General features: G+C 44.5%; 1 non-coding gene across 1 annotated transcript; it reads right to left on the reverse strand.

Annotated features, from left to right (window-relative positions):
* Positions 1 to 19,174: 19,174 nt before the first annotated feature.
* Positions 19,175 to 19,247, reverse strand: trnaf-gaa. Its single transcript has one exon. It is a non-coding gene; the product is annotated as a tRNA-Phe (tRNA).
* Between the last annotated feature and the right edge of the window lie 52,842 nt (positions 19,248 to 72,089).

Raw genomic sequence — 72,089 nt, forward strand, 5'->3', positions numbered from 1 at the left:
GGAGTGGATGCGATTAGCAACTCAACAATTCTGCCTGCTAGCTCTGCGTCTGAAAAATCGCACACGTGCCCTTTTCTCTGCACCTGCTGATGAAGTGGCGTATGGATTCTGTAGGTTGTTGTCAAAATGACATGAACTCTAGATACAGAATCACAGAATCACACAGTGCAGAAGAGGCCCTTCGGCCCATCGAGTCTGCACCGACACGTGAGAAACACCTGACCTATCTACCTAATCCCATTTACCAGCACTTGGCCCATAGCCTTGAATGTTATGACATGCTAAGTGCTCATCCAGCTACTTTTTAAAGGGTGTGAGGCGATGAGTTTAACCTGATTCTGAAACAGGTCTTCCAATGTAGTCCAAATCTCTTGGTATCTTTTAGCTCTTCTACTGTTAATCCTGACATGTTCAATCTGCGGATCTTCATTCCAATTGCTGGGTGAATTTTTATGGCTTGCTTGTCTGGTTCAGCCACACCCAAATCAATAAACCATGTCCAGGATTTTGCCCTCAGTTGTGCGGGCTCAGCAAGGGGCGAGCAGAAGTGGCCACAAAAGTGACCGCTGCCCGCGATCGGGCCCCGAATACGATTTCATGTTGGCAGGCCAATTAAGGCCCGGCCAGTGTGAAACGTGTGCTGCAGCACTTTCACACGTGCGCGTGAGTGCATGCAGGAACATCTCCCTGTGGCACACAGCTGCCTTAGCGAGATCAAGATTTTGAACAATGAAAATAAGGAATTTAAAAATGTTTATAACATGTCCCCTGATGTGACTCTGTCACAAGAGCAGGGACATATTAAAAATTAGTTTGAAATTTTTTTTTCAGTCAGTGAATGAAACCTCATCTCGCCCGTGGATGAGTCTTTGCAAAAAATCCAAAGGCCGCTTGGCCTTTACTCTTGGTACTTTAATGGCCCTAAATATTAAATGTCGGTGGGTGTGCTGCTGACTCCCATGCACGGCTGCTGACTGAAATATCGTGCGAGTGTGCAATGATGTTGGGACGCTCGCCCGACGTCATTGCGCATCATTTTATGCTCATTTGGGTTGGACACGCACTTGACGAGCAGAAAACTCTGCCCCATAGCTTCGTACTCTGCTTAAACATTCTGAATTCGCATAGAAGGCCAGATGCATCCCAATTCAAACTGGGAATTTTGTGGACATTTTGACAATATTCCTTTGACCTTCCTCCTTGCTTTATTCAACCTATTGTTCAACAACTGCCGAAGCCACTCATTATAATCACAAGCTTCTTGAGCCCGATTTTATGATGGCTTTGTTTGTTTTTTTTTGTCTGACTTTTCCTTGTTCGCTATCAACTTTCTTGAATGACTTAACCCAGTGCTCGTTCTCTCGACGAGCTGTCCCACTCACTGAGCTGACAATGTGCTGCAATGTCACTATGGGGCCCCATCTGCTTACCAGCTTTTTATTTGAGCACTATCCTGGCACTGTGTCTTCAAAGCTTTTCTGTGTAGTCACCACATTGCAAATTCAACACGCTCTGATGCTGGGAACGCTTTGCCTCTGACCAAAATGTCAAGGGTCATCTCATGTAGCATGATCTAAGGTTGTTCACCACATTATACGTCAACTTAAACTAGTTGCCACACTGTTCAGCCACTACTGATCACCATGTCTTGTTTTTATAATGATATAAAGGCACCGATCACTCATAAGGCGTTTGGCAAATATGTTGTGGGTTCATTTATTTAAACTGGGCACATGAAAACATATATACAAGAATAGAAAACTGGGAGACATCAGCAGCAGAGCTGACTGTGCTGTGTCCTGCACACAAGCTGAAGTGAAACTAAGGCTGGATCACATGACACAGTTCCCTTCTAGTGATGTCATGCTGCAACCCCTTAAGGCCATATTACAACATCAGTCAGATCACTTCTTAATATGTGTGCCTTGACGCTCTGTGGTACAAACCATTAGCACAATCTTCCCAGAAAAATGGGTGAAATCCTGACATCAGGGAATTTTTCACATGACCAGTATACTTAGTGGGTGGGAGGCAGGACCTCCCCCTCTATAGGAAGGGGCAATCATGAACCAGCAACCAGGATAAATGACCAATTTTGGAAGGTGGGTGGGCCTTCCACACTGCTAGCCCAATAAGAAGGCTGGCAGCTCTACAGCCTCGGCAGTGCCACCAAGAGAGGTTGCTAATGTTGGGGCAATGGAAATCCAGGCCAGCCCCCATTTTGAGATGCATTTGTGGGGGAGGGGTGTGTGGTTGGGGGGTAGGGTGGGCAGATAGTTGTTTTTTTTTGTGCCTGGCCCCAGGAGGCAGGCCCCCACGATTGGAAGGGTAACACCACCAGCAGTGGCCTTAAGCCGTTGACAGCCTCCTCTTTGGGACATATAGTCTCTGGAGTCTCTGGGGCTCTGATGAACTCTCCCCCCACCAATGCTCCTCACCACTAGCCTCCACCACACCTCCACCCCCCAGCCCTCCACCTAACCAGGAAACCTCAAGAAAGCCACCTTCTTGTATTTGATGTCCTCCCAAGCGCTGGGAGGCAGCTCTGCTGCTGGGAAAAATACCCATAATATGGAAAAATGTCTCTTAACTTGGCCCTTAATTGTCAAAATTGACTGTTCATTGCTGGTCAGAGTGTAACCAAGCTGCCGCGATTTCCGTCATGGGAAACTTGCCCAGTGGGGAGCTGTCCTGCCGCGGCTCTCCAACATTTTGCTGGCCCTCACACTTCCTAAGCTGCCACCTTGGTGTTGGTGGAATTCCCTTCTCCCCCCCATACCCCCACCTTAAACCAGCTTATATTTCACTCTTTCCTATTTTGACTTAGTTCTGTCGAAGGGTCATGAGGACTCGAAACTTCAACTTTGTTCTTCTCCACCGATGCTGCCGGACCTGCTGAGTTTTTCCAGGTAATTCTGTTTTTGTTTTGGATTTCCAGCAACCGCAGTTTTTTGTTTTTATCCTGGTGTTGGTGGAATTCTGCCCAAAATCTTGGTGGGGATGAACAATGCAAACTAGAGAGAATGACACAACAGAAACATGGCAATGCAATGTGAAGAATGTAACCACAAAATCTTTGAACTCTGCAAGCTGCCTTCATTACTTAACCTGCACAATTTAACCAGAAGATATAGAATGGACTAAAATTTGCTGCAAACAGAATGTTGAAATATCTTGGAACTAGACTGAAAATAATGGGAGCCTTAAAGCCTGCTGATTCTACATTTTATTTTGACAATTTACAGGTTTTTAAATGGTCTGGCCTGTATGTTGCGTGTAAGCCTCTTGCTGTTACTTGGCTTTGTGAGTGAACGGCCGAGGTCTTCAAATTTGAGGTCACAGGGACAGGCTAGGGGCCCTTAACTTTGAAAACAGGAGGAGCTTCACTCCAGGAGTTCTATTTTATTGATATGTACTGAGCTAAGGAATTCTCCAATTGACCTCTTGGAGTCAATGGAAATCTCGGCTGGAGCCAAAATTGATTCCAAGACTCTGAGAATTACAGCCTCAGCAGACCTGTGTGAAGTGTGCTGGGAATCTACAGACGTTCTTTTTGGTTCTCCCATGGTTATGTCTGTTTCTTAATAAAATCTAGAAAGCCTTCATCTAATGTCAGGAATCCTATTCATCACCTCAGTTAGTAAGCCCCATAACACTGGAAAGTAGTTTAAATCCTTTCATTGTGGGGATGCCTTCATAATGTCACACAAACATAAATTAAAACAAATTTAAACACTCAGTGTCAGGGGAGTAATCCAAGGACGAAGGCTGATGGGTTAAATACCTTGCACTTTAGAAAATAACCATTGGTCATTCATCAGGACTTATCCAGCCTTTCTCATTAATGGGCACATTTATCATGACTTCCTTCTAGTAGACATGTGTGCATGCTATTCTGTCTTTGCTCTTCAGTCTGGCTCGTCCTTTACTGATAGGTACATTGCACCATGTTTGTGAATCAGTCTGAGTGAGAAGTACGGAGAAAGCAAATGAGGCAAATTGCAGATCAATACCTCCTTAAGCTAAATGCCATCAAGATGGTGTTATTCTGCTGATTTGAGAAGTGTGATTAAAAACAAATTAAACACATTCCACAGCAAAACTTGCTTTGCCTACAGAAAGACACACACAAACCTTGGATTAGTCTCTTCACCTTCCTCAAAACATCATTCTGTGAATAGAAAAGGTTACTCTTGACAGGTGACTCCTGACAGCAGCTATTCACCTCCTCAAAGATCAATTGCCCTCTGGTGCCAGTATAAATGCTGCCTGGATGGAAAACTCTTAACTTCAGTTGCTTCTGTGCCAAAACTAAACTGACCACCGTAGATATGTATGATCTACAGTTTGCGAATGACTGCAGAGTCATTGCCCCCTCTGCACTAGATCTGCAAATCACTCTTGATCTCTTCAACTCTGCAGACAAGGAACTTGGCCTGTCCTTGAAAGTTGCCAAAAACAAAACTCATAAATCAATTGTCCAGTCCAGCAAAGTTGATTTTGTAGGAGTTTTGCCTGAATGCTTGTGGAGTTGGCTTCAAGGGGACCTGGCATTTGCTTGAAGATCATCTCATTGAATCCAGAAGATGTGACAGAGGCATTACTGTTGGAGTGCCACACCTGGTAAGCTGGATATTCCACCTTTTTATTTGTTGAAGGAGAGACTCTGGAATACATTGAACACTTTCCATACCTTGGCATTCACCTCTCAAAAGGCCACCATTGACAAGGAGATACAACATCTGATCAACTGAACAATTTCAGCCTTCCACAAACTATGGCAGTGAGTGTTTGACAACAAAGACCTTTGCGAGTCAACAATAGGAGGCGGAATTGTCAATGCCCGCTGGCTTCAGCAGGTATGGGGTGCAATATGGCAAGAAGGCCAAAAATCGGTTTCACGATGTCGTGAAACCAATTTGTGATCGTCTGTTCACCCGTCGATGATGGGCCGTATTTCCTGCCATCGGATGTCAGGAACCTCATTGCAATACATCCCGATATCATTATAAGGCTAGGCGGCCGGACTCATCCCCAACCGCTGGACCGTCTGCCCATGTCACCATGATTGCACACTGGTGTGCTTCACAACAGCATGTATAAGGTGCGCTCTTGGCAGGCTGCACTTTGAGAGGAACTCGGAGGTGAGTGCACAGTAAGGTTGTGGAGTGCTTGCGAGGGTCGCCTGTTGGACTTCAAGGTTGAGGTGCATTAAGGCAGGGAGGGCAAAAGCTGCCCTGCAGTTGAAGTGTCTTTGATGTGGGGAGGTCATGGGGGTGGGGGTGGTGGTGGGCAGCAAAGGCTGCCCTGTGGTTGAAGGTAGCGCACAAGCACATGAGGAGGGTGGGGGGGAAGCGACCACGCATTAGGGACACCTTGTATAAAGCGACCATTCCTCTGCAGCTGAGACAGTTCACAGCCACATTGATATGACTGGAGTCGGTCCTCTAGCTTATCTGTCCACTCAAGCAATGCAGAGGTATGGAAGTGCCACCAAGTGCTCCAGAGCTTTTCACCTCTCGGGCATAGACTGCAAACTGATGAGCGTATTAGTGGACTGCAGAATAGTTGGATGACAGGGCACGTTTTACAATCTCCTTGCTAAAGCTGGCCATGGGACAGTCACTGGTGGAGGCACTCATAGCCCCTTGCAATGTCATCATTCAGGTTTGGACCAGTGTCCCCCATGGTTCAAGCTAACAGTGCAGCCTTGCAGTGCGGGTTAGGAGAATGTCTGTGCCTGAGCTGAGAGCACTGCATGCAGTCCAATGGGCAAAGCTGCCACCAATTGGTCAGGTGGATTGGCTTGGGGAAGATAGGGTTTTGGGCAGCCATGCGACGCACTAAACTCTGGCCAATCAAGTAGTGGCCAGCACTCTCCGGGGTGCGTTAAGGGGCCTCCAGACTTAACCAAGAGAGGTTCTTAGTACACCCATGCTAACCCACGCATCTCTCTCTTTCATCCTGCAGAAGGAATATATCAAGATCATGGAGCCTGGTAACCTAGCTGTATGCCTCGTGGCTTACAGAGAGTGAAGACAATGGAGAAGAGAGTGACTGAGGTGCCTGGCTGTGCAGTGGAAGGAGCAGCACTGTCTGGAAGAAGGGGCGGTTGGGCCTCCTGCACATGCTGCCGAAGAGTCACAACAAGCCGTTGCTGATCAGTGCCTAGCAACACACAGGGTCTATAGACGTCGCCTTTAATTCCTGCAGATGACCAAGAACCAGTGTCATTGAAGACAGTGCATTTCCAGGGAACTGATCGGTCACATCTATCAGCTACTGCAGGATCTGGCGCCACATGAACATGGATGGCATCCCCTGCCAGTGGCTGTGAAAGTGACAGTGGTGCTCAATTTCTACACCAGTGTCTCCTTGCAGGGCTCCACAGATGATCTGTTTGGGATATCACAAGCCTCCACCCACAAATGCATCCATGCGGTCACAGATGCCATCTTCATGAGGGCACACAACTTTGTGCATTTCGCCTGGGACCAGTAGAGCTAAGATGCAAGAATGATTGGATTTGCTCAGATCTCAGGTTCCTCACAGCTGCAAGGTATGATAGGCTGCATTCATGTGGCACTCAGATCTCCATCGCTCCACGTAGTCAACTATGTCAACAATAAGGCTTCCATTCACTGAATGTGCAGCTGGTATACAAACACCACAAACACATCCTTACAGGTCTGTGCACGGTTTCCAGGGACTGTCCTTGACTCCTACATTCTCAGTGAGTTACAGATCTCTGATGTCTTCCAGGATCCACAGAGACTGCAGGGATGGCTCCTCAGGGACAAGGGATACCCACAGAGAATGAGGCTAATGACACCTATGTGGCAGCCTCGGACTGCAGCAGAGTGAAGATATAACAAGGCTCATGCTGCAACTCACAACTTGGTGGAGTAGACCATTGAGATGCTGAAAATGAGGTTCCGGTGCCTGGGCCGGTCTGGTGGAGCCCTGCAATATAGTCCACAGAGAGTGTCACACATCGCCATCGCTTGCTGTGCCCTTTACAACCTGGCGCTGCAACAGGGAGAGGAGCTGGCTGAGGAAGAGATGCAGGAGCTGGAGATCTCCTCCAATGAGGAGGACATCGACCGGGATTAGGGTGGGGAGATCCTTGAAGACAATAATAACAACCCTTGCACTGGTCAGATGAAGCAGGCACACTCGGGAGGCCTTCATAGCTGCTAGATTTGTGGAGAATGATATTGACATGCAGTGAGGAGACACCATAGATCCTCACATTGCACCTGTGAATGTTTGACTCCAGTCTGGCCGATGGTGGCGCCAATACCCTCTGTGATAATGCTCCTGTCATGGAGATGCAGTGGAGGCACCAGTAGTCACTCGATTGCAGGAGGATGATAACAACATGCAGGGAGGACACTCCCTAGATCTTCACATAGCCTCTGAGAATGTCTGACTCCTGTCTGGCCGAAGACAGCTCAATTGTGCTCCATGATCAGGGCCATCTCAGAGATGCAGCCATTAAACTTTAGATGTATTTGATGCTTTTTGTCTGCCTTCAGCACCTGAGTCCTTCAGGAGCACAGCGTTACTGTTCTCAGATGCTGAAGACATGGAAGCCAGCCCCACTTTAAAGGTTCTGAGAGCACACAGGGAGAATAACGGAACTCTGTGACACCTGCCACTACATTCTGGCAGCAATGACAAGCACCATCGAGGTGCAGGCATCAGTGATGTCTCCAGGGAGTGTGAGGCTGGACCATCACTGTGGTCTGAAGGCTCCACAAAGCACAGGGAATAGGCCCTGAACTGAGACACCTGCCTTTATCTTGTACAGAAAGGTTTCACATCTGAGTGACATGAACACTGCTCATCAGAACAAGGAGCCATAGGCAGGGACACATTCTTGGGAGTTTATTGACAATAGTGAACAGTATGTACATATGATTAATACCCATGCCCAGGCTGTGCAGCTAATTCTTCTTCATTCGGTGCAGAGGGGGGCCAGGACGGAGGAGGACCTCCTCATGAACCTGCTCCTGGGCTTGGCCAGATTAGCCATTAACAGGTCCAGACAGTGTGTGATCAAGGGGTCGTCCGACTCGACTGTCTGCCCCTCTTCCTCAGTTACATTCACTGGAGAGAGAGCAAGCAGTGTCCACCGGCACCGTTGAGGCCTTCCCTGCTCAGTGGGCACCACGGGGACTAGGGTGTTTTATTGACCCTCTTAATCACATTTTCATTTAATGTTTGTAAGTTTCCTTTAAATTTTGTCTTTTGATTTTGCAGTTTCTCTTTAAGGGGCTTCCTTTTAATTTGTCTCTTGATTTGTTAATTTAGTTTATTTGTTTGTGCTCAAAAGAGTTACACCTTCTTAACTTTCCTAACACTGCCGCTACATTTTGGTTCTCCCCGGGGGTCCACAATGGAGGTAGAGGCAGCCTGCTAACTGCTACACTCTGCCTGTGATAACCTTGATGGGTGTCCTCTGGAGGGCCAAGACTTGAAGGGTCCCTGCCTGGTTTCAGGATGCTGCTATATAGCAGTGGACCTCCTCAAGCTGTGGAGCTGGAACTGCTGAGGTCACAGGAAGAGGGGCTTTAAATGGGCTGGGCACTCCCAGAATCACCTGGGTGAATGACCCTGGGGTGTACACCTGCTGACCCTCCTCCCTATGGGTGCCCAAGGGTCCCTGGTTAACTCCTTGAGGAGAAGAGGTAGCTGAGGTGAGATCGAACTGCCCCACACCCCTCTCGCATACACACTGTTGGAGACCAACTATAGTAGAGTTCAGCCCAAGCAGCAGTGCAGGAGTGAGATCCTGGCCCAAGGTCTCCATGGTGGCCGCCATCCTACCAGTATTGACCTTGGGGCATTGGCATGCAAGCTCTATCACCTCAGCCTGAAGGCAGACAGATTTCTCCATTGTACCATGCAATCTGAGGAGTGCAACGGACATCCCTTCCTGATGTTCCTGAGCTTGCCTTTGCAGCTCCAACAACTGTGACATGACCGAGTCCAGAGGCTCGTCATCTGACTCAGATTCAGCAAATTTCTCGAAGTGTCGGACACCTGAGATGTCCCTCCTGCCACCTGCTGTGGATCAGAAAGTGCAATGTTCTCATCAGATTGTGATCCCGAAGCTGCTCTAAAGCTAGGTCCCAACGAGGTGTGTGTCTCTGCGCTGGTGGAGGGTGTGGGTGAGCGTTGTGACAGGACTTCAGGGAAGGTGCCTTCAGATTCCTCTTCAGAGGTTTCTTCGGAGCTGGATTGGAGGCCTTGGGTTGTGGACTCTGTCAGCTGTTTGGCAGATGTGCCTGCGAAAGCAAAGAGAGATAATTACTGTATGACAGTGGCCTGTGAAAGAGGACACATCACTCACAGCATGGTTATCTAATGGATGTTGCGCTACTGGATCCTCACTTGGTAGATCACAGCTGACCTCACTGTCGGAACGGTCCAGATCCCTACCAGCCAGCTGGATGGCTCTGTTTTCAAACTCTATGAGGACCTTGATTTTAGGCATTTCTTCACTGGTTAGCGACCGCTCCCTCTTCTTGTGTGCCAACTTGCCCTGCATAAATAGAGATGGAGAGAGTGTAAGCAGAACACCTGCCAGGCCAGATGATAAGTATGCCTGGCATGTGTGGTCAGTGAGCGGTCCCATGGATGGGATGAAGACAATGAAGTTATGTGTGAGAGAGTGAATGTTGATGTCCCTTGCACTGGCAGTGCGTGAGGTCCCTGTGGATGTGTGATGGGTTTGTGAGTGTGTGAGTTGAGACTGATAAGAAGAGTGACTTATCCTGCCGGAACGGAAGAGATCATTCATTCTCCTGTGGCACTGGGTGGCTGTCGTCTTTTGCAGGATATTGGCACCGACCACCACTGCAACCGCTTCCCAAGCCGGATTAGTGATGTTGCTGCCTACCCTGTGGCCAGAGACGGGTAGCAGACATCATGCTGAGCTTCCATTTGTCCCAAAGGCATTCCAGGGAGGGGTCATTGAACCTGGGGGCTGCAGTCTTTTTGTCTTTCGGGGCCATGTCTTCTTTACAGCAGCCATGGGCTGGAAGCACTGAGAGGTCTGCATGCGGTTGGACTTTAAACTTGATGCCCAGCATGATGAAGTGGCAAGGTGACGGCACGGTGGGCAAACGAGACCCCGCCCAACATGGAAATGGTGTGTTTCCGGGGAATGCATAATTAACGTGGAGGGTTTGAGATGATACAGCATGAAAAGCCACTATTGTGGCCGGCGGGTAAAACATCGTTTTACTCACCCACTACTGCACTTTGTGCAAATCTGGAATGATTTTGTCCCTAGTTTACAGAACAGTTGTCATCACTAAATTCCTGTACTCCAGTGAGACCTGGACTGTGTATCAGTGACACGTAAGAACACTAGAGGAATTCTATCAACAATGCCTTTGGCACATCTTCTGGATTCAATGAGAGGATGAATCACATGAAGACCCTCGGCAGAAACTCATGACCCTGAGCAGATGTCATTCTTGAATCAAGGGATATGTGACTAAGTATGGAAAAGAGTGGATCTAAAATGCCACTTTGGCCTTGTGTGAATCTATGGAAGATTATTCACTTGAACATTGGAAAATGGCTTAGACTGGTTCTACCTTGTGTTTTTGAGTCTACCATATTACAGTGTTGAGGTGGGGGTGGTGGTAAAATAATGAGCAGCTTTTCACTTGTGGGAGGGTCAAAAAAACAGACAGTGATTGTGTCCTTCAGTGGATGTGGCAGGGACATGGAGGGGGCAATTTATGGGAAAGGAGCTCCCCACCTCCTCCACCACCTCTGCCACCCACTGAGAAGGTGGCATAGTGGTAATGTCACTGGACCAGGGATCTAGGGACCCAGGCTAAAGCTTTGGGGGCATGGGTTCAAATCTCACCACCCAAGCTGGTGGAATTTAAATTCAATCAATTAATCTCAAATTGAAAGCCAGGCTCTGTAACGATAACCATTATACTCATTGTGTGAGATTTTTAGCTCGGTAGCATGAAGTAGTGTGTGATGACGTTGGGCAAGCGTCCTGTACTCGTGCAATATTTTGGTACACCTGACAACAATTAAGAGGGCTGTTAAGTCAATTAATAAGTTAATTAAAGTGAGTTTTTTCCTGCCTGTCCAATCTTATAGTTGGCAGGCGGGCGAATAAGCCAAGCAGTCTTTGGATTTTTGAGGAGACCTCATCCATGGGCAGGATGAAGTTTCCAATGTTAATTAAAAATAAAATAAAAAATCTAAATTCTCATTTTCAACATATCCCCTCATGTGATGGGTTTGTGAGTGGGTGAGTTGAGAGTGATGAGAAGAGTGACTTACCTTTGTGGAACTAAGGAGCTCATTCATCCTCTTACCTTAATTTAAAATCTTTATTTTTAATGTTAGAAATCTTCAGCTCCCTGAGGCAGCTCTGTGCCTTCAGGGAACTTTCTGTGAGCGAACCGTGTGCATGTGCTGACTTCTACACTCACCCACCTCTCCCCCCACCAACCCAGACAATACTGAGCATTTCAGCGCATGATTCATGCTGGCTGGCCGTTAATTGGCCAGCTAGCATGAAATCATTGCCGGGGCCTGATCACTAGTGATGGACCATTGCACAGCCAATCCTAGGTCCACCCTCTGTACCTGCCCCTCGAGGGGAAAATTTTTCCCATTGGCTATGGTTAAAACCCATCTCTTCATTAACGTCCCTTAAGGATGGAAATCTGCTGTCTTTACCTTGTCTGGCCTATGCGACTCCAAATCCACAGCAACATGGTTGACTCTTAACTATCCTCTGAAATGTACTCTATCACTCAGTTCAAGGAGGTGATTCATCAACACCTGCTCAAGGGTATTTAAGGATGGGTAACAAATACTGGCCTTGCCAGCAACACCCACATCCCATGAAAGAATAAAAAATAACTACCGATACTGGAAAACACCAGGACCAAAAATACAGGTCAACCAGGTGCAGACATTTTCCAGTATTTGATTAAGTAACTTCCCCCAGATCCACCCTTGGCCAGACTGGAATTCTACTGTAACAGGCTGGAAGATTTTGTCAATTTTGTCAAAGCAGCCCGCTTGATTGGTGATCCATCCACAAACATTCACTCCCTCCACCCCGATGCACAGTAGCAGCAGTGTGTACCATCTACAAGATGCACTGAAGGAATTCACCAAGGCTCCTTAGACAGCATCTTCCAAACCCATGACCACTACCATCTAGAAGGACAACGGCAGCAGATAGATGGGAACACCACCACCTGGGAGTTCGCCTCCAAGTCACTCACCATCCTGACTTGGAAATATATCGCTGGTCCTTCACTGTTGCTGGATCAAAATCTTGGAACTCCCTTCCTTACAGCACCACGGGTGTATCTACATCACATAGACTGCCACGGTTCAAGAAGGCAGCTCACCACCACCTTTTCAAGGACAACTAGGGATGGACAATAAATGCTGGTCGAGCCAGCGAAGCCCACATCCAATGAATGAATTTTTAAAAATTGCTTCAATTAGATGGGAATCGGGGTCACAGTGCTTCAAAGATCAGTGATAAATGTCCCACAAGCTCCTTTCCTCTTTCATTCCATCATTTTTAAAAGAGAACGAATCTTCCCTTTGGTGAGTGGCCTGCCTGCCTGATCCAGGCAGCTCTGGATTGCTCATGTGGAAGCCCCAACAAAAATGGAGTCTGATGTAGTATATTCATATGTCATGAGCATGCCCAGTGTGTGATGATGTCATTAAACGTGAATGGGCCTGTTGTATTTCCCAAGGTGGAACCGTAAACCCAAAACAACCAAATTTACTAAATGATCTCCAAATGAAGAAAAGACCAACAAAATTCCACTTTTTTGTAGCTTTTACTTTAACACAAATCAGAACCTACAGAAATTACCCATGAATTAACAGGCAAATAATACTTTGAATAAAATGACAAATTTCATTTTATGTGGTTGATGCAACAAAGATACATTTTATACAGCCAAAAACATTCACATCTCTCCCTGCACAAATGTGGCACTATGTACCTGCAGATCCATTATATGCTGTTCACACAGGGGAGTTCAGGAGTCCTATCCAACAAAGCATTCACCTTCGAGTTTCACAGCTAGGATTATCATCAGCAAGGTAAACTTCTACTAACTCTCTCTTCCTTGATTCATGTCAGTCCTGAGGGTGTAGCTTTCCGAGTTCCTTTTCAACTGACAAACCAATAACACCCTGGTTCATTGTTTAGCCACTTTTGGTCTGTCCACAAAAAGCAGGAAAAATTCAATCCAGCCAGCTAACCTAATCTTAATCATCACCAAAGTGATGGGAGGTATGTTACGTACTCACCAATAGCTTACTCACCAGTACTAAGTTTGTGTTCCATCAGGGCCACTAGGCTCCTGACCTCATTACATCCTTGTCCCAAATGTGAACAAAACAGCTGAAGTGGAGGGGTGAGGTATGGCCTTGACATCAAGGGTGCACATTACCAAGCGTGGCATCAAGGAGCCCTAGCAAATACCAGCATGCCATATTATGAACTACAAGCTAATTTTATATCTTAAAAACCGGACACAAAAAGGCTGGAAAAGGTGGCCACTGAGGTCACCTGACTTCTTTGTGGATTAAAACCACTCCTCTGTCTCCTGTCTCAAGAGGGAACAAAAACAATTCCAGGCGGATGTGAATCAATGTCCTTCCTTGAAACCAATCAAAAGGGTGTTATCTGATTCAAATGGGTCAGTCTAAAACAAAGACCGAGGGCGGGAGTTTTTGGCCCCACCCGCAGCCGGGATCATCCGGTTCCCGATGGGGCCGGAAAATCCGGGCCAGTGACTGTCTCAAACCCTCAGAGGTGTTATCTCACAACACAGGATGCATGATCAACATGAAGACCCCACCTTGTTTGGAAAAAAGATTTTGAACTTGTGAAAAGCCTCATAGGGGCAGCCATATTTTTATGTACTTTTAAAAATCAGCTCGGAGCTGCTTGCCGTTTGTCAGTGGTTGTCAGTTGGTCAGAAAGCCAGACCACAAACTAGCTGCAAGTCATCAAGCATCCAAGGTAATTAACAGCAATACCTTGAAATCAGGAGATCCCAACAGAGAAAAGGACTGTGCCCCCAACCACTTCCAACTAAAGTTTGCCGAAGAACCAATTTCCTAGTTATTTGACTACAAGAAACTCACAATTTGCTGTGAAGCTGGGCTTTGCAAGACCCTCCCTTCAACTTTAAAGTGTTGAAACCATCCAAGTTACTATTAGGCCTGTCATGCAGCAGACTGGAGATGGTAAACAAGAGACAGAGATATCTATAATCTGTAAAAGCGCCTTACCTTCACCTGTATCCAATCTTGTGTGTGTGTGTGTGTGTGTGTGCGCGTGTCCGTACATGATATCCAGTGGATAACGTTGTGTTAATTTGGAGTAAATGTGTGAGAATAAATAACATTCTTTATTGTTTAATTCACAAAAGTTTGTGCTGAAATTATTTAATTGGAAAATACAATCAAAGGAATAAGAAAATACACAACTCCTTCCATACAAAACATACTGATCATGGGAAGTAAGAGAGTAAATTATGTCTGTGACACAAGATTGCAGTCAATGGGAATCAGGGGGAAATTCTCCATTGGCTGGAGTCATACCTAGCACATGGGAAATTGGTTGTAATTGTTGGAGCCCAATCATCTCAATCCCAAGACATCGCTATGGAATTTCTCAGGGTGTGGTCCTATGCTCAACCACATTGAGCTACTTCATTAATGACTTTCCTTCCACAATAAGGTCAGAATTGGGGGTGTTCACTGATGATTGCAGTGTTCAGAACCATTTGCAATCCCTCAGATACTGAAGCTGTCCACAAACAGCAAGAACTGGACAACATTATGACATTCGTGCCATATAATTGCCAGGCAGTGATCATCTCCAGCAAGAGAGAAACTAATCCTCTCTCCTTGATATTAAATGGCATTACCATCACTGAATCCCCTAACACCAACATCCTGGGGTTACCGTTGACCTGAAACTGAACAGGATCAGCCATATAAATACTGTAGCTGCAAGACCAGGTCTGGTTCTGGGAATTCTGAATTGAGTAGCTTCTGAATCCCCAAAGCCTGTCCACCATCTAAAAGGCACAAAGCAGGAATACAGTGATGGAATACTCTCCACTTGCCTGGATAAGTGCGGTTCCAACAACACTCGAGCTCGATATCACTGGCATGGACACAATGGGCTGAATAGTCTCCTTCTGTGCCGTAATGATTCTATGATGCACTGGCTATGACCATCCAGGAGAAAGCAGCCTACTTGCTTGGAACCCCATCAACCACCTTATACATTCATTCCCAGATCACTGATGCAGAGTGACAGCAGTGTGCACCACCAGCAACTCGCCCTTGACGGCACTTTCCAAATTCCCAACCTTTACCATTTAGAAGAAGCAGGACAGCGGATGCATGAGAAAACCAACATCTACATGTTCCCCTCCAAATCCCACACCATCCCTGACTTGGAAATATATCACTGGTCCTTCACTGTTGCTGGGTCAAAATCCTGGCATTCCCTTGCTAAAAGCACTTAGTTGTCAAGAAGGCAATTCATCACCACTTTCTCGAAGGCAATTAGGGATGGGCAATAAATACTGACCTTACCAATGACACCCATATCCTGTGAATAAAATAAACAGAGGCCTTTCAATCCACTAGGACATTGCACAATATGGCAGAGAAATCACAGCAGCAAAACATCAAACCTTTGCAGCTTGACCTACCACAGACTATTGTTATAAAACAGATTGAATAACTCAATATAAATCCAATCTAAACTTTGAAGTAGTTTATGGACTGTGTAAATATATGCACTGCAAATACTCTTTAAAGAGGAATACAGTTAACGTTTTGAGTCCGTCTGACTCTTCAACACTTCTGTTGCAGAGTCATACGGACTCGAAATGTTAACTGTATTCCTCTCCTCAGATGCTGTCAGACCTGCTGAGTTTTTCCAGGTATTTTTATTTTTGTTTTTGTTTTGGATTTCCAGCATCCACAGTTTTTTGCTTTTACTCTTTAAAAAGACCTGTTTGCCTGTAGTCATTAAATGTCAGCTTATTAATGCCAAGTACACACCATGTTCGTAATGCTTAAAGCGTAAGTATCCATTAGGTGGGTCCCGATTTGTGTTATTTGAAACAGCTTAAAGTGTTATTTTAAATTGACATTAACTTCAACATAACTTTAATATTGTATTCTGATGAAGAGTCATACGGACTCGAAACGTTAACTCTATTCCTCTCCGCAGATCCTGTCAGACCTACTGAGTTTTTCCAGCTATTTTTATTTTTGTTTCAGATTTCCAGCATCTGCAGTATTTTGCTTTTAATTTTAATATTCCTGTTTAGAGAAATACAATTTTTACCAACTATATATTTTTTTAGAACCTGGTTTGCTTTAAGTTATCTCTATTCCATAATCTATCCACTCACCTGCTCCCAGTCCTCTCTCCATGTGCTTGACCTACAATGCAATCCATTGGGAGTCATCCTGTCAAAACTGGAAGACCTTCCATTGAACCCCTCCAAGCACAGCTATTATTTCTGTCTCTTCTGTTCCATTTCTCTTTTTCTTGAAAATCCTGGAAACCGTCAGGATTTCTGTCCTCGCATTTGACAGTGGAATCTGATCAAATGGCCCAGCCCAGGGAAATGCATTGGGCTTGGGGTGCACGGGAGGCCTGTCCCTCCAGAAGCCTGTCGGAAGAGGAGAATCCCTGTGAAAGTCTTCCAAAGTGTGGTCTTTGTTTGAGCTTGTGTCTTCAATTCCTTCTTGAAGACCAAATGCTTTACAGAAAATTTGTGACGACCAGTTTAAGCCATTTCTTCAGTGCTTATGCTGAACTTCCACAGTGAGAGATTGGCAGAGCCCCCATGGAAAGTTTAAGTTGCTGCCTTTAGTGTTAGCTTGGCTCAAGTGGTGTCACTCTTGCTTCTGGAATAAGAGGCTCAAGTCCCACCAAAGACTTTCTCATTACCTATGATCCAATTTTACAACGCTTATTTAATTAAAAATATTAATGTCCTGCCTAAAATTTATTCTCATAAGTAAAGCTGGTCATTCACTGTTCAAGTTCATGTTGTTAATAATACCAATAACTCTAAAATTGAGTAGCTTCTCTTTGAAGATAGCAGACAGAGCATTAAATGAAATATGAATGCATTAAAAGTATGGGTTTCTTTTGGCCAGAAGGGTGTCTGAGAGCCACAGAAACCCACCTCTGTTTCTCTTCTCCAAACCAAACTTTAGTATAAAGGTGTTCGGGCACAGCAAGGGTTAATGTGGGGCTGGGGAAGCATTCCTAAACTACCATCATCACCTAGCTTTTCTTAATAAACAAGCATAAATTATTTATAGCACATTAACTATTATTAAACATTCGATCATCTTTTCCCCACCGATGATATGATGTAGAGAATCACATGATGGTAGATTATGTGTCGAAGAGTCCAGCAGAAGCCAGCATGGAGGCAGCACCCATGCTGGGCTACACCTTGGAGATGGATAGAGTAATGAGTTGTTAATAAACACTTAATGTTCAAACATACAAGCCTCCAGACCTCTCAGCAAGACACCAAACAAACTTGCAACACAAAATGCTGCAAAATACACACAGATTGAGTTTCTGTTTGACTAATGTTCCCCTCCTTGCAGTAACCCAGCAAAAAGCAGGTCTTGTGGTGTAGTGGGTAGCATCCTGTCTTCTGAACCAAAAACTCCTGGTTTCAGTTCTATCCTAGGACTTGATGGCCATGAAAGGTATATTCACGGTGTGGCCAGGCAGGTTGATCCTTTTGATATACCTATGGTAGGTGGTAAGAGCGGGAGGGTTTCCTGGTCAGCCAGAGCTGTGTGGTAGCTGCAGGGCAAAAACCTCTATGTTAAAAACTCCGTGTGCAAACTCCTGCACAGGCTCTCTAGCAAGTGTCCTCCTCACTTTGAGGGACTACTAGAGAGGGTGGTCAGAGAACTTGGGTGGAGATGATAAAGGCACTACTTTAGAAACTCAAGTGCCCACTGCAGTACTGATGGATTTTAATCAGTAAAACTGTGGAGTTTACTAGCACAGAGTACTGGAAAGCTTCCTAATACTTGTCTATCCGGGACTTCCCTACCTGTCAAAGCATTGTTTTATATAGATCTCTGGGGCTTAGTGGAAATAATCCCAGCCCCCATTTACATATCTATCTCTCCAGGTTCCCTTGGTGACTCAAGAAAGCTGGTCAATAAATAACTGTGGCCTGGAGTGTGCAGAGTTACCTAGCTTGGGTAACAAGTAGCCAGAGGGTTGACTTAGCTCCGAATTTCCATTGGCATATGCCATCTTAGAGCTACTTCAACCCCCAACAATAAACCCTTACCACCTGCCTTGGCACAAGTTGATCAGTACAAAATTAACAAGTTTAATTTTGAGTCCTTGCTAAGCATTCCTAAACTACCATCACCACCAGTAACTTCTGGCTTTTCTTGATAAACAAGCATAAATTATTTACAGCACAGAAACTATTATTAAACATTCGATCATCTTTTTTCATAGCTTGAATATTTCAGCTTTATTAAGTGCTCAGTGTCAGTCAGGTCATGAGAAACATGTGTAACTGGAAACGTTACACTTAAAATCAGGATTTGCGTGCATAAAAATAACCAATTTGCAAATCAACGCACCATAGCCGAGCTCGACAATACAACTGAATACGAGACAATAAAAAATACATGAAGGGGTTGTTTCTGAACAGTTTGATTTCCTGCTTCAGTTTGGCTTTATGTTCACAGCGAATAAAATGCTAAGTATTAAAAATTGGATAATTGGGAAATATTTTCTGCGTGAGTGAGGATTTTGTGGTTAGGTCCTATGTTTCCATCAAGATTCAAACAATGGGAGTGTGTGGTTTACTGTTTGATGTCTGGGCTAGAATTAATTTTCTCTTTGCTCGTTAAGGTGAGGGACATTAGTGTTGCGGAATGTTCTCACTTTTGGCACACAGGTCAGATGTACCACAGCTAGATTGCATAACATAACTCTGCATATTCAGCACCCACACACACACCTCAGCCTGAGACAAGTGCTCCAAACTGCACCAGTCCCAAATTTCCCACTAGCAGTTAGGTGATTGCATTTGCAGTTCTGTGCCAAAACCCAGGATTGAACCAGGGACCTTTAGATCTTCAGTCTAACACTCGCCCACCTGAGCTATTTCGGCTGATAATTTCCCACTGGCAGCTGACTTGTTGAGTCAGATTACTAATTAGTGACCAGTCAGGCATGGTTTTGTGGATCAGCCCATACCTATTAGAAACTAATTGAGACTGCTTGGCTAATTTCACCCAGCATCCTGATGACCAGAGGAGATGCCCATTCAAACTTTCTGGGCTGGATTTGAGCCCAGGTCCTAGAGGAGTCACCCAGTGTCCAACCCACTAAGCTACCCAGATTGCCAGTGCCCAACCCACTTTGTCACTGAGTTAGCCAGTGTCAAACCTGCTGTGTCACTGAGATAGCCAGTGTCCAACCTGCTGTGTCACTGAGATAGCCAGTGTCCAACCTGCTGTGTCACTGAGTTAGCCAGTGTCAAACCTGCTGTGTCACTGAGTTAGCCAATGTCAAACCTGCTGTGTCACTGAGTTAGCCAATGTCAAACCTGCTGTGTCAAAATGTTAGCCAGTGTCCAACCTGCTGTGTCACTGAGTTAGCCAGTGTCAAACATGCTGTATCACTGAGTTAGCCAGTGTCAAACCTGCTGTTTCACTGAGTTAGCCAGTGTCAAACATGCTGTGTCACTGAGTTAGCCAGTGTCAAACCTGCTGTATCACTGAGTTAGCCAGTGTCCAACCTGCTGTGTCACTGAGTTAGCCAGTGTCAAACCTGCTATATCACTGAGTTAGCCAGTGTCAAACCTGCTGTATCACTGAGTTAGCCAGTGTCAAACCTGCTGTGTCACTGAGATAGCCAGTGTCAAACCTGCTGTGTCACTGAGATAGCCAGTGTCAAACTTGCTGTGTCACTGAGTTAGCCAGTATCAAACCTGCTGTGTCACTGAGATAGCCAGTGTCCACACAGATTGCACCTGAATACAGTTTTTGGATGGATCTGATGTTGTGGTTCATATAGAGACAACAGGCTTTAATTCCCTCTCCGTACTGTATAATATGCTGTGGAAAATGTACTTTTATTACCGTTTTGATGCCGTTCACAAATGATTTTAGACAGAGTAAAAACAAAACTAAGCAGCACACAAAGCAATTTTAAGCAATGTGTAAATTATTGTACTACTGGTCTAACATTCAGCACTGGCTGAGGTTATACTGCCAGCTGTTCTTTTCAAAAAGGATGGATTGCCGTGAACAGACTGCCCCGTTAGTTCTCTGCTGACACACATCAACTGACAGGACTCACTGAGTTCATCCAGTGATGAGCTGATCCTGGCAGGTTTGGAAGGTCCCAAGATCAATTCTCAGCCTATGCTGGGTTAGTGGATCTAAGCTGAGGTGTTGGTAATATGCTACAGTTACTTCCAACAAGTTAGTTTGAGAGCAGGAAAAGCATCAGCTAGGGCTTCAGCACCTGATCACCATGGCCACAGATGTGTGGGCATTGAACAATTATGAGATCAGGTTTTACTATGGTGCCCTTTTCTTTGGATAGATCTGGGTGCAAATAATGCGCAAGGTTTGGGAGGTGACTAATGGTCCCCCCATGGGCCCTGGGTAATATTTATCCCTCAACCAACATCTAGTCATTACTATATTGTTGTATTTGGTTTTGGCCAAATTGGCTATTGTGTTTCCGAGCATTACAACACTAACTACACTTCAAAAATGCTTGATTGATTGTAAAGTACATTAGGATGTCTAAAGGATGTGAAAGGCACTACATAAATGCAAGCCTTTCCCTTGTTTTCTAAAAATATGATTAAAATGGACCAGATTGGGGCAGATAGTGGTGTAGTGGTAATATCATTGCCCCAGTAATCCAGAGGCCCAGGCTAATGCTCTGGGGGCTCATGGTCAAATCTCACCATGGCAGCTGGCGGAATTTGACTTCAATTAAGAAATCTGGAAAATAAAGCTAGTCCCAGTAATGTTTATTTTTATTCATTCAGGGGATGTGGGAGTTGCTGGCAAGGCCAGCATTTATTGCCTACCCTTAATTGCCCTTGAGAAGGTGGTGGTAAGCTGCCTTCTTGAAGGGCTGCTGTCCATGGTGAGCATGAAACTACCTTCAACTGTTGTAAAAATTCATCTGTTTCATTAATGTCCTTTAGGGTGGGAAATCTGCCATCCTTACCTGGTCTGGCCTACATGTGATGGCAAACCCACAGTAATGTACTTGACTCTTAATTGCCCTCTGAAATGGCTGAGCAAGCTGCTCAGTTCAAGTGAAATTAGGGATGGGTAATGAAAGCTGGCCTTGCCTGCGATGCGCACATCCCACGAAAGAATAAAGAAAAAAGAAATTACATTATTTTACATTTTATTTTTTAAGGGGTTGGATGACCAAACCCTTCCTAGAATAACAGCCAATTTGTTCAGTGTTTGTCTACATGTATCATCACAGGCTAAAGGCAACCCTTGAGCCAGCCTTGCAGGGAAATAAGAGCATGGGTCAAAAAACACTGCTACGCCTTGGGAAAGAAACCCACAACCAAGATACAGCAAAATTCAATGTTAAATCATACAAATTATGTGAAAATGAATTTTAAAATGCTTTAAAAACTGAACACAGTCACTGGTGTCATGATAATGAAAGAAATACACCGAATTGTGTCCGGAAATATTGGACTTTAAAAATAAGACCTGAGTTTTTAAAAATGCACACAAGCCAACATACACAGCTGGAATGCTGCAGGGTGACTCCGTAAGAGGTAATGGAACCCCACCCTGTTGCCAGGCTAGGTACCTCTAAAGACGTCCAGGATCTAATTGCTCCCTCTGGTAGAGACAATGGGACATAATGGGAGATGAGTATCATCTCATCAAGAAATCTTGTGACCAATGCCCAGACACTTGGAGAGGCAGGGATTAATCAAGGGCAGTCAGTATGGTTTTGTTAAGGGGAAGTCATGTCTGATCAATCTGATTGAATTTTTTGAACAGGTGACCAAATGTGTAGATGAGGGCATTGCATTTGAGGTAGTCTACTTGGACTTCAGCAAGGCTTTTGATAAGGTCCCACATGGGAGACTGATAACGAAGGTAAGGGTCCATGGGATCCAAGGCAATTTGGCAAATTAGATCCAGAATTGGCTGAATGGCAGGAAGCAGAGGGTGATGGTCGAGGGGTGTTTTTTTGACTGGATGCCTGCGTCCAAAGGGGTTCAACAGGGATCGGTGCTAGGTCCCTTGCTGTTTGTGGTATACATAAACAATTTAGACTTGAATGTAGGAGGGCTGATCAGTAAGTTCGTGGATGACAAAAAAATTGGTAGGGTGGTAAATAGTGAGGAGGATTAGCCTTAGATTACAGGAGGATATGGACGGGCTGGTCAGATGGGCTGATCAGTGGCAAATGGAAATTAATCTGGATAAGTGTGAGGTGATGCATTTGGGCAAGACAAACAAGGCACGGGAATACATGATGCATAGTAGGACCCTGGGAAGTACCGAGGGTCAGAGTGACCTTGGTGCGTATGTCCGTTGATTCCTTAAGATAGCGGCACAGGTAGATAAGTTGGTTAAGAAGGCATATGGGATACTTGCCCTTATTAGCCGAGGCATTGAATATAAGAGCAGGAAGGTTATGGAACTATATAAAACACTGGTTAAGCCACAGTTAGAGTATTGCGTGCAGTTCTGGAATCCACATTATAGGAAGGATGTGATAGCACTAGAGAGAGTGCTGAGGGGATTTACTAGGATGTTGGCTGGGCTGGAGAGTTTTAGTTATGAGGAGAGATTGGATAGACTGGGGTTATTTTCCCTGGAGCAGAGGAGATTGAGGTGGGTCATGATTGAGGGTGGATAAAATTATGAGGGGCATAGATAGGGTAGACAGGAAGGGACTTTTCCTCTTGGTGGAGGGATCAATAAGAGGGTGGCATAGATTTAAGGTAAGGGGCAAGAGGTTTAGAAGGGATGTGAGGAAGAATTTTTTCACCCAGAGGGTGGCAGGAATCTGAAACTCACTGCCTGAAAGGGTGGTAGAGGCAGAAACCCTCATAACATTTAAGAAGTATTTGGATGTGCACTTGCGGTGCCATGGCATACAAGGCTATGGGCCTAGTGCTGGAAAATGGGATTAGAATAGTTAGGTAGTTGTTTGACCAGCGCAGACTCGATGGGCCGAAGGGCCCTTCTGTGTGCTGTAGACCTCTATGACTCTAGATTTTGGAATTCACTTCCCACGCGGAATATACAAAGAAGGGGTTAAAAGCGGGTTGAAAAACTGTCCCGGCATCTCTGTTGGTGGGTGTTCTGAGTGAGAGCAACTGCTGGGAGTTTGACTCAGAAGTGACAGCCACACACAGCACCCCTCAAATCGCTATTTTGCAAGTATACCGATCTCGTTCCCTCTGTACCGAATTCAATTCTACTGGAATCTCAAAACCAACTATTGATCTACCGTAGTCAACTCTACCAGAACCTTGAATCTGGCTATCTGTCTGGCGAAGTCAATTCTACTTGAATCTTGAATCGCAATGGCTGCAACGCTTAATCACCTACTCCCCATGAATCAAGGACTGTTCCAGATACCTTTTTTTTTAAATATATGTATATTCACTTACTTCAAGCTAAATTCTTACTTTTAACCTGTATGATCATATATGCATGCGTTTTATCCTTTCTTGCCTTTAGTAGTTAATAAACTTACTCTTACCTTTAACTCTAGAAAGTCTAACCAAATTGGCTCCTTCAAAACCAAAATGATTGGGTCTGAGAAAAAGGTATCCATGAAAAGGATCCTTTTTAGATTAATTCTTGTTGCCACCAGCTGAAGGAGGGGCTGTGGGAGGGGGCTGAGGAGACAGTTCATCCCTCCTCACCCGGGCCATAACAATTTGGAGTGTGCCAGGCAGATGGTGACAAATTGAGGGGTCGCACTTGGATCAACAACATTGAGGAAACCTCACCTAGGGTGGGTCATAATACTGGATTACAATTTACAACTGGCAAAAGAAACCGTCAGCCACATCTGAAAATTTTATGTTATAACAAAAGTCATCTCAGAAATCTTAACCCTGTTCGCCTGCTAGGTGGATGGATAGTTAAAATCACCAGTGGGATTTGGTCACTGTGGTCCCACTCTTTTACGGCCAGGATTTTTTGCAGAGCGGGCAGGCACGTGCCTGACCCGCTCCAGCGTAAAATGACGCGGGATGACATCGGGCGAGCGTCCTTACGTCATTGCACACTCGCACGATATCTCAGTTGGCGGGCACGTGAGGGAGTTGGCAGTGCGCTTGCCAACAATTAAAAGGCCTATTAAGGCCATTAAGACTCCAATTGATTTAAATTTTTTACTGCCCGTCCAAACTTATGGTTGGCAGGCAGACGGAAAGGCCAGGCGGCTTTCACATTTTTTGCGAAACCTCATCCGCGGGCGGGATGAGGTTTTGATCCGTCATTAAAAACTAAAAAAAAAATTAATCCTAATTTCTAACATGTCCCTGCTCATGTGACAGAGGGGACATGTCTTTTAACACCTTAAAATTCTTTATTTTTTATTTTCAAAACTGTTCGTCTCCCTGAGGCAGCTCTGTGCCTCAGGGAGCTTTTCCAGCACACAACCGCGCGTGTGTGAAGTTCCCCGCTCACCCTCCTCCGCAACCCCCACCCCCCACCCCCATCCCCAAACCCCACCATACAGGCAGCCCAGAGCGCTGCAGCATGCAATTTACGCTGGGCGGGGCATAGTTGGCCCGCCAGTGTGAAATTGTTGTCTGGCCCCAATTGTGGGCAGTGGTTGGCTTCCCGCCCGCCCCACCCCCCCAAGGCCACCCAACATTGGCTAAATTCTGCCCTATGTCTTGAGACTGTGGGTTCACTCATCAAGTAAACTCGAACTGCACGCCTTCATATACACTTGATGGCCGTTGCTCTCTATCAATAATGGAGAGGGACTGACATTTGAACAAACTGATTATTTATTGCAACAGAAGGCAAAGCACTAAATCCTTGCGTGCTCCTGCAACCACTTCTAGCTCTAGACTTACAGTTAACCAGTAGCCCGAGCTGTGCATTAATTGGTCAGCACTGTCACATGGTTAGTCCACTTGCATTCTCTTAAAGGTACATGGTACTCCACTTTACCACACACTCCTTTCCTATAGGCTGTGATTTTAAACTGCACCTTTGGAGAGTGGAGGGGATTTTTCTTCAAACCTGTAGATTAAACATCAGCGATATTTGGGACCAACTGCTATTTTAACCAGATCCCTTTGTAGGGAGGCCACTAAGCACCTGCCAGGCTGACCTACCAAAGTTGGAACCAGCTGAGAAAGGAAGTTTCTGTAAAAGTTGAATTGTCTTCCCTTAGCTGGCCTGGAAGAACAATTCACACCAGACTACTTATTGAGTTTGTACTACATTTCCATCAGTGCTATTTTTACAAAGTTTTCAACTTGCTTAAAATCCTGAACAGGAGTTCCACTTTAAGGTATACAAGACCAATTCGGATCAATACCAGTCATTCCCAAGTTTTACTATTTTTTTCCTTCTGGGAATAACTGGGTTAACACTTGCGTGAAAGGATGCAGGTAGTAATGACCTTGTGACTTGCTGCATGTGAATTTTGTAGATTTGAATTTCAGTATTTATATTGGATATGGATGGTTCAAGGTCTGCATTCTGAGAGTCCTGTTGATGCCTTGCTTACTACCCAGAATGAATACCATTCACACCCAAATGCAGGAGGTCATGGGTACAAATTGATTTATAAAAAAGGCAAATCTAGGATTAATAGCAGGAAGCATCTCTTCATACAGAGCAATTAATACCTCGAATGGTCTTGAGTGGGGCAGTAGAGGTAAGACCTTTCAGTCCCTCTTAATGTTGAGTTGTTGGCAAAAATGGGCCCAATGGCTTCCTCAGCTCCATTTATCATTGGATCTTTTCTGTGAGGTTGAGACATTAGAAAGTGTTGTCCTTTTGTAGTTTCTAGTTGACCATTTCAAGATTTTTAAAAATTGCCTCAGCAAAGTTATAATCATAAGTCCTCCAATATGCCTTGTATATCACTCCAATCCCAAATAGTGGAGAATCGCAGTGAACTGAATCACTTTGCTCCTTTGAATTTCCCTCTCATTGCTTCATGTTCATTGTGTTCAAAGTGAGACCCATCGCATTGTGGCCTAAATTTAACTTGATCTCCTGTGCTCAGAATGTCCTTATTCCTACAATCCGAGCTTTTAAAACTCAAACTGTATGTTATCTAACCAATCCACCTTGATTTCCTTATTCTTGACTTTCATTCTTTCCACTATTGGTGTTAGTGGCATGTAAACCTAACAGGAAGATTACCTTTGATTGCTAACTACATGCATTTACAAATTCCCTATAAATAGCAACCAGAGGACATTTGCTTACAATGCGTTTTTAACGAGAAAACAATTGATCCTTTCATTCGGCTCTTGCATTACTGGTTACCAATGTAGTCTGTTCTTTCAGACTTTGCCACTTAAACATCTTGCAGATAAGAGATACTGTTAAATTTTTCATTATATTCCATAAAGGTAATTAAAACTGCATTTTCAGTTATGTTAATTTTACACAGCAATGAATACGAGCATTTTGGCAATCTATTTAACTTTGCTTTGAGCAAAACTGTTAAAAAAAATACAAGCAGTGCATTAAAATATTTCAAATTTGCCCAATCTTTTTGCAGAGATTTTTGCTCCTGTTACATTAAGAGGTTACATCACAAGGCTGGAGCCAGGTTTTTAATATCTGGGGCATAACCAATTGGTGGTATACGGAACTGTTATTGTGTTGGATGTCACACTATCAGGCTGTGTTTTACATTAAACAGGACACAGAAAACAGTCTGTCTCTAGCCTCTGATTGAAAAGCAGTCCTCCCATATATGTCTGCCTCAAACTTTACTTAACATAAAGAAGCTGCACAATCCCCTCCACTTGCAGTGTCTCCAATATGCCAGCCAATAACCAATTTCATTATCACAGGCACCAATTAAGCCATATTAAGAGAGTCAGCTATTTTGGGAAGCTCAAGAAGTATTCAAGGTCACCTTCCAACCATCTCCATCCACTATTGCAAAAAAAGAAAGACTTGCATTAATATAGCATCTTTCACAACCACAGAATGTTCCAAAGTCAATGTTTACATCCAATGAAGTACTTTTAAAGAGTAGTCATTGTTGTAATGCAATTGAATCACCCTGTTTAATGGTTAATTTCTGAAAGACATTATTGGGACTTAGGAACAGGAGTCAGCCATTCAGCCCTTCAAGTCTGTTCAGTCATTCAATTATATCATGGCCAGTCTATATCGTAACTCTATCCACCCTCCTCGGTTCATAACCATTAATAAGCCTTAGAAAAAACCATCAACATCATTTCTGAAATTTTCAACAACTTTTTGGGGGAGAGGGTTCCTGGATTCCATTCTTCTTTGTATGGAGGCTTGCTTCCTGACATCACCCCTGAACGCCTAGCTCTGATTTAAGGTTTTGCCCCATTGTCCTGTCAGAGCAGATGGACTAGACAGAGAGAAACTATTTTTAAGCACTGGAAACATCTGAATTAAATCTTAATCTTCTATATTCAAGAGAATACAATCCCAACATTCACAAATATGGCAGCAGTGGTCAAGGTATTTTGAAATTGTGATAAAAATGGTAATTTATTCAAGAAACACATTTGCAGCCCAAAGGCTGAATTGCACTGCAACTTACATTGGAAGATTCATAAATAGATGCTGCTACTATCATATCGTTCATGCATTTCCAGTATTTGAGAGCAGAAGAAGAGAGGGCACTTTCATTTTTATTGTATAAAGAGGTTCTGCTGAGTGGAATTAAGGTGGTATTGGTGTTAATATTATGTCGTCAGGACAGATAGCCACACCTAGGAGATATAATAGTGAGAAAGGAACAGCAACAACTTGATCTTTTCTGTTTAGGGTTTTTAAAGTATGTTATGAGGGAATCTGGATTTGCCACCCACTGCATGTAACTGGCAAGTTGCCTCAGCATGAATATGACTGTTATCTGTAGTGGTGATTGTGTATGGTCGATCTGGAAAATACACTGTATTTCATTTCCTGGGCTTGTGCAGCTTCTATTGATCACCATAAAGGCAGAATGAGAATTCAAGTAGTGAGCCCACCCTCTTCTGTTCATAAGAACGATTGGATGGAATAATCATTGGGAACATGTCTGGGAACACATGTTTGGAAAGTTAACTCCACTCACTTTTACTGGAGTACTCAGGAAAACTAAGTTTCCAGGTGCCCTGCCAAGTGGTCTTAAAGGGGACAACCAGTTAAGCGACATACAAGAAGGTGAGTTTATAAAACCTGAACGTAGACTGGGAAACATTGCTCCCCTTGACCCCACATTAATACAATGTGGTCCGATTTTTTCATTTCCATCATGACATCTCTGACTCCCTTCAACTGCCTTCTCTTCCCTTCCCAACTCGCTGCTTTGCACACACCCCCAACCTTCTTGCCCCCACCCCAGTCCACTCAACCCTCCAAATGTGACCACCACTCTCAACCTGCTCATCCACTCCAACCTGCTCACCTCTCCCAATATGCTCACCACTCCCAACTTGTTTGTTCCACCTCTAACCCAATTGTTCACCATGCTCTCACCTGCTTTCCTCCTTCAACCCACTCAGTCATCCACCTCAAAACCGCTCACCCTTCCCAGCCTGCTTGTTCACCACCCTCAACCTGCTCACTCCTCCCAACTTGTTTGCTCCCCACCAACTCGCTCACCCCCTCCAATCCACTCTCTCACCTTCCCAATTCACTTGCCCCCTCCAACCCACTCTCTCACCTTCCCAACTCACTCGCCCCCTCCAACCCACTCTCTCACCTTCCCAACCAACTTGCCCCCTCCAATCCACTCTCTCATCCTCCCAACCCACTCATCCCCAACCTGTTCACCCTTCCCAATTTGCTCTCACCTCCTGACCTGCTTGCCCATACCAACCTCTTCACAATTCCCAATCTGTTCGCCCATACCAACCTGCTCCTCCATCCCTACATACTCATTCCCCCCACCACCTCCATCCCTCTTGCTTACTGACCTAAGGGCTGTGTCACAATGGCCTGATCTTCAAGCACACTGTTTCGTTAACTTCTCCTGGGTGGGTTATTTGTTTTATCAGTGGCTCTGCCACTTCTTGGATTTAATTTGGTTTTGTTACTTTCTCTTTCTTCTTGTGAATACTTGTATTTAGACTGGCAGACAATTTTAAAGTGTCCTAACTTTGCACAGTTGTGGCACTCTGCTCCCCCTGTTGGGCATTCTTTCTGGTTCTGCAAGGCTTTCCCACCAATTTGAGAACAGCTCAAGGTAGCAGTTGACACATTTTCCCCCTATTTCATGGGCTTTTGCTTCACTGAGCTTTCTCTTTTCTGTCTCACATATTGAATCCACTCAGTTTTTTCCAAGGGACATCACTTTCCCTATGAACAACTGCTCTGATTTGCTTTCTAAGCTCAGTCTGTCATGCTATATGCACTGCTTACATGAGAGTTAAGTATTCCCTCATTTGCATAAGATCTAAGAGGGTTTCATCTAAGACCCAACAACTGTGCGATCACATATTAATTCATTTTTGAGGATCAGGTAAATATAATTCTCTCTGAGTCTCTGCACATCATTTATGAATGAATCCATGCATTCCCAATTTTTTGTTTCGTCTTATTAAATTTCACTCCCTTAATGATTAAACTGTTTCAAAACTGAAGTACGCATCTAATATCTGGAGGACTTCATCATGTGAGCGTGAAGCATCATCGACTTCCTGTCTCACTATTACATCATCTGCAATAGCCCCTACTGCATACAGTAAAGTACTGACCTTATCTCTTTGTTTCTTCTTATGTAAACCTGAAGCTATTCTGTACCTGGAGAATCTCTTCCTCTGATTATCCCAGTTTGAACTTTTTGCAAGTCTTTAGCACTTCAGAAAGGTCCTGGGAGTGGCAATGTTGACTCCATGCTTAACTAAACTCTGGATCTGTTTCTACTTCAGTAGTTTGGCTTATAGAATTTGATATGTACTCACTGCTGTCTGGACTCTGAGTGTGTGTATCAGCTTGCCCCTACTGAACCCATGACGCCCTTTCTTAGGTGAGTCTTTAATCTTTTTTCTTCTAGTTCTTTTTCCAAAGATTTATAGGTGTTTCAGGTCTGCAGCATTCACTTGGAGTTTTTCTGGGGTCTTTTATGCTCTTTCCACTGCCACCCAGTTTTGTCTTGTATTTGGGTCTTTATGGGGTTTCTTTAGGGTTTAGAATGCTACCATAGATTGTTATTTGTGAAAACCATTCTTGTTTGTTTACAGAGCTATGTACATCTCGGTACTCTAAATGAGGTTGTGAATCTGCTGCCCACCAGATCTCAGTTATTTAATCATGTGACATTGCATCATAGTTGCTTCAGCAGTTACATCAGTATCAAGTGCTCCTGATGTTAACCCTTCACTCTACAAACACTACACTGGGCAAGTTGCCTCTCACTGTCTGCTGCTTACGCTTTTCAGGGAATATGAGGGTCACATCAAGTGTTGCCATTCAAGGGTTGTACCCAGCAACACTTGCATGCCCAACACTGGTCACTTTGTGTCTCTATGAATTATATTCAGGGATATATTTCGAAATATATCGAAATATATATTTCGAAGCACCAGCTTCCAGGATTCATCTTGGGTGCTTCTAAAGCAATCAAACCTAACCTACACCAAGCATAGAAAATACAACTGAACAATAATAATTTGTAATAATTGCCTGGTTTATAATTGCTGAATCAGCTCTTTTCCATTTTAGTCTGGGTTTAACCACTCAGCTCAGGCTGCATGCAGTTTAATCAGCCCAGCATTCAAGTTGATCTCATTTCCTGTGGCTGCCTTCAATTATGTTGCCGATATAGTTTCTCGACTCAGCAATTCAAGGTGGCTTTTTGAGAAGAGATGAATCCCTTTAGTGTGGCTGACAGCTAATTTGTGTAAAGTTTAATTACAGCAAGCAGTAATTAACTGACTGTTTAATGTGCTGCTGAAGGAGGACCATCTGCTACTCACCCAGACTTGGGCTGATCATTTTGTTTTCTCAGAAGCTGTGAACTGACCGCAGCCAAGACTGATTGTAAGGGGAGCACGCAGAAGGTCATTCTGAAGGCTTTCATCAATAACTCAGTAAACCTAGATTCAGACTTATGGAAAGTCTGTTGGACACCGGGAGAATTCTGTGGCTCCTTGATCCTGGAGGTTTCGCAGCCCAGCCTAATGCCACTCAATACCAGACTCCAGAATGTACAACTCACACTCTATCAATGTCAAGTGAAGCCATCAAATCTATTGTTCACTGTTGGCTTGATGAGTTGGTAGCTTTTCTGTTCCCACTTAGAAGGTATGAGCCCTGCAGTCTTTTTAAGCAAGTGAGCTGGTTTGGGACATCCATGCCGTATATTATCAGAGATGCTGGCACTTCATGCTCCAGCACAACTATTGACCTGGCATCAGCTCATGGGGACAGAATTTTGCCCTTTGGGTCAGAACCCTGACATCGGGATTGAATGGGGGTCTTCACCTGCACTGTGGGGGAAACAATTACCCACAGTGATTTTTTCCAAATTGGCAATTAATAGCCAGAGGGCAGCTTGCCATCCAAATGAGGATAGCAGGCAGGCTCTCAAAGCTGGAGGGCCAATAAGAGGCTGTCCAGCACAGGAGCAGCTGCAGACAGCCTTTTCAGGTAAGAGAGGAAGAGAGATGTCTCAAGTTGGAGGCATCCTCTCTCCAACTTGGGGAGTATCTCCAAGCTGGCCTTCGGGTCTGTTGCCAGGAGGCTGTCTCAGGTGTCTCTACTGTCTCCTGCTGCTTCAAGAGGAAGCCAACTAGAAAGTTCTAGTCTGACAAGCAGCATCGCTAGGCCTTAATTGGCTACCTGCTGGCTCCCACTGATGCCTTGAAATCCAGCCCAGGGTATCTGAAAGGATAGAGGCACAAGGTTGTAGTGTTCAATTGTTTAATTTATCTGTGTTTGATTGTGTTAGTCTGGTAACTGATCTATGTACATTTTCTTGACTGCTTAAACCTGGGTGAAGCCTCAGAGGCAGCTAAAGTAAACAGACGCTTCCAGAGAAATGGACTTGGGCCCTGAGCTGAACATATGTGGAAAAATCTTGTATGAAGAGATAATGCAAAGCACTGTAAATAAGCCTTTTGTAGACTTAGAACCAGTGTCATCTCTGCATTGCTCTGAGATAAATTAGATATATAAAGTATACAAACTGGCAAATACACAACAAGGAGCATGGGTGGGGTGAAAGAAGGTGGAAAGCAGAAGGTGCAAGTGCTAAGGGATATAGGGTAAATGTGGGCTAATGGAGTAGGTCACAGGTCAGCCATGATCTCATGTGGCTAAATGGCTGACTCTCGTTCCTCTGTTTCCATGATCCTGCTTACACATTTGGCAGCTGGTAAATCAGAAGTGATCATGGGATGAGTGGGAAATGGGGCATAAGCAGGTGGAGTAGGTAGGTATGGTTTCAGCCCAGCTTTTGGCCATGGCCTCCACTGATGGACAGCACCACCTCTTCTCTTGGATTGAGGGCATGCTGCCGTGTCTGTCCCCAGCCAGTTATGTGCTGCTGCCTCCCGATAATGGGCCTTTGTTCTGCAAGATCGTGGGAAGTCAGTGAGTGTGGTGCAATGTGCTCGAGCTGTGAGATGTGGATGTGGAGAATTGCAGCAGTGCTAAGTGTGTGAGGGTGAGGTGAGGCTCTGGGTCGTATTTGGTGGGGACTGTTGGTATGTGAGTGAATGTGGATAATGATTGGAGCCATGTGTGAGGCTCATTGTTAATTTGCAACAATATAGCATGTGAAAAAGCATCCACTTGGCTACTGGTGTGAGGTCATTCAGCTTTGTGTGGTACTATATGCAGATCCTTGGGGCTGGACTGCTGGCATTAACTGTGAAAGCTATCTGCTCCCACTGTTTTTACTGTGTCTGGCTGAGGAGCTTCCTAGTTCTCCCTAAACCTGAGGGAAGGGAACCCCTTTCCTCTGTCCACCTCTAAAGGCCTCCGGTGCTGCGTGTGAGCACCTTGGAGCATGCTCTCTGGCCTGTTGCCCCATTTCCACTCTTCTTTCTGCTTAGGGACTCTTCTGTACTCTGTTCCAATGATCAAAGGTGACATCTTTTGGGTGAGATGTTAAATCAAGGCCCCATCTGCTCTCTCAGATTAATGCCACTATGACACTACTTTGAAGAAGGACAGGGGAGTTCTCCCCAGTGACGACCAATATTTCTCCTCCAAGCAATAGTACTAAAATAGTTGATGAGGTTTTTGCCACATTGCTGTTTTTGGGAGCTTGTTGTGCACAAATTGGCTATGCGTGCCCTACACTACAACAATGACTACACTTCAAAAGAACTTCACTGGCTGAAGAGTGTCATAGGACATCACAAAAGTTGCTATATAAATGCAATTTTTTATTTTTAGGAGGATTAGGGTTAGAGGCCCAAACAGGAAAAGAAGAGAGAATTTCAAAACAGTTCAGACTCAGAACGACCTTGTGTCCTTTGGCAACACAGCAATTGGAGTATGACCTAATTAATGGAACTAGAATTATTAGTTTGTCTGTAAAATTTCCTTTGTTTTATTTGACTTGGAATTTTATTAACTCTGTCCTCTTAAAAGAGAAAGGTAATTCTGTTGGATGCATTTTATTTGGATTGATGACAAAGGGACAATCCAGTGCGCTAGAAATTGGACTTGATTATGCCCATCTTCTTGGCCCTACAAGTGCTCCTAAGGTACCAAAATGGCATCTGTGGAGCACGTAGACTTCTGACACAAAGTTTGCCGGATGCTGTTTTGGTAAAGGTATTGGTGCTGTGTGCTGTTCACATCCACTGTAAGTATGCATAGCAGGGAGATTGTGGTGTTAATCAACGTGCAATGCTGACTTGATGGTAGCACTCCTATTTTGGAGCTCAACACTCCAGTCAATGTCGTTCTCTTAATCTCACTCAGCTGAACATGCATTAAGACCCCACCAGCACTACTTAAAGGGGTCATCAACTATTTATACATCAGTTGCTGTTTCTGGCTGTTGCTACAATTCCAACAAGTTCTGATGCTTTCCAGTGTGGTTTCAAGCGGCAGTTGTTGAAATGCTTTTTTCTTGCTTCCGGGTTTTTCCATAAACCAATTGCTCCCAGGCATTGATACAGCATGATGCATTCCTCTTGGAATAGGGCGTGACTGGGGAATGAACAGAGATCATATAGAGCAGGACAAACTGCTGGAAGAGGGAGGCCAAGGAGTTGGAGAAGGTGATCATATGTGCCCAGGGCATTCAGGGAAAGATTTTTGTATCCAAACCCCAGTGAGGAAAAATGCATGAGATATTTTCCCTTCAGTCAGGAGATCCTCACTAAAATCTGCCAATAGCTGCAACTATACCTCCAACCTCCAAGAAGGGCGGAAACCAGATTACTAGCAGCAGTTAAGAGGACTGTGGCTAAGAACTTTTATATGTTTGGCTCCTTCCAGACTGGTGCTGGAAATTGTTACTGACAGGAGAGACAGTTCAAACTGCACTGATTTCCTCTTAACACCTGCCCATAAGCAGAAAGCGTTTTGAATTAGCTTTTAAAGAATAGGCGGTGGCGTGTTTCCCCAACCTCTCGGTTTTTTGTGATCCAATTTTCCTAATACCCACAGCAAACTCAAATCAGGCTAAATTCAGAAGATTAGTTTATTTTGCACATTCAAAACCCATGAAAGAAGTGTCCGCAATGTCCCACTCTGCACATTCACACAGTAAATGTGGGAGGGATAGAGTTTTGCAGCACAGGTACCACAAAAAATGAATATTGGTTCACCTGAGTTCCAGAGTCTGACATTGGAAGATTCACTTTTCTGTTGGTGCTGATGTTGCAAGATGAAGTAAGCACACAGGGATTGAATTGATTCTGTCGGTGATGGTACAAAATCTTCCAGCAGAGTTAGGTTAGTTGGGTAGGTTATTCTGCCTGGAGGAGCCTGCTTCTTTGAGTCTTACCAGCAGGATTTAAATGGCAGACTGGCTGTGAAAACCAAAGATGAAATATTAAACTGTCCAGAAGGCCAGAGGCTTGGGTCATGTCACCATCTTTCTCCACAATGACTTCAAAAGGTCTGCTTATCCATCATTGGAATTGGCTTTGGTTTCAAGACTGATCATGTCTCAGACATTAGTTGTTCAAAGGGGTATCATTTATGTTGAGGGTCTGGCATTTGGGAAGCCATTGTCTCAGCAGACCCACTGACTCTGCTAGCAAGGTTGGCTTCTCAAATGCAAATGGCATCTCTGTAGTTCTCTCAGCAATTGGTTTGAACAGTCCCAGATGTAATGTGAGTCTATTTGTAGCTCTCAAGGCGTAATGAGCTGTGACATTCTAGAAACTGAGAAAATAATTCTTTTGACCTTGAAACTCCTGGGGGTAGCTTCCAGGCAGAGGGCCAACTCCATGGTCAGGTGACTTGTAGCCACCATCTTAATTTTCTTTGCTCAGCAGAAAAAGTCCAGTTTTAAAAATAGATAGCAATAAGTATAACATTTTTAAAATATACATAATGGTGGGTTTCTTTCTATGTCGTAGGACCCAACAAGATATTAGTAACATCTTTCAGTTTGCCATCCATTGTTGTGTAAGGGAGGTCATTGAGTCTCCCTATTCAAAGAAAGCCAACTTCATTTCATTCCCTCTTGTCAGAAACAAGCAGGTGGCACAGTAGGAGGCTAAGGACATAGGGGACAGAGTGGGGATGCGGAGGAGAATTAAAATTACAGACAAAACTATTCCAATGAAGCTCAACCTACTTTCACCTTTATCTTTCGCCTGGGCTCACCACTGAGTTTAACAATTTCAGGTCATAACCTCTGCCCTATTCTTTTCAGACAACAGCTGTTGGTGACATTCTGCTGTTCCATTTTGTCCATTGAATGGGTGTTAGGTAATTCTGCATCACAATCCCTGTACGTGTTTTTGGAGGCTATTTCACTATCTCCCTCTGGGGTGACAGAAGAGACACATGTGAACGACAAGGTAAAGCAGAATCATATTCTTCATGTTCAGCCAAATAGGTTGGCCAAATATTCATACCGAAAAGATTTGTTACAACAGCAAAATCTCATTTTAGCATTGTTCAGAAAGGCATAGGATCACATTTCTGTCCTTGTGCTATGTGTCAGTCAACATATTTAATAGAATTAAAATCATATTAAGAACCAGGTAATAAAATGGCTGGTCCTGCCTGGACTAGGCTCATAGAGCAGCTTTTGCTTTGCAATCCCTCCATGACGTTGGTCCAGTCTGTTTCTGATACATCTCAACCTGTGCCCTGTGACCCCAAGTTTCCTGAACATTTACATCTCTTCACAATTACCTTGATCCTACCATCTAAAACACCTTTTGTAGATTATTCCCCCCTTCCTTCTCTCCTTTTAAAGGGCAACATTTCCCCCCCGTCAGGGTCGGGGGTGTGGTGGGGGTGGGTAGTGTGGGAGTGGGCGCGGGCAGGCATCTGATCGGCGTCCACAGTCGGGGGCGCACCATCATTTTATGTGGGTGGGCCAATTAGGGCCCGCCCAGCATGATGTCCACCAGGAAGCTCTATGCGCACGGAAGAAAACACGGATCTCCCTGAGGCAAAGTGCTGCCTCAGGGAGATCAGCTCCGATTCAAAAGCTGACATAAAAGTAATAAAAAAATTTCCCTGCCATGTCCACTCATGTGATACTGTCACATGAGTTGGGACATGTCCATAACTTTTATTTAAACATTTGATAAAAATTTTAAAACCCTCATGAAACCTCATCCCGCCCATGGATGAGGTTTCATGCTTTTTCCGAGGCCCGCCTGGGCTCCCGGCCTGCCCGCCAACCTTAAGTTTTTTAATGGCCTTAATAGGCCGCTGACAGTTTGGCGGGTGGGCAGCCGATTCGGTTGCGCGCCCGCCAAACTGAAAATCTAAATGACAGGGGGGTGACATCGGCCCAGCCTCTGCTCGCTGACCAGAAAAACCTGCCCAAAGAGACTGGACAAAACTGATTTTTTCAACCATGCTTTTGGTCAACCATCATACTTCTCTTCAGTTCTGTGGAAGGGTCATGAGGACTCGAAACGTCAACTCTTTTCTTCTCCGCTGATGCTGCCAGACCTGCTGAGTTTTTCCAGGTAATTCTGTTTTTGTTTTGGATTTCCAGCATCTGCAAATTTTTGTTTTTATACTTCTCTTCATCCTGTCTCTCCTGAATCAAGTGCCTTGGGATAGAGTGTAATAACATGCATGAGATCCCCTGACAGAGTATCAATATTTACATCAGGTCCCTAGGTATGTATCAATGTAACAGGGCCTATATCAGTATTAGCAACAGCTTTTTTAAAAATCATTCTCAGGATATGAGGGTAGCTAGAAAGGCTTTCATATATTTGCCAGCCTTAGTTGTCCTTGAGAAGATGGTGATGAGCCATCTTCTGGAACCGCTGCAGTCCTCGCAGTGATGGTATCGCCACAATGCTGTTAAGTAGTAATGTTTAGAATTTTGACCCAGCAATGATATATAGTTCCAAGTCAGGATGGTGTGCAACTTGGTGGGGATCTTGGTGGTGGTGGTAGTGGTGCCTTTGTCCTTCCAAATGGTGGAAGTTGTGTGTTCGGGAGGGACTATCGAAGGAGTCTTGGTAAGTTGCTACAGTATGTTCTTGTCAAAACTATAGTTTTATTTAGTGTATAATGTACCTTTAAGAATAATTCTTGTTAAGGAAGATCACATGATCTGCAGTAACCAATAGGAGAGTAGCGCAGGTTACCTCAGCAGTCAATGTAGTTATAGAGTTGATTTGAAAGCACACGTGTAGTAGCTGCTGAGTATATTGTAAATAAACTTAATGATTCCACTCAAGAAGTGTCTGCTGATCAACTCTATCATTAATAGTACAACTCGGCCACCATACAACAAACTGGCAATGAGGATAAAACAAGGTTGAACATAAAAAATAAAGTTAGAAAGAAATCGGCACTGTAAGTATCAAGCTCCATTAGCATTGAAAAAGTTATCCTCTCTCAAAATGCCACAATTTGGAAGAAATGATCCTTTGGAACCAGCCATAGTCTCAATACATAGAATGCCTCATGTTCTTTTTCCAACCGAATGAGATTACAGAATCACAGATCACAGGATGTTTAATGGCACAGAAGGAGGCCGTTCGGCCCATCATGTCTACAAATGAGCATTATGGCCTAGTGCGAATACCTTGCAATTTTCCTGTACCTCTGCACATTGTTTCTACTCAAATAATCATCTAATGCCCTCTTGAATGCCTTGATTGAACCTGCCTCCACCACACTTCCAGGCAGTGCATTCCAGACCCAAATCACTCATTTTGTGAAAAAGTTTTTTCTCACGTCACAGTTGCTTCTTTTGCAAATCACCTTAAATCTGCGCCCTCCCGTTCTTGATCCTTTTACAAGCAGGAACAGCTTTTCCCTATCTACTCTGTCCAGCCCCCTCATGATTTTGAACATCTCTATCAAATCTCCTCTTAGCCTTCTTCTCTCCAAGGAGAACAGTCCCAGCCTATCTAATCTAACTTCATAACTGAAGTTTCTCACCCCTGAACCATTCTTGTAAACCTTTTCTGTACTCTCTCCAATGTGTTCACATCCTTCCTATAATAAGGCGCCCAGAACTGTACACAATACTCCAGCTGAGGTCCAACGAGTGTCTTATATAAATTCAGCATAACCACCCTGCTCTTGTACTCTAAGCCCCTATTAATAAAGCCCAGGATAATATATGCTTTATTAACGGCTCTCTCCACCTGTCCTGCCACATTCAATGATCTATGCACATATACACCCAGGGCTTTCTGCTCCTGCACCTCCATCAAAATTTTCCCCCTAATTTTTATTGTCTGCCCATTTTCTTTCTAGCAAAATGCATCAACTTACACTTCTCCACATTGAACTTCATCTGCCATCTATCTTCCCACTCCGCCAACTTGTCTGTGTGTTTTTGAAGTTCTACACTGTCCTCTTCACAGTTTACAACACTCCCAAGCTTCGTATCATCCACAAACTTTGAAACTGTTCCTGCACACCAAAATCTAGATCATTAATATATATCAGGAAAAGCAAGGGCCCCAATATGACACTGGGGAACTCCACTACAAACCTTCCTCCAGCCAGAAAAATATCCATTGACCTTTACTCTCTGCTTCCTATTTTTCAGCCAATTTTGTATCCACGTTGCTACTGTCCTTTTTATTCCATGAGCAATAACTTTTCTCACAAGTCTGTTGCCTGTTGTGTGGCACTGTAACAAATGTCCTTTTAAAGTCCACGTACACCACAGCAACAACACTATCCTCATCGACCTTTTCAGTTAGCTGTTCAAAAAACTCCAGTAAGTTAGTTATACATGATTTCCCCTTTAGAACTCAATGCTGGCTTTTTCTTATCAATCCATATTTTCCCATGTGATTACTAATTCTATCCAGAATAATTGTTTCTAGAATCCTGCCCACCACTGAAGTTAAACTGACTGGTCTGTAATCCGCGGGTTTATCCTCATAACCTTTTTTGAACAAGGGCATAAGGTTTGCAATTCTCCAGTCTTCCGGCACCACCCTGAGTCTAGCGAACACTGAAAAATTATGGCCAGTGGCCCTGCAATTTCTACTCTCATTTCCTTCAATATCCTTGGATGCATCTTGTCCAGCCCTGGTTCCTTGTCAACTTTAAGTACCGACAGTCTATTTAACACTTCCTCCTTATCAATTTTGAACCCTTCTAGTGACAGAGTTTCCTCATCTATCACCACAGCCTGGGTAGCATTTCCCTCCTTGGTAAATACAGATACAAAGTATTTATTTAATACCTTAGCCATAACCCTTTCATCCATGTGTAAATTCCCTTTTTAGGTCCCTAATCAGCCCTACTGCTCTTTTTGTCGCCCTTTTACTATTTATATGCCGATAGAAGACTATGGGGTTCCTCTTTATGTTGGCTGCCAGTCTTTTCTCATAATCCCTCTTGGCTTCTCTAATATGAGTTTTCACCTCCCATTTGAACCTTATGTATTCCTCTTGGTTCTCAATTGTATTTTCTACCTGGCACCTGTCATAAGCACGCTTTTTCTTTTTTATCTTAATTTCTATCCCCCTTTTCATTCACAGAGTTCTGGATTTGTTTGCCCTTCCTTTCTCTTATGATGGAATATACCTTGACTGTGTCCAAACCAATTCTTTTTTGAAGGTAGACCATTGTTCAGCTACAGTTTTTCCCGCCAATCTTTTGTTCCAGCCTATCTGGCCCAGCTCTGTTCTTGCCCCATCGAAGTTGGCTTTCGTCCAGTTAATTTTTCTTATTCTGAATTGCCCATCATCCATTTCTATCATTATTCTAAAACATACAATACAATGATCACTGTCCCTTAAGTGTTCCCCCTCTGACACTGGATCTACTTGGCCCACCTCATTTCCAAGAACCAGGTCCAACAGTGTGTCTTTTCATGTTGGATTGGACACATATTGCTGTAGAAAATTTTCCTGAACACTATCTAGGAACTTTTGCCCCTCTCCACCCTTTACACTACCACTGTCCCAGTCTATGTTCGGGTAATTAAAGTCCCCATTATAACGCTTGTATCTCTGTAATTTCCTTGCAGGTTTGTTCTTCTACGTCCTTCTCACTAGTTGGCGTTCAATAGACTACACTGAGCAATGTAATTGCACCCTTTTTGTCCCTTAGCTCTAGCCAGATTGATTCTGTCCTTGAACCCTCTGGGACATCCTCTTTCTCGAGCACTGCAATGCTCTCCTTAACCAGTACAGTCACCCCTCCTCATTTCCTCACTTTCCTATTGTTACTGAACACCCTGTACCCAGGAATATTTAAAACCCAGTTCTGTCCTTCCTTGAGCCAGGTCTCTATTATTGCCACAGCATCATGTTTCCACATGGCAGTATGTGTCTGTAACTCCCCAATCTTATTATGAGGTAAGAGATGAGGCCAGCGCTATTCTTGAGTACTTGTGGGCGCAAAACCTACAGTTTGATTCGAAGTTTGACGACACTCAGTGCCCTAGATTCAACGAATTTTGATGAATTGGTGGACCTTGTGATGGGTCACTTCCAACCAAAGCCCTCAGTCACGATGCAGAGTCATAGTCATAGAGTTATACAGCATAGAAACAGGCCCTTTGGGCTACCGTGTTTGTGCCAGCCATCAAGCAACTATTAATGTATCTCAGGTTTAATTCATGCAATAGAGCCCTGGGTGAGACAATTGCATGCTACGCAGCTAACAGAACATTGTGAGTTCAGTACGATATGCTCAGAGATCGTTTAGTGTGTGGTGTGAAAGAGGACCCTATTCAGGAAAGATTATTGTTCGAAGTGAACCTGGATTTCAAGAACACGCTAGAGATATTGCTGTCCATGGAAAGCGCAGTGAGAGATTCAAAAGCAATACAGAGTGTGCAAAATGGCGCCATCCTCCACATCGGGAGCGAAACCTCAGCCAAAAGAAACCTGAAAAAGTGAGGCTGTGCCGAGAAGCAGGAAACAGCCCCTGCTAGCCGAAGAATAAAGGAAAATAACTTAGCAGCGAAATCAAAGAATAATCTTAACAGAGGTGGAAACAAATAGTCTTTTAGCGATTGGCAGTTTAAAAAAATCAAATGTGACTATTGTCACAGAAATGGACATATGATGAGGCAATGCAAGGAAAGATTCAAGCAGGCTTCTAAACAAAAGAAGAAGCTCAATGAAATCTACAGTGTAGAAGAGCCTGAAACAACAAATTCTGACAGTAGCTCGTTGTTTAATCTGAAAGTTGGAAAGACAAACCCAATATTTGTCACAGTGAAAGTAAATGGCAAACCTGTTCGAATGGAAGTGGACATGGGAGCTTCCACTACAATAATTGGGGAACATACTTTCAGATACTTGAATAATGGTGAACAATTAAGTTTAGAAGAAAGAGCCGCCAAGCTAAAAACATATACAGGTGAAGACATTTAAGTAAAAGGCGTAAGCAGAGTAACTGTCTATTATGGAACCCAATCGGCAAAGCTACCAGGGTTAATATCGACAGGCAAAGGACCAAGCTTCTTGGGTGAAATTGGCTAAGGGAAATCAACCTTGATTGGCTACTGAGATTCTAAAAGGAAGCTGGAAGCATTCCTGTTTTGAAAAAGGAGTGTTTAAGAACTCAACAACCTGAAGCAATGCCGGCTGTCTTAAGCCAAAACCTGGAAGAACAGAGAAGGAACTCGATGAGACCCTGCTTGATGACAGTGTTCGAGACAAGGTGAGCAACCTTCACAGGGAAAAAGAAAATCTGTTGAAACACCCTCCCATACTACAAGATTTCCTCAGGTCAAAGTTTGTACCTCTGGAAAAGTATGAAAAGAAACAGAAAGAATTCAGCACCTCTCTGAATAAACTGAAGAACAAGTTGGTGGAGAAGACACAACAGAGCTCAATCTTCCAGGAGGCAACAAACAACTACAAAAAAGAGATGGAAGAACAGGTAAATGAAGCCTAAGAGGCTTTGGAAGGAAAAGTCTCAGAATTTCCCAAGAAGCAGACAGATGATGACATTTTGGGAGACTCTGCCACAGACAAGTTGAGCTTACATCTGAGAGAAATCTAGCCAACAGAGAAGTAAAAAAAAAGGCTGAGATTAAAATCTGTGCTAGAAAAAAATGCATGTTCCAGGCGAGGGAGGCAACCTATGTGGGTCACTGGATAGATTCACTGGGCCTCCACCTGGTTGAGGAGAAAGTGAGAGCCATAAGAGAGGCACTTGTGCCAAAGAACACCTCAGAACTCAAATCATTCCTAGGAATGATAAACTATTATGGGCGGTTCTTACCTAATTTATCTACAGTGTTGGCCCCCCATGCATTCCCTACTCAAAAAGAACCAACGTTGGTCTTGGGAGGTGCCCCAGAAAGAAACTTTCATAAAGGTGAAACAATTATTGCACTCATCCTATCTATTAGTGCATTATAACCAGCCCAGACAAAAAAATTGGTGCTGACATGTGATGCATCTCCCTACAGTGTGGGAGCAAAGCTTTCTCATCAGATGGATGATGGCACGGAATGGCCAATAGATTATGTATCAAGAATGTTCAGCACAATGGAAAAGGGATACTCGCAGATAGAAAAAGGCCTCTCCATCATCTTTAGTGTCAAGGAATTTCACCAGTACGTACAGTTTACAATCGCTTCAGACCATAAACCATTGCTAGGATTGTTTAGTGAGGACAAGACTATCCCACTGATAGTCTCAGCCAGAATACAATGATCAGCTTTAATTCTGACAGCATACAAATACACTTTCGTACATAGGCCTGGCAATCAAATCACAAACACTGATGCCTTTACAAGAAAATGATGAGCATGTCCCAGTTCCACAGGAACTTGTTTTACTGTTAAATTTCTTAGATTCCTCGCTGGTACATGCTCAACAGATCAGAGACCAGACAAGTCAGGACCCAACCCTATCTCAGGTAAGAGAACAAGTGCTACATGGTTAGTTGCAGGAGCCCATATTTGATTAAATGAAACCGTACTTCAACAGAAGACGTGAAATAACCAGTCAGGATGGCATCCTATTGTGGGGAGCATGAGTGATAGTTCCTCCAAAGGGGAGGGAGCCACTTTTGATTGAAACACACAGTGCCCATCCAGTAATTTCCCAAATGAAGACCATAGCATGCAGCTATCTATGGTGACCTGGGCTGGATGGCGAAATAGAGAGTTTAGTGAAGCGCTGTGTGCAATGTCAGCAACTGCAAAAAGTGCCAGAGACAGCTCCATTACACCCATGGGAGTGGCCAGGTAGACCCTGGGTGCAGTTACACTTTGACTTCGTTGGACCTTTCCCAGGAAGGTAGTGCAGGCTCAGCAGTCAGTGTAGAGTTAGTGTTGGAGTTGAAAGCACACGTGTAGTAGCTGCTGATTATATTGTAAATAAACTTAGGGCAAAATTTTGCCGTTGTCGACCGGGGTCGGTGGAAATGGGCAGGGGTGGTCCGAAATCTAACCGCCGCGTGCGATCAGGGTCCGACCTCGATTTCACGCTAGCGGGCTAATTAAGGCCTGCCCAGTATGAAACATGATTCGTCACTGGTCGGGAAGGACGAGCGGTGATGGGGGCCTGTTGGCTGCCAGGTCCAATGGCTGCCAGGCAGCCTGTTTAAAAATGGCCCAGGCAGCCCCAGAAAGGTTGCCAGGGAAGGCGTCTGTTTGCCACTGCAAGGATGGAGTTCATTGTGTCAGCAAATGCCAGGTGGGAGGGCAGGCTGGGGGGGCACTCAGACCCCCATTTTTTTTGATGAGTTCCTCATTGTCCTCCTGGAGGAGGCGGCTGTCAAAAGGGACAACCTTGTCCCTAGAGATGGGAAGAGGAGGCCACCACACTTCACCAAGAAGGCATAGGAGGAGGTGGCCGCTCGGGTGAGCAGCCACAACATGGTGCAGTGCTCCTGGGTGCACTGCCAGAAGCACTTCAATAACCTGCTGCGCTCAGGAAGAGTGATTACCGTGTTGGCATGGGTCCGTGTGTTAAAGTGTGAGTGCCAACTGCCAATCACACCGGAGCTAGCCAAGGGGGTGAGCCCTGGCTGCTTGAACTGAGTGCCTTGCGACTCAAGGGCCATGACTCGGATCTGCGATGCAAGATGCTCCTCAGCTGGGATTGACCAGGCTGCAATGTCGCTGCAGATTAGTGGACTAATCAATGCTCCTCTGTCCTTTCAGGAGAAGACATCCCATAACAATAGTGAGAGGTCGCGGAATGGTGGGGGGACTCCCACACCTCCTCATCCTCTCCCGATAGGAGCAGCAGGCCTTGGAGTTCGAGAGGCGCCATGTAGCTTGGTCAAACGGCTGCAGTGAGGCAGGGGTGTCAGACGAAGATAAGAGTGCAGTGCATTGAGGTGAGAATTTCGGCTTGTGCAACCATTCTAGTGCAGTCTCTTCGTTGATGTGAGCCTTGAACATTGAGTCCCCTTTGATCATTGAAAGACAATGGCACCGTGATGCAGATCTCCATTGATCACCAGGGTGCCTGGCATGCACAGTGACAATGTGATGACTTTAACTGATGACATGTCTTGCTTCTCCCTTTTAGGTTCACCAGCAGGCATTCACTCTCCGGACCCTGAAGGGCCACCCCTGACACTGGAGGACCACCATTCTCCCCAAGTACCTGCGTCACACCCACTCTCTGAAGCAGGCTCCAGCGCAGATACCAGCACCTCGGTGGGCATTAAACTGGTGGATTGTATCTCGGTGCATGTTGGTGAGGAAATTCACACTCACTTGTGATGCAGGCAGAGGCAGAGAGTGCCCAAGGCGCCAGCAGTTGGAGGACTGCTGGAGACTAGGACGATGCTCAGTCAAAGACTGAAGATAGGCCTCTGGAGTCATCTATTAGGCAACAGATGCTGGACATCAATCTGGATGTGCGGGAGGATCTGGCGGAGATCCAAATGGGTATGCCTGCCACGGTCTCCATTGTGGAGGAGGCCTTACAGAGGGTGAGCACTGCGTTGACCCTCATGGTTGAGCGCAATGCTTTCTCCACAGAGAAAGTGGAGACTCTCATGGAGAGGCTGCTCCAGGAACAGAATCAGGGGTACCTAGGATGGGACCTGCAAGCCCTCACACAGGCACTGACCTCAGCTGGTCAGTGTCTGTGTGTGAGATAGATGAGGCACCCAGTATCCCAGTTGGTGCCTGTCTATCAATGGTGATGAGGGAGGTCCAGAGCGGCCTCACATTAGTGCACGATCTGCCTGTCATCTCTGCAGGCTCCTTGCAAGGCGCTCTGGGTGATGGCAGCAAATCGTCCGCTCCACTGCCAGTGACTGTGGTATCTGGTGAGGCTGCGATGACTGGGGAGATGCCAGCCATGGCACTGGCTGCTCCCCCCCACACCGCCGGGCGAGGCCGGCACGGGTTCCACTGGCCAGAGGATGACCACCAAGGTCATCAAGGCCAACAAGACAGCAGAGTCAGCAGGCTGTCTCCAATGCCGGTGCCAGAGAGGGGGGAACACCAAGATGTAGCACCCGTAAACATAAGTTTAAAACACCTTAAGCACAAGAGGGACAGGTCATGCATGATCTTTTGTTCCTCTATTTAGTTTTTTTAATGGTGTGACTACCAACACCAGTTTTTTTCTGTTCAGGGCATTGTGAGTTCCAACATAAAATTAAATTTGCTTTTGTGTTATTGGCCTGAGCATGCTTCATTTATTTTGTAGGTTCAGTGTAGGCCAATATGTAATGCTTGACGTGGGTGACTCAAACCTTTATTGCACAGGCACTGAGTGTATCTTGGGGGCCAAGGAAAAGGTCATTTCTGTGATCCAGGATGGAGGCAGCAGCCCTAGCATGAGGTGATAGTTTTATTTGGCAGCCTAGCTGAAGGAGCATTGGATCAAGGCATCCCTGTCCTTGTCACCCAGAAGCCGTCCATCCAGTCGGGCTGGAGCACTGAAGAGCCTCGGCACGTGGGAGTGTCTGAGGATGTAAGCTTCATGGGAGTTGCATGGGAACCTTGCATAGACTTGTAGAATCTGCATCCTGTGGTCACACACTATCTACACGTTCATGGAGTGGAATCCCTTCCTGTTGGCTAAGGCACTCGGCTGACCTGCTGACGCATTGATGGCCACCATGCATGTGGTTGATTGCACCCTGGACGTTGGGGAAGCCAGCAATCGCTGCAAACTCTCTGGCTGGCCTTGTCCGTACGGTAAAGAATAAAGGTCAGTACTCGCCTGAACAGAGCATCTATCACCAGCTTGATGTAACTGCAGACAGCTGATTGGGAGACTCTGCACAGATCCCCCACTGAGAGCTGGAGACATAGAAGTTGAGGGCCACTGTGACTTTCAGAACCACTGCCTTGGGGTGTCCACCCACACAGTTGGAGCTTATCTCAAGCCCGATCATTTGGCAAATGGAGGTCACAGTCTGCCTGGAAAGTCAGAGCCTCCTTCGCATTGCAACTCAGACATATTGCCGCCTGTAAATCCTGGCAGCAGAATAGGAGCGTCTTCTGCAGCCCCTTCCACCTTGGACTTCCTGTTGTCCCTGCGCTCCTTGTGCCTGCGCCTCTCCTCCCACAGGTCCTTTCCCTGGAAGCTGTATTGGGCCACCTGGCCTCCTCTCCTTCTGTCTCTCTTTTCCTCCTCAGAGGAGGTGCCTCCTGTAGAGACTACAGTCCCCATTACCAGGGTAAGGGAAGGCTGTTTGATACCTGGAAGGGTCCACATGGTCTGAATCCTTAGGGGGCCTAGAAGACACCAAACAGTCCAGAAATCAAGTATGGAAATGCTAAGAATGAAGCCCCAATCAGAGAATAAGCTGCCAAATCTCAATAAGCCACCAGCAGCAAGTTATCTCCAAAGCTCCTCACTGCTCAAATTGACAATGCTGCTGACCCTTCTTATCCTGCCCGTGGATGAGGTTTTGCAAATTGTGACCTGCCTGCCTGTCTGTTTTGCCCGTGCGATGAGCGAAAACTCGCACGGGCAATGTTAAACCACCATCAATTGGGTTGACAAGGGCCTTAACTGGCCTATTAATTAATGGCCGCAGCAGATGTGACTCCTGCACATGCCCGTCAAATGAAATGCCGCGCAAGTTTGCAATGACGTTGGGACACTTGCCCACATCATCGCGCGTCATTTCGCACTCAAGCGGGTCAGGCGCCTGCCCACCCACTCAGTGAAAAATTCTGCCCTTAATGTTTCCATCCAATAAGTGTCTGCTGATCAATTCTATCGGTAACAGTACAACTCAGACATTCTACAATAATTCTGTAGAGAGTATCACACGTTGGAGCAAGGTAAGGAATTTACTTTCATGCTGCAATCTGTGACTGCAGGTGTATTGGTAGCAGAGCTGCTATGACTAGTAACAGAAGCAGGGAAGATGGAGTCGCATGGTTGCCTGTCCGTGTAAAAGAGTAATGACTTGTACGCACTCTGAGCTTTGCAGAAGTGAGAACAAGCACTAAGAATTGCAGGGAACTGCTTGACACACTGTACAAACTGAAAACAGTCATATCCTTGTCCCAGTTTGCTCTATCTGTAACGGCATTGATATGTTACTCTTATTAATCAAATATGGAGCAATCAGGTCAGTCTCATGTTTAATAGCAGCCAGTGTGATCAATTGAAAGTGATACCAATGAAAAAAATCATGTGATTAGTAGAAAGTGGGAACATAATCAAATGGTTGCTATTGATCAATTAAGCTATTTTAAACATTTTATGTAGACTATAGAACCTTTTGTTCCTTACTGGGATTATTTCACTTACATTCCACAGTGCCTCATTCATTATTAAACAGTATCATCCTTCTGCTTTATGACATGAATGTGTTTCAGCTACATTATAATTGGAGGAATCTGCTGTACTCTTGCATTGACAATTCTGATCTCACATCCCCTCTGTGGACAGTCCAATTTCAGCTCATATTGCACTTTGAAATGATCACTCATGGTATAAATCACTGTTACATTGAAATAAATGTTTTCATATGTGATGTGAGCCTTCAATAAGACTTCTCTTGAAAAGCGAACAAGAGACCCCAGAGCTTTATTGAGTCAGTGCCAAGATATTTAATACAGTGCAATTATACCTATAGTCTGTAAAACTATAGGTAGATACAGAATATCCCTCTAAATTTAATTGTCATGGTCAAACCTAGTCTAATGCAATTGATGTTTTGAATGAGGGAATGTAAGCAAGGCTTTAAATTATTTCCAAATATTATATTAAACAATAATTAGAATTGGATGGCCGACTGCCAACTCAATGTGAGGCAATTGGCCAGATTGCTAAACTAAGGATCTCAAGATATACGCCATTATTTTGGGGTGGAATTGAATTTCGGTTTATTAGCACTGAATGCTGCAAGATGTTCACCTTAAATACTTTTGTCTGCTTTTTTAAAGAAAAGTGTTAAACCTGTTTAATGTACAGTTTGACTCAGTTAGTAGCATTCTGATTCAGAAAGCTATGAGTTCAAGTTTCACTCTAGTACTTGAACACATATTGCAGGGTAGTGAACGATACTGACGGAGTGAAGCATTGAAAGGAGGTGCAGCATTTCAGGTTCAGTAAGTAACTGAGGTCCTGTATGTCTGATTTATTGGATGTTAAAGGTCTCACACTGAAGAGAATTCTCCTGGAGTCCTGGGCCAACATTCCCCCCACAACCAACATAACTGAAAGCACAGATTGATGGCCCATCATTACACTGCTAGATGGAAACTTGCCGTGTGCAGATTAGCTGCTTTACTTGCCAATATAACAACAATAATTAATTAAGTGTTATTGTATGCCACTGTCACCATAGCACAATGCTTGCTCTCTGCCTCCATGACCTACATCTTTTTCCTAATTCATGCCATTATAAAATGGGCATCATGCATGAGCTGGTGCAGAAACCTGCTCATTTTTGCAAATCCCCTTTGTAACGCCTTATTATTGTTGTCTAATAATTAAGTCTTCCCCTTTGGAAAGGGCTGTTATGTAAATGACAAATCAGAGAGAGAGAGAAAAAGAAGGTTAAGTGTTTGTTCACCGCTTTCTAACATGGGGGTCTGCTGCTTGAACTTTCCCTGTAGATAGTTTCAGTGAGTTATTTCCTTAATTGAAGAAACAATTTAATAAGGGTGATAGTCCCATTTAGTCTGACCTCCCATTGATGCAGTTTGACTGTTAATTTAAGGCAGAATGGTTCAAGACTTGATGGATCAAGTCATATAACGGAGAGGGGGAAGTTGATTTTCATCCTTCCAATGTCCTATTTTTTGTTGTGAATGAGGCGGCAGCGAGAAGGAAGTATAAAAAAACTGTTACTGGTGTGACTGTCAAGCACACCTCTATGTAGACAGCTAACCTAAAATAGGCAGGAGCTTCATTAATATATTCAATAATTAAGGGGAGATAGTGGCATAGTGGTAATGTCACTGCATTAGTAATCTAGAGGCCCAGGCTAATGGTTTTGGGACATAAGTTCAAATCCCACAATAGCAGCTGTGGAATTTAAATTCAATTAATAAAATCTGGAAAATAAAGCCAGTCTCAGTTAGGATGACCATGACAATTATCATTGATTGTTGCAAAAGCCTATTTGATTCACTAATGTCCTTTAGGGAAGGAAATTTGCTGTCCTAATCCAGTCTGGCCTACATGTGATTCCAGACTCACAACAATGTGGTTGACTCTGAACTGACCTACCAAGTCACTCAGTTCAAGGGCAATGAGGGATGGGTGACAAATGCTGGCCCCAACAGCAACACCACATCCCATGAAAGAATAAAAAAAAATTGAGATCCCAGGACATACTCATGATCTTGCCATTATCTTGATCTTCTGCGGCGCAGCATTGGTCCTGTGCCTGGTGGAACAGTATGTAGAGTGGCCAAACATTTGGCCCTTGAACGGACTGCTGGAGGTTGAGCTGGAAATATTTGCAGCACGTTTTTTAACATCATAACTGGTCCGTCCACCAACCCCCCAACCCCCCCGCCCTCTCCCCGCCCTCCTCCTCCTCCTCCTCCTCCTCCCCCCCCCCACCACATGTGAGCCCTCACCTGCTAACGTTTGCACCTCTCTCCTCCTCACAAACAGGTTCCCTGTTGCCTTCACTCTGTCGAGGAGCCAGTGGACTTCCCCCACCCCAATTGGTGAGCTGCCTACTGCTTGGACCATAATGAGGCCTGATTACCAAGTTCTAATTGGTGATGATAGCTGGTGGGCAATACAATCACCTCCCCATGGATATTTGCTTTCAGAGGCTCATGCGAACCTGTATTTTTACCTCCGCATTGATAGGCGTTGGTTAGGATTGTCAGGCTCCAACACTATCTGGCACCAGAAACTGAAGCTTGACTATGTAAGTTGCTTCTTTGCAAGACAAGCCTCTCCTCACAGCATTGTAAGGCATATTTGTGGCAAAATCCTCTGGAGGTGCACCTCAGTGGGAATTCTAGTGAGCAACTAAATCGTCTTCCTATTTCTATAATATATACAAAGGCAATTACTTGGAAAGACACTGACTTGAAAGAGTAACCTTGTATTATATAACTGCTCATCACAGTTCATACATTTCTGCTAGGCTTTTAACTTGAGTGTGATCAGACGTTCAACAATCTGCTCAATTTGTCCAATAGGGTTTTACTGCTGTCAGGGGCCAAATTCATGTATCAACTACCGACACACTCCAATGATTGATGTTTCTGCATATGGGCATTTGTTTCAACAAGTTAATCCCTGGAATTTGCAATTTTACTGTGTAGCTGCATTTGGTACTTGGAGCAGTTTGGTACTATTGTAATGAGCATTATGATTATACTACTCCCATCTTCCATCATTTGCACATCCAAAACTCTGCTGTCCCTATCCTAACTTGTAACAAGTCCCATTCACCCAGCACCCCTGTGCTTGCTGATCAACACTGGCTCACAGTCCAAAAATGTCTTGAATTTAAAATTCTCCTCCGTGTGTGTTTGAGCCTCTTCCCCCCCCCCTATATCTGTAACTATCTCAAACCCTACAACACTCTGAGGTCTCTACACTCCTCCAATTCTGGCCTCTTGGGAATCCCTGATTTTCTTCGCTCCCAAGGTTGTGGCAGTACCTTCAGCTGCCCATGCCCTAAACTCGGAATTCCTTTCTGCTCCTTTCTCTTTCTCATCTTCTTTGAGACACTCCTTAAAGCTCACAATTTGCTCATTTGCCCTAATATCTCCTTATGTGGCTCAGTGAAAAATTGTGTATGATGACATTCCTTGGGACGCTTTACTGTGTTAAAAGTCCTTTAGAAATGAAAATTGTTATTGTCGAGCCTTTTGTGGACACATGATTGACACCCATTCATTCCTGTGTGTAATTGGCAGCTGCAGAAAATAGCTTGACCAATTGTAATATATTGTGCGATGCAGAGAATCAAGACTATAGATCCATCAGGAAGCTCAACCCTATGCCAACCTAATTACCCCAAGCTGAGGCACTTCTGCACATGGCAGAGGTATTGGGAGCTCACCATGGGATGCTGCCTGATGAAGCTCCGGCTCAACAGGGCTGTTACCTTGTCCAGCCATTTGGTGTGGGAAAATGTGCAGCCAAGTCCAACAAGAGCAACAGCACTGTGGGTGAAGGTAAAGGTAGCCTGTGCTGATTTTTGATAGCATTGGCCTCTTCTAGGCATCCATTAGAGATCAGACCAGAATCAGTCATTGCCCAGTGAGCTGCTTCTTTTATTCTGCAACTGAAGCTCTTTCACGGAAAGATTCAGTATGGACCACACACAGCAGGCACAAGGGTTTGGGAGGAGATGGGGAGGGACTTTTACCACTCAACATTCTTTCCCAAAATGCAGTGTCTTGTTGACCATGTCCTCATTGTCTGGCTCTGTGAAAGTATGTGCAGTTGGCTTATTATCAGCTCCGGACCGTGCATATCAGAGCCTAGCTAAGAGGTATGGTTGTGTAGTGCTTTAAGTTATTGGACTAGTCTTTTTGAGAATGTGAGTTAAAATCCCTTTATGGCAATTTGAGAATTTTGATGTAATTTTATTTTAAATCTGGAAATAAAAGGCTGGAGTCAGTAAAACAACCATGAAGCTGTTGGATGTCATTAAAAATCTAACTGGTTCATGAATGCCCTTCAGAGAAGGAAGCATATAAATTGGAATTATGATTCAGTGCAGCACTGAGGGAACGCTGCATTGTTGGAGGTGTCATCTTTCAGATGAGATGTTAAATCTGGGCCCCCCTCTGTCAGTTTATCTGAACCTGAAATGTTCTATGATGTTTAAGAATCATAGGATATTACTGCAAAGAAGGAGGCCATTCAGGACTTCATGTCTTTGCTGGTTCTTTGAAAGAGTGTCATGAAATCCATCGCTTGGGTGTTAAAATAGCAGTCTGTGGAAATTGTAACATTTAAGGTACAGGGTGTTCCAATGGTTGTTACATTTGTTCCTGCCTATTAACAAGGGTACGACCCTCTGGGAGTGTTTTGATAAGTCCTGGATCAGTTCAAGGCTCAGTGAATAGTTTTTCTTAATACAGTCAATTTTCGGAGAGTCTGGAGCAGGTGGAAGAAGCTCCATGCAGCCAAAGTGCTGCTGTTAGCTCCGAGGAGCTGAGAAGAGGGTTCATGGGAAGCCCTGGTGATTGATGAGGGCTCAGGGGAAGTCACAAAAATAGAACAGAAGCAAGCCAGAAGATCTGAGGAAGCAGCCAACAGTTGGTGACTCATTACTGTGGGCATTTGGAGCAGTGGTGTTTTGCTTGGCTCAGCCATAGATCTGAAAGTATGCTTATAAGCTAGCGTTTGAGTGTACTCGGGAATCCAGGGAGAAGGAACCTAGAAGGCAACCCTGTGGGGTAGGCCATTGTTAAAGCCATCTGAGTGGGAGTGACTTTGGGGGAAAATTCCAAGGAGAGATCTTTGAAGATGAAGCTGGGAATCTCTTGTTAGACAGACTTTCAATTAGATTGTTTGGCTTGGCGTTTACTGACGTCTGAGTGGGTTCTTGAGAAATCCGTGGACTTCTTGGTTGAATCTGCCATTTACTTTGTAGTGTGCTGTGTTCGACCAGAGTTCACCTGTTAATTTAAATGCGCCTCATACTTATCTTGAATGTTAGAGTATAAGATACATATTATAAATTGTTTTTTCTTTCTGAACTTATAGAGTAAAGTTTGTTATTTGTTTGTTCAAAACTCAGTCTTGTAGCTTAATTCTAAAAGCAGGTGTCTTGAATCATAATGTAAATCTACTTTAAACAAAATATTATTGGTCCCTAACCAGGTCTCCCCCTATGTCCCAGGGTCTGGCCAAGGATCATAATAAGAGCTATCCAATTAGTTTCATTCCCATTCAAGCATTTATCCATATTCCCTTTTGAAAGTTATTTGATAAAGGTCCGGAAATTTCAGTGTCTTCAACCAACACTGCCAAAACCTGTTCAATCGGTCATTACGTTATTTGTGGGATATGACTGTGGGCAGTTGGCCGCTATCTTTGTTGGGATGATGCTGGTTGCAGGACATGTCTGTTAACAAAGTCTTTACGGTCTTCTGTAGGTTAACAGCAATTCTTTATTAACTACTTGTAACTATATACAAATATACAGCAAAGGGTGCTGGCATGGAGCTATCTCCATCCTAGGTCTTAACACATCTCTGGCCAACACTTCACTAACCTTAGGTCTAGGTCATATGTCTTCTTATATCACTGTGTGGGTGGTACTCTACTCAGTCCCACATTACCCCGGAATATACCAGACCCTTCTTCTATATCTTTGCCTACAAAACAACAGTCAAATAGACCTCGCATATACTTCGCATATACCTCGCTGTGACACATCGTGGAATATCCGAGGCTGCAAAAGGCATAATTTCAATGGGAGAAAGAATCAGAGGGAGAGTTCTAAGATACTGCTCATGTAAAGACCTCAGGAGCTGCTTCCCAAGCAGGATTGGTGGATGACTGGGAGTAGTGCGGCCCTTACCTTCTAAATGAGAATTGTACTTGATGCAGGGCTAAGCAACACAATGAATAAATCGTTGCCTTCACAACAAAACAGCAGACATAAAACGCCCATAAAAATGGATTACAAAGTCAATTTTGTTCATTGATTTTAAACCAAATCATCTTCGATATTAACTTCCCAATTGCCGTGGGTGGTTTTAAAAAAGGTCAGCAACTAATTAAAGAAACAAAGTGACTTGCTAATGTTAGGCCACTAGTGAAATGTTGGCATTGGGCCCCACGGGTTGCTGTTTTAATAAATTACATTTGAACTATATGGGCAAACAAATTTACTAAAACAGAACGCAAAGGAATTTGATGTGGCCACATGAACCAGTGTGTCAGCAATACCACACACTGATATTTCAACTTGCTCTCTGTTAAGTCTTTGTGCTGAATTGCAATGTCCTGCCTTAGCCAATAAAACTTTAAAACAAAATGACTTAAAGAGGGGGTGTCATCATCCTGATAGCTTTTATAGTGAGAGTTGCACCACAATTATAACCTCCAAAAATGATGGGTTTTGGGAAGAAAAATGTGAAACATTTAAACTGTGATCCCAATATGTCTCGAACTCACCTGCTCCTGGTTTTAATGGAGATGGGATGGAGAGGCCCATCAATTTGCTCTCAGGAGTCAGGTTGGTCCTTCAAAGTTTCTAGGTAGACCTTGTGCATCCATGTTAAAAAGCTTTCTATTGCTAACCCATGTTGGTCAATTTTCCAGAGCCTTGGGAAACCTTGTAAGTTAGGAAGAAGGGCTGAATCCATAAGATAATTGATTATACAAGTATTGTTTGTGGGCATGGATGAGCAGAAGTGTATCTCTGTGTGCTCCCCACAACCCCCCACCACCACTTAACAAGCTAACCATGCAACCCCAAAGCCCTACCTCCATGATCTCTCCTGACTCAATCCCCTCAATCGACCACCTCAGCCACACATATCTATCCATGACATCTCTCTTCCAGCCCACACTATCACAAAGTTTACCTGATCCTGGATTGCAAATTTCAGCAAAAATGTTTTTAATTCTAAAGTCAATTTTTCCAAAGAGTTAATAATAAATGGTTGCTTTCTTTGTAAAGCCATGGTTTTTGTCTGAAGTTTCTTTATGAAGAGAAGTCCATTAAGTTCAAAATAAAATTAAACCTTGTGGAGATGAAAAGGCAACTCCTAAAGTGTAGGATCACTTTGCAGCATTTTGCTATGACATGATGCCTGCTGGTGACATCATTGAGAAAACTGGACGAGAATTATTACACATCGCAGCAGTGCAATGGAAGCTGCAGTAACACGATTGTTAACCAAGGATGCTTCAGCAATCACTTCATTTCAACTGTGTGCCTGCCAGCTTGGCTGCTTATCACACACTCTTAGTCACTCTTGCAGCCAATTCTGTCATGATGTCATCAGCACTCTTAGTTTGCTCCCTGCTTTAACAGAAATAGACTGGAAGCCAAAACTGCTGAAAGTTTGAAAGGAAAAATGGGAAACCACCCCAGGGTGCAAGTTTGGATCGTGCCCTGGGACCCCTAAAGGTGCAGAATAAAAAAAGAAATAATTTTACCCCCTTGCAACCCTATCAGATCTCTGCGCTCCTCCAATTCTGATCTCTTCCTCATCCCCAATTTTCATCCCTTCACCAATGGTAGTTGATCACTCAGATGCCCAGACCCTAAGCTCTGGAATTCCCTTCCCAAACCCCTCCGCCTTTCTCTCCTCCTTTAACATACTCCTTAAAAGCTACCTCTTTGAGCAAGTTTTTGGGCAGCTGTTCAAATACCACCTTATGTGGCTCATTGTCAAATTTTATTGGGTAATATTCCTGTGAAGCACACTGGGATATTTAATGATGTTAAAGCTGCTATATAAAGGCAAATTTTTGTTGTTGCTGATGTACAAAGATGGCCACAGGAGAGCTGCTCTCTTCTTTCTGTGGGAGAGAGGGTGTAGTGCAACATCCTGCACAAGACCTTCAGCCTTGACTGAAGCTTTTCAGGGACAGGTAGGCACCTAAGATGCAGTTCAGTGAAAGTAAATGAAGCCCAACGATCCCATCAACTTGGCTGATGTCAGTGTTGAAGCTCCTTTCTATGTACATTCTGGCACTCATCACACCAGTCCCTATGTCTGTTATGAAAAAAAACCAATTACTATGCTTAGCCTGAGCCCCCTTTATGCTCTTAAGTTATTTATCGTAATTACTGCCATTTAGCATCAAGTAATCACAATTGAATTTTCATTTCACTTATACCCAGATAGCAAGGTGCAAAGGAGATCTGTGTTTGAAGGGACAGATGGGTGCTGAAGGGGAGGCAATGCTGAGTTAAAGTGGGGTGCTGAAGGAGAGCTGGATTTTTTAAGGAAGAGCTGCTGTTAAGGGAGAGCTGGGTGCTGGGGGGAGATGGGTTTCATGAGACAGCTGGATGCTAAGGGGGAGCTGGGTGCTGAGGAGAAGCTGGGTGCAGAGGAGGAGCATGGGTTTTTAATGGAGTGCTGGTCTTAAGGGAGAGCTGGGCACTCATGGAGAGCTGGGCACTGAGGTACAGTTGGGTGCTGAGGGAGAACTAGATTTTTAAGGGAGAACTGAGTGCTAAGTCACAGCCGTTGCTGACTGGCAGCTAACCAATACTTGGTAAACCATCTATTGATTTTCAGGTAGATCAGTGCTACCTGTGCAGGTGGGGCAAAGAGGGAGAGTTGGGGCCTGCGCTTTTTCACGCATTCGCATGAAAGAGCGCAGAAATCTCCCTGAGGCATGGAGCTCAGGGTGCTGCCTCAGGGAGATCAATATCGAAATGAAACAATGAAAAAAATTAAAAATGAAATTATTCAGACATGTCCCCTCATGTGACAGTGTCTATGTTTATGAATTTTGATAAAAAGTTTTATTTCATTAATAAATCCTTCATGAAACCTCATCTCACAGTGGACGAGGTTTCATGAAAAATGCAAAGGCCGCCTGGGCTCTTTGCCTGCCCGCCAACCTTAAGGTTGGACGGGCAGCCCTGACAATTACTTAAATTTGTTTATTAATGGCCTTAACAGGCTTTGACAGTTCGGCCGGCATGCAACCGACTCTGGTACGCGCCTGCCGAACCAAAGACTGGAATGGCGCGCAGTGATGTGGGGACACACGCACGATGTCACCACATGTCATTTTACGTGTCAGCATGCAGGCCCTGCCCCTACACGCCAAACAGAAGATTCCACCCATATAGTTTACAATTTTTACATTTCATCTGCTAAGCTGCACTCAGACCTTCTGCAAAACCCATTGCTCTAAGAGTTCAATGGGGCCATTGCGCACCTTATACCTCCAGGTGAATAGGGATTAGAATCATGGAGATTCTTGCACTCTTGCTGATATTAGCTCTTCCAATGGAGGTATCTACTCTAATCCTGTTTAAATGATGTTACTATCTCTGCCTTTATAGAAACTTGTAGTGAAATATTCTCTAACATTCTGTGTGAAGATCCTTCCAATTTTCTTTTCATTCTTCTAGTGATAATCCTAAGCAATTTTAGTAATGTTGTGAAGGTCACTGCCCACTGACTTCTCTCAGACTAAGATCATCAGGCATTGCCATTGATGCATCTAGTATTCATTCCAATGCAATTAGAAAGGGAAAAACTATTCACAAAAGATAAATAAAGAAAATAAAGGGCAGGTAATTGGCTCAGCCAATGTTTTTGCTTTTACAAAGAGACACTTCAGTGTGAACTCTACAGAATTATAAAAGATACTTCACACAGCGCAAATAAAAGTCAGAACAACAATGAGATACACAAAGGTACAAGGACATGAGTGACACATGGTTATTAAGAGACACATAAGAGTGACTAACCACTGGAGCGAGCTGCCAGGAAGGGTGGTTGAGAAATTAAGAAACAGCCTGATGTTGTAAAGAGATGTTAGGATTGGCTTTCTGAATGGATCAAATTTTAAGCAGGGATGGTAGTACTGTGGTTATTTCACTGAACTGGTAATTCAGAGGCTCTGTCTAATGCTATGGGAATATAGGTTCAAATTCCACCGTAGCAGTTGGTGGGATTTAAATTCAGTTAATAAATCTGGAATATAAAATCTAGCCTCAGTGACCATGAAACTATCATTGATTGTTGTAAAAACCCTGGTTTAGTAATCTGAAGGGAAGGAAGTCTACCCTTACCTGGTCTGGCCTAGATGATCTAGATGATCCTCAGCAATGTGGTTGACTCTTAACTGTCCTCTGAAATGACCTAGTAAGCCACTCAGTTCATGGGAAATTAGGGATGGGCAACAAATGCTGACCTCACCAACAACACCTGTGTCCCCTGAAAGAATAAAAAAAGGGCTGCAGGACCTTCTGTACCCAAGCTGAAAGCAGCCAGGAGGTCCATCCTCCTGAGTAGTGTTGTGTTCAGCTGGCCACTGGCTGTGAGGGACCCGAGCTGTTTACCTAATAACAGTATTTTAAAAAATGACTGAAATGCTTCATTTATTAAAAAAGCCAGTTAGCACCTTTTTGGAATAAAATATGAATTAAATTCAACCTCCAACCCTGGACAGAATTTCAGAAGATTTGACGACTATCCTCATAAGTCCTGCTACCAGCACAATGTCAACCTCATTGCTCACAGGGGATTCTCAATTAAACTCCCCCATACCAGGAAAAACACATGACGAGGAAATAACAGTATAAGGACTGGAAACGTCTGCAACAAAGGCATTTGACACTCGATTAACTCTGGATTGCCTCGTCCTAGCTCTGCAGTACCAGGAACTCCACAAAATGTTTGAAACATAAAAAGAACCGGAGACACTAAAGCAAAACTCAAATGATTACTCATTCAACCATCACCAGAGTGATAATTAATCCAACCATCTGTCAAGGAAGAAGATTCAAACACATCACGCTCATACTAACAAAAGAATAACTGGCTTCACCCTCTTGATTCATTTTCATCAGAAAATCATTAATACAGTCAAGAGAAACAATTCATTTTGCTTTCTCATATTTTCTGTCATTATCAAACATGAAGTACTCCCCATAGCATCTTATTGCAACATTGAATAGTAATTACAGTTCAAAGATTACCCAACAATTTATAATCCACCTCAAAATCAGTTTGAAAATTATTGAGATAGTTATGAGATGTGAATTCCAGAGTTATTTGGTTTCAGTGCAGTCTTTTAAAACCCCCCCAAAAATTAAATTTCCATCTTTAAAAAACAATTGGTGCAATGATACAAAGCTTCTACCTTTCATTCCTTTTGTTTGACCCTCTTGCGAGTCACTGACTGCCTTGTGGAATAACGTTTATCTTGGAAAATTGCAGAGAGGGTTTGAAAAACATCAAAGAGAAGCTGCAGAAATGTGATGTTATAGGAGGGAAAAACAGTGGAAATGCAAGTACATAGAAGAATGCTACAGATGTCTGATATAGCTACAATCCTTATTCTCAAAACAGCAAGGACCAACTTCCTCCATCAGTTCTGATGAAAGGTCATGACTTGAAATGTTGGGCAGAGTCTTGTGCCCTCCCATATGGTGAGTTTGATAGCAGGGGTGGGGGAATTTAATTGGCTGGGAGGGTGGGGGCGGGGACCTGTCCGACATTAAGTCACAACTGAGCCAGGAATACATTCATCTAAATGGTAATCAGATTAAAACCATCTGTTTCTACCTCATTCAAATTTCTGCACACAAGCTTCTTATTCTATTTCTTGTCACAGATAGCTTCTCAATCTGGCTGAAGCCAACATTTCCCACTGATGAAAACTCTCATTCAACCTCAAACACTGCTTCAACCTCCACACCCAGTCCACTGCCAAGACTGCACGTGTCCAATTCTAATGTGTTTCTTGTCTCCATTCCGACTTGGTTCAAACATGGACAAAAGAACTGATCTCCAGAGGTGAGGTGAGTGTGACTTTTCTTGATTTCAAGGCAGCATTTGACTGAGTGTGGCATCAAGGAGCCCTAGCAAAACTGGAGTCAATGGGAATCAGGGGAAAACTCTCCATTGGTTGGAGTCACACCTAGCACAAAGGAGAATGGTGGTGGTTGTTGAAGGTCAGTCATCTCAGTTCCAGGATATTGCTGCAATAGTTCCTCAGGGTAGTGTCCTCAGCCCAACCATCTTCAGCCATGAATGATCTTCCTTCCATCATCAGAAGCAGGGATGTTTGCTGATAATTGCACAATTTTCAGCACCATTCACAACTCCACAAATACAAAAGCAGTCCATGTTGAAATGCAGCAAGACCTGGGCAACATCCATGCTTGGGCTAACAAGTGCCAGGCAATGACCACCTCCAACAAGAGAAAATCTAACCATCATCCCTTGACATTCAATGGCATTACCACTGTTGAATCCCCCACTATCAACATCCTGAGGGTTACACTGACCAGAAACTGAACTTGACCAGCCATATAACTACTGTGGCTACAAGAGCATGTCAGAGGCTAGGAATCCTGCGGTGAGTATCTCACCAAAGCTCCCCAAAGCCTGTCCACCATCTACAAGACACATATCAGGAGTGTGATGGAATACTCCCTACCTGCCTGAATTAGTGCAGCTCCAACAACATTCAAGAAGCTTGACACCATCCAGAACAAAGCAGCCCGCTTGATTGGCACCACATCCACAAACATTCACTCCTTCCACCACCAACGAACAGAGGCAGCAGTGTGTACCATCTACAAGATGCACTGCAGGAACTCACCATGGCTCCTTAGGCAGCATCCTCCAAACGCACTACCTCTACCATCTAGAAGGACAATGATAGCAGACACATGGGAACACCACCATCTGGAAGTTCCACTCCAAGCCACTCACCACCCTGATTTGGAAATATATCACTGTTCCTTCACTGTCGCTGGGGCAAAATCCTGGAACTCCCTCATAGCACTGTGGGTGTACTTACACCACATGGACTGCAGCGGTTCAAGAAGGCAGCTCACCACCACCTTCTCAAGGGCAGAGGTGGGAATAAACACTGGTCTAACTGATTTAGAATCATAGGTGCAGTTAAACAAGGCTGTAATTGTTAGTGATCGGGTATTGTCAGACAATCATACAAGGGGATTTTAATTTCTAATTAATGCAAAGTTGAGTAGGCTGGCATGTTAATGTCAATTCCATTGTTACAGTTTGTTAATTACGTTGTTAAGGTTAAGAGAATTTAGAGAAGTGTGGAATTATTCATTTGGTCAAAGAATAAAGAAGCAAAATTATTTTTTAAAAGGTGAAAAAATTGTTAAGTGTTGATGTTCAAAGAGACCTGGGTGTGCTTGTATAAGGAATGCAGAAAGTAATCATGCAGGTGCAGCAAGCAACTAGGAAGGCAAATGAATATTGGCCTTTATTGCAAGAGGATTGAAGTACAAGAATAAAAAAGCCTTGTTATAGGGTTTAGGTGAGACTGCACCTGGAATACTGTGTGCAGTTTAAGTCTCCACATTTAAGAAATGATATACTTTCATTGGAGGCAGTACAGTGAAGGTTCATCAAATTGTTTCCTGGGATGAGGGCGTTGGCCTATGATGAGAGTCTGAGTAAATTGGACTTATATTCTCTGGAATTTAAAAGAATGAGAGGTGATCTCATTGAAACCTACAAAATTCTGAAGGGGCTTGATAGGATGGATGCTGAGAGATTGTTTCTGCTGGTTGGGAAATCTAAAACACAGGGCACAGCCTCAGGATAAGGGGCCAATCATTTAGGACTGAGATAAGGAGAAATTTCTTCACCCAAAGGGTTGTGAATGTTTGGAATTCTCTACCCCAGAAGGCTATGCATGCTCCATTGCTGAATACATTTAAGGCTGTGATCGACAGATTTTTGGTCTCTCAGGGAATTAAGGGATATGGGGAGCAAGCAAGAAAATGGGAGATGAAGTCCAAAATCAGCCATGTTTGTATTAAATAGTGGAGCTGGCTCAGTGGGTCGTGTGGTCTACTCCAGCTCCTATTTCCTAAGTTCTAAGAAAAGTAGATGCTGGTTATTAATTGCCTTTGGGCACATATAAATAAGGGATGCCTTCATTGAAGATGGGCAACATGGGGGCTGGGGTGCATCATCACCCCTGGAAATGACATTTTGCTTTAGTTTTGTTATCACCCCCTCATTGATTTTTAGTTTAATTTATTGATTTTGTTTTGCTTAAAAGAGTCTATAAATAGGGAATAGCTGGGACACTGGGTGGTGTGGTAGGAGAGCTGTGAGACTGAACGAGTCAATTAATTCCTCAATAAAGCAAAGCTCTGTATCTTGGTTTCAGCTTCGCCAACCGGCTTGGATCCTATTAACAGGGTGTTGGACCAACTTCTATGTGTCACTCTTGCCCAGCATCTCCTCTGTATGCCAGTTGCACACTGATTTACAGTATAGAATTATAGTTTCTGTATATATACACGGTATGATTGACACCATTAGAGCTGCCAAAGCAATTTTATTGGGCAGCTGTTGGTGCAATGGCATCAGATGCGTTAGACAGGGTTTTCCCATGGGCTTTGGGACCCTGACCTTGGGACCAAATTGTAATCCCAAGCCCACACTTTCTGGGAGCCAGACTGGGACTGCCTTTTTCACCGAGGTGGTCTCCTATTAGGGGTGGCAGATAGGCTCCAGGCACTGCCGACCCAATCACAGATATGGATCCTTGGCAGACCCACTGAGAGAGGTGGGTCCTGCTGAAGAAGGTAGGAGACCAAGGATGATTCAAAATAGAGGCACCCTTGGGGGAGTAAAACTAATTAAATGGTTTAGAGTGGGAAAGGCTGCAGGCCCCATTGAAGCAAGGGGAAAGCCCTCATGGGGGATTGCTGGGGTCGCAGGGGCAGCCTTCCTTCTGTGGCCTGGTAATTGGGGCATCAAGCCTCTGGCTCTAATTGTCTGCCCCCCTCTCCAAGCCTGCCACAGGTTGGTAGTGATGGGGCCACTTCACTGCTGGCAAAACACCAGCAAGCCTGAAAAATCATGCTGAATCGGGGCCTTAATTACCTCAACTGGCTGTCCGCCTCTGTTGAACAGGCAGCCAATCTGCATGTTGCAACCACTGTGTGACCCCACCCCCCCGCACCCCCCCAACCGCCCCTCTCCCACCCCCACCCCCGGCAACAGGAATCTTCCCCTGTGTTGGGAATGCATTGGGGAACTTAGAAATTCCTGCCCAATAAGCTGGTTCTGGGTGTTTAACTCAAGATATTCCACACCATCTAAAACAAAGCAGCCCACTTGATCAGTACCTGCCCCATCACCTCAAGCATTTGCTCCCTCCACCACCAATGCACAGGGCTGCAATGTTTACAGTCTAAAAGATGCACTGCAACAACTCACCAAGGCTTCTTTGACAGCACCTTCCAAACCCACGACCTCTACCATCTAGAAGGAGAAGGACAGCAGATGCATGGGAACACCAGCACTTGCAAGTTCCCCTCCAAGCCACACTTGGAAATATGTCACAGCTCGTTCACTTGCTGGATGAAAATCCTTGAACTCTCTAACAGCACTGCGGAGGTAGCTACACCATATGGACTGCAATGATTCAAAAGGTGGCTCAGCACTTTCTGAAAGGCAACTCAGATGGCCAATAAATGCTGGGCTTGCCTCAATGCCCACATCCCATGAACAAATTAACAAAAAACCATATTGTTAATGGACCAGAAAGTGGATGATGAATTTGGTGGCTACTTGGAAAAGATTGTGTCTACTGGCTCCCAGAGTGATGAATGTGAAGAAGGGCCAGAGGTGATTGGAGGAAGAAGATCAGCAATGAGATAAAGATATTTCAGAAAAATGGATTTGCCCCCTTGCATGAAATGATGCTTACTTTTATGTGCAGAGCTGGAGAACCCACCATCTAGTTGATGCAAAACCCATTCAGAGACTGTAGCAATACTCTTCATCAAAGGTATCTCTAGGGCAGGTCACAGGCAAGAAGGCAGGAAACAGATAAAGTATCTCTTAGGAACATTCTCATTGACAATATCAAGGCACTGGGGCCACAGTGAAAAGCCTGGCAAAAGCCAAGTGACATGTTTGGAAAGATATGGGAGGTGTAAGTGAGGGATTGGGATATCTCACAGCTGTGCCATGGTCTCTGCACAGAGATGTCAGCAACTTGTCTTCCAAAGCAGTGCACACACATGAGCCGAGGAACAAGCAACTGCATTGCACACAACCCCAGTGAATTGCCAGGACCTGCCTCTGGCAAGTTGGGCTCTAATGCATCCAGTTACCAACAATAGGATATGGAGGGCTGTTCTTGCCACTTAGCCAGGATCGTCCAGGTTCACAACACGTACTGGTAGGTGACCACTGGACTAACATGCAGGTCTTCAGCTGACCATTTCATAGGAATCCTCTACACCTGCTCTTTTGAATAAAATCCCAATTAAGAGTAGTGCCAGAGCAAGAACATATATTAACATACCAGGCACAAGGGGTTATCACTGAGGAGTATTACAGTGACCATATTGCACACAAGCACTCTTAAATTAAAAACAATCATCATCAGCGCAAGGATTGTGGCCGATACTTCATTTAAGTTAAAAACAAACAATACTTTATACATAACACTGGGGAAACAGAAAAGCACTTAATCCTATGAAGAAACCAGCTGGGCATCTATGTTAACTGTTTGCTGAAAAAGCTGTGAGACAAGCCTCAATGCAAACAAATTGCTGGTAAATGCCTATTGTACCTGTGTATTTTGGGTATTGCTTCATGTGTTTTTGAGCGTTAATGTTCCCCTCATACTCTTCCAGGGACCTGACCTGCTGTAGCTGCTGCTCAGGCATCATACGCACACAGTTCCTTTAATAATATCACTGAACATCATCCAACATGCCATCATTACATTGACTGGCTCTGGCTCCCACTGCAGGGCACCACCAAAATTCCCTTTTGTGTGGGCGGAGACTATGGGCGGGTTTTGTCAGCAAAGCTCAAATCCCAATGTCAGGATGTGAAGGGGATGATATGGCCAAGGAAAAGTGAGGGGGGAAGGAGGACACACTGGTTGGGGGGAGGCGGAAGTGAGTCAGCGATATTGTCACAATTGCTCAATCAATGACTGGCAGGTGTGGGAGCCGTACAATTAGATGGCACTGGTGGGCAAAGGTACCAGATCACATCAGGCAGGCACCATATTTAAAAGCAGCTAGCAATGGGCAGGCAGGGGCACAGGAGGACACTGAGATGGAGGTCTGAAAACTGGTGTGTTTAGAGATGGCAGCAGCTAGATCAAGGGTGGTGCCCATGTTTTCTGATGCTTTTTTAGAGGTGCACCTCCAGGCACCAAGGATATTGAGGGAAGCCCTTTTCCTTTGGAAAGGGAGGAGGAGGAGGGTGGCTAGGTAGATATAGAAAGCATGGCTGGAGATCTTGGAGGCGATGGGGAGCCATTGGTGCTCCCATGTAAATGGATGCAGTGCAGAAAGAGGATCAATAATCTGTTGCATTCTGGTAAGGTGAATGCAGCGCTAACATTAAGCTCACAGCCTTAAATTTCACAAAAGGAGAATATGAAATTGGAGAAGGGGGTGTCCTCACGGCAGTGGTATTGCCCAGGCTGCAGGGTCAGCTAGTAGATGAATAGCAGCCCCTCTCAGAGGACATTGATCAGTCAGAGTTGATCCCTGCACTGCCAGTGCTGAATGGTTGCATGCAGTTGGCATTCCTGTGGCACCATGATGGACAGTGCAGCTGCCACCAACATTAGCGTGGTACATGTCTATGATTGGTGAGTGACAAAGGCCCAGATCTTCCGGTGTCTGGATGGTCGGAGACTGGACATATGACCCAAGATGCACATTGAGACCCTGACGTGCTGACCTCCGTGGGAATTGACTGAGAAGTTTGAACTTCCAAAGGGCAATCCCCCTGCTTGTGGGGACCCACTGCTGGTGTTTTGCCAGCAGTGAGGTGGCCCCACTGCCACCTCCCTGCCTCCGAGGTAGAGTTGGACACTTCAGACAGTTCCGTGTGACTTATCTGAATAATTACCCAGGAAATATTAGACCGAGAAATCCTAGTCTGATTCTTGGCTAATTACAGAACTGACCCTTCCAATCATTCACACTGACACCCCTGGCTGACGATCCCCTCGGCCTGACCTGCCTCCCCCTCCTGACCCGACCCGACTACCCACCGACCCACCCAACTTCTATTCTACCCATCTGCCAAAAGCTTAAACACTTCTTTCCATATAATACAAACTGATCACAGGCAGTAAGAAAATACAGCCATCCTGTCTGTGACAGAATGATTGCAGGAGAAGAGAACTCACAATGTGGGCCTTGGAGCTAGGAGGACTGAAGGGTGGCTTATTGCTAATGATGAAATGTGTGTGGAGTTGCCAGACAATGTGGATAGGAGCAATAGAGCCTCTGGTGAGCAATAAGCATAGCACTCATGTGGCTACCACTGGTCACATGGAGCTCCAGGCAATGAGTAGTCAGAATGACAAGCTGGAACACCCAGTGCCCTCTCATCACTCTTCGCTCTCTCTCTCTCTCTCTCTCTCACACACACACACACACACACACACACACAAGTCATGTAGATGAACAGGCAGTTGTCAGTCCTGCAGGACAGTTCCCCACCTCTGAGGAGGAGGAAGACCTTAGAAGATGCAGTGTCATGTGATTCCTCCACACCCCCCACCAGTTACTCTCATGTTGGTGGCCAGTTGTGCCCATGCAGCACTGTTCTGGTGAGCACAGCACAGATACGCCTGAGCAGCTGAGGGAGGCAGTGACAGCTATGACCACTCGCACTCGGGGAACTTGTGGGAGGGCATGGAGATGCTCAGCTTCACGGTGATGCCATGCCTCCAGAGTCAAAAGCAAGGTGACAGATGCTAGATCTGCAGTGTGAGGTGCGTGAACGTCTGGCACAGCATCCAGAGACCTTGCACACCCATGCATGAACGTGAAGGAGTCCATCCAGGCCATGTGTGCAGTCAGGTCTCTGATTTACACGTGCCCGGCATCCACCATTGAGAGAGTGATGACCCTCCCGGAGAGCCTGGGAGTTTTTTTTGTTTTTTAAGCACTCATTCAGGCTTATAGTACATTTTGTCATGTTAATTAGAAGAGAACAAATTGATGACTCACTCAAAAGGTTGTTATGTTTAATGGGGTTGGTTTATTTGCACCCATGCTAACAGTTTTAAAATGAGCACTGATTTAAAATGATTAGAGGAAAGTTAAAATTGTCATAGATTTAACAGCTGAGAAAAAAAGAAAAGGAAATGATAAAAAAACAACTGTTTTATTACTCTACAGCCAGCAAGTAAATGCTTCACCAATATCTAGCTCAAATATCTGTCGAAGGGTCATGAGGACTCGAAACGTCAACTCTTTTCTTCTCCGCCGATGCTGCCAGACCTGCTGAGTTTTTCCAGGTAATTCTGTTTTTGTTTTGGATTTCCAGCATCCGCAGTTTTTTTGTTTTTGTTTTTATCTAGCTCAAATATGTTGTTAATTATTAGCCACACAACCCCGCAAAGGCCAACTTCTGTTCATTGTAGATTCCTCTGCCGATTATCGCCAGGCTTGCTTTAAGACCCACACCCTACTTGGTTTTTCTTCCCTTGACTGCAGGAAAGATCTCTGATGAGTTCAACCTATTATGCCCTATTTCAGGGGATGAACCTGCATTGCTACACTGGCAGGCCAGATCATCCTATGAAGCTTCTTTTAAAAGCTCATTGTTCAATTATATTTTGGGCCATTTGCTTAAACTATATGGTTTGGACTTGCCGAGACAGCTGTCCATCTTTCTTTCACTTTCTCCGGTCATTTTCATTGTGTGAAACCACTTGCACACAATCTTCCAGAAAAAGATGTTTGTATTTTGCTGGCATACTGTGCTCCATCTTATCATAGATGTACCATCCTCCTAAGGCCCCTTCTTCTTCAGTTCCTACACCAGCTCTGTTGTTTTTCCTGATAGCATTTGTTTTAGTTTCCCAGTTCAGGTTTATTTCAGAAGGATTGAAATTTCCACAAGATATTCTGTTTTCAGTCCAGCTCGGTTTGTCATTGGGCATGTAGGGTAATATGGTCAGGTTCCCTGTCCTGAATTTGTTCGTCCTATAATTGGCTATAGGCCGGGTGCAGGAAGGTGGGATTAGAAAGGGCACCTGGGTGTCCTTGGGCTGGCATGGACAAGATGGGCTGAATGGCCTCCTTCTGTGCTGTAACTTTTCTATGGTTCTATGGTTCTAATTAAGCAACACCCAGCATACAACAGAGTGGGTGCTGAAGATGTCCATGTGCACTTGCATGCATTTGCCTCCTCCATCAGCTCTGTGGAGCAGTGGCTGGGCAAGAATGGAACAAGACGCCCAGGGTCATCGCCAGGTGCTCAAGTTCCTCAAGTGAGCAGAGGTGGACATTTGCACGCTGAAAGGATGGAGGAGCAGCAGCCTGAAGCAACTCGGGCTTCCTGCCACAAGTAATCTTGGCGTGAATGGTGGGTCCTCATTTCTTCTGATGGTGACACCAACGCCTCATGAAACTAAGACAGATGTGGCTCCTGCACAGGTGCAGGAGGCCCCCAGGCCCCCCTAGGCCTCAGGCAACCAACAGACAACCACACAGCCATCAAAAGCCATGGAGCAAAAAGGTCAGCAGCTTTCCTCCAGTTCAGGGGGAGCACCAAGTACCTCCAAGCACAAGAGATAGTTCACCTAACTGCACTTAATGTGCTGTTTGACGTCATGCTGTTGTTTAATTCTGTTTCATGAAATCTATTACTTTACGCTACAAAATGAATCCTTTATTCATTTCTGCACTATTGTACCATTATAGTTTGATTGCTCTTGCAAAGAGTGTGATGAAAAAGCTCCGTACCGCATTAGGTCCATGCAGTATCCATTCTGTGGCCTGATGTCATGACAGGTCCTGTGAGATGGTAAGGATATTCAAGAAAAGGGCAGCAGAGCTACAGAAAGTAAAAAAAAATTATTGTTTACATTGTCAAAGGAAGGTTCATGAGAAACTTGTCTGTGTTAGTGAGTAGTGAGCCTCCTTTGCCAGTATTTCATCACGTCTTGCCTGTGGTCCATCAGATACAATGCCGTGGTCTGCCTGGTCAGCAGCCTGCTCCAAATCCTCATCCTTGGTGGAGGCATTGTACTCCAGGATGTCCTGATTTTTCAAAGCTTCTCCCTCTGTTGTGTCAGGTTGTGCAGAGCACAGCATACCACCATGACATGCGAGATCTATGCTGGAGCATATTGAAGAGCTCCACCAGATCTATCAAAGCATCCAAACTGCATTTTTGGAAACTCTCTGGCCAGCTCAATTATCACTCGAGTTGTCATGTGGCGGCTGTTGTAAGTCTCCTCCACATCTTTGCTGGGGTTCTGCATAGGCGCAAATAGCCGTGTCTTTAGTGGGTAGCCTTTATCATTCAGTATCCATCCTTAATTCCTGTGAGTGAGCTGAAAAGCTTGGGTGCCTGGGATTGCTTTAGTAGTTAGGCATCATGGCTACTTCGCGGGAACCTTGCACACATGTGAAAGATGCGTTTACAACTGTTGCAAACTATTTGCACACTCAGCGAGTAAAAGCCCTTCTTGTTGATGAAAGCTGCTGCCTGGTATGTGGGAGCTATGATGGCCACACTCATACCGTTAATGGCACCCTACACCTGGGGGAATCCAGCCATGGCTCTGAATCCTAAGGCCCTCTCAGCTTGACTGTCCAGATCGGCGCATATACATACATACTATCTGGTCCTTTGGAACATGGTGTTTGTGGCCATCTAAATGCAGTGATGAGCTGCAGACTGGGAACTCTCACAGATGTCTTTAGAAAATTACTGGAATGATATTGAGGTGTAAAGGTTCAGCATCACAGTGATCTTCACCGACACAGGCAATGGGTGGCCATCACTTCCCATTGGTCTCAGCTTATTGTCCATCATAGCAAACAACTCAGTGACGTTCTCCCTGTAGATGCGCAGTCTTCAGTGGCACTGCTGCTCAAATATTTGCAAGTAGTAACCCTGGGCAGTAAACTCTCACTGGTGGGTAGTGTCTTCTGTGCACGAGGCTAGTTCTGTTCCCCTCTGTGCCTTATTCTTCCTTGCTCCTTTCAGCGTCATGATCTTGTTGCCCCTCTGGGTGTTGCACTCTTGTCACTGCAGCTCTGTCCCTCTCCGATGCTCCTCCTCAAAACTGGTGTGAATGAGACTAATTGCAAATGTCTGCACGCACTTCTCAAGGCCACTCACATTCTTTAATCTGTATGCAAAAATTGCAAGGCAGAGAGGACACTCAATCTGAATGCATCTGCTGTTCTTGCCAAGTTTGGCCAGTCTCCAGATTTCTGCTGCCATGGTTTTCTCTCTCTCCACCTCCCTATAATGACAGGCTACCTTTCTCAATGGTTGCTCACCATAGCCAAGAGTAAATTCCTGCTGAGCTTCAACCTGCTTATAGCTGACGATCTTCTGAAATGCTGTTGTTCCCATATGGCTCATACAAAACCGGGAATACCTCGTAAAATTGCTGTTAACAAGCTCAAATGCCTGCCGGCCATCTTAAAACATGACTTCCACCATCCAGCCTGGCTGATTCCTGGAATAACCCCTAGCAGCATAAAGGCAAAAATATTTTTCAAGTATTGAGTAAAACTCCTGTTGGCAACATATAACCAGAGTGTCTCATCTCTGTGTATCTCCGAGGCATAAAACACTAAAATATTTACCTTATTCATACTAACATTGCTGCAATTTAAAGTTCCGTTAGTGGGAAGAATGTACAAAGCATTTTATGTCTTTAGGATGTCCCAAAACATTTAACAAGCAATGATTTGATTTTGGAGCAGTCATTGTTGTTTGGTAGCAAATGTTAGTTTACACATAGCAAGGCCCCATAACCTGTAAATGAATTCATGACTAGAAAGATCTATTTTTGGTGGTCTTGGTTAAAGGACCAATGTTTGCATCAGTAGAACTCTCAGCTCTTTTTTAAATAATGTAATTTGATCTCTTATATCTACCTGACACATAGGTAGGAACTTCTTTAATGAAAACAGCACCCCTGACAATGCATAAATCCTTCTGTATTGTGCTGCAGTACTGACACTGCTCTTATCAAAGTCACAAATGACATCCTATGTCACTGTGACAAAGAGAAACTATTCTTCCTTGCCCTTCTTGACGTGTCCGTAGTTTTTGACATGGTTGACCAAACCATCTTCCTCCGATGCCTCTCCACCATTGTCTAGCTGGTTGGGACTGCCCTCGCCTGTTT

This window comes from Carcharodon carcharias, chromosome 14, assembly GCF_017639515.1.
Source record: "Carcharodon carcharias isolate sCarCar2 chromosome 14, sCarCar2.pri, whole genome shotgun sequence".
NCBI classification, from domain to species: Eukaryota; Metazoa; Chordata; class Chondrichthyes; order Lamniformes; family Lamnidae; genus Carcharodon; species Carcharodon carcharias.